The 72089-nt window shown below is 37.4% G+C and overlaps 3 protein-coding genes and 1 non-coding gene across 4 annotated transcripts; 2 read left to right on the top strand and 2 right to left on the bottom strand.

The window, feature by feature from the left end:
- Positions 1-32048: 32048 nt before the first annotated feature.
- LOC113351755 lies at positions 32049-32447 on the bottom strand. The gene has a single exon (XM_026595689.1). It carries the CDS (start codon positions 32445-32447, stop codon positions 32049-32051), a length of 399 nt encoding a protein of 132 aa, XP_026451474.1.
- A 14068-nt stretch (positions 32448-46515) lies between these two features.
- On the top strand, positions 46516-48530 carry LOC113348793 (uncharacterized protein At4g28440-like). The gene is made up of 2 exons (XM_026592663.1): positions 46516-46933; positions 47955-48530. The coding sequence occupies exons 1-2, from the start codon at positions 46687-46689 to the stop codon at positions 48143-48145; spliced, it is 438 nt and encodes a 145-aa protein (XP_026448448.1). The 5' UTR covers positions 46516-46686; the 3' UTR covers positions 48146-48530.
- Positions 47318-47455, top strand: LOC113354875. Its single transcript, XR_003362078.1, has one exon. It is a non-coding gene; the product is annotated as a small nucleolar RNA snoR83 (small nucleolar RNA).
- A 4878-nt stretch (positions 48531-53408) lies between the features above and the next one.
- On the bottom strand, positions 53409-58891 carry LOC113348792 (DDB1- and CUL4-associated factor 13-like). The gene is made up of 17 exons (XM_026592662.1): positions 58661-58891; positions 58478-58567; positions 58270-58381; positions 58131-58158; positions 57826-57924; positions 57656-57725; positions 57537-57571; positions 57346-57420; positions 57166-57261; positions 55534-55597; positions 55293-55346; positions 54847-54932; positions 54674-54734; positions 54531-54595; positions 54331-54436; positions 53827-53915; positions 53409-53714 (listed from the first exon to the last, which is right to left on the bottom strand). Exons 1-17 carry the CDS (start codon positions 58724-58726, stop codon positions 53552-53554), a joined length of 1359 nt encoding a protein of 452 aa, XP_026448447.1. The 5' UTR covers positions 58727-58891; the 3' UTR covers positions 53409-53551.
- Between the last annotated feature and the right edge of the window lie 13198 nt (positions 58892-72089).

Here is a 72089-nt window from a genome sequence, read left to right as displayed (position 1 = left end):
CCATGCCAGTCGCACCACCGTGCCAATGGCATGCCATGCCAGCCAAATCTCCGCGCCAAATGCATGCCAACCATGCCAGACGCACCACCATTCCAATGGCATGACATGCCAGCCAAAACTCCGAGCCAAAGGCATGCCAACCATGCCAGGCGCACTACCATGCCAATGGCATGCCATGCCAACCACATCTCCGCGTCAAAGGCATACCAACCATACCAACCGCACCATAGTGTCAATGCCATGCCATGCCAGCCACACCTCCGCACCAAAGCCATGTCGGCCATACCTCCATGTTGTTGGCTTCCTAGCGAAGGGTTGCAACAATCAACGTCTACCCTTCCTTCTGAGATGCAAATCTCATCCGTCCAAGTTCGCCACCAAACGCGTGGCAAGTTTTGGCTCAATGCCAAGCCCTAATTTTGGTCGCGCCTAAACTATGCCAAAACCCTAATTTTGGCCGCGCCTAAAACTATGCCAAAATCCTAGCTTGGCCGCGCCTAAACCATGCCAAAGCCATACCGGCCATGCCTCCATGCTGCTGGCTGCCAAACGAAGGGTTGCAATAATCAACGGCCACCCTTCCCTCTGAGATGCAAACCTCAGCCATCCAAGTTCGCTACCAAACGCGTGGAAATTTTTGGCCCAATGCCAAGCCCTAATTTTGGCCGCGCCTAAACTATGCCAAAACCCTAATTTTTGCCACGCCTAAAACTATGTTATATTCCTAGCTTGGCCGCGTCTAAACCATGCCAAATCCATGCCGAACATGCCTCCATGCCGCTGGCTGCCAAACGAAGGGTTGCAACAATCAACGACCACCCTTCCCTCTAAGATGCAAATCTCAGCCGTCCAAGTTTGCCACCAAATGCGTGCAACTTTTGTCCCAATGCCAAGCCTTAATTATTGTCGCGCCTAAAACTATGCCAAAATCCTAGCTTGGCCGCGCCTAAACCATGCCAAAGCCATGCCGGCCATGCCTCTATGCCGCTGGCCCAAACGAAGGGTTGCAACAATAAAAGGCCACCCTTCCTTCTGAGATACACATCTCAACCGTCCAAGTTCGCCACCAAACGACTTGTGGCAATCTCTTGGATACGGTGCCAACTCTTGGACACGGTGCCAAAACCCTAATTTGTCCACGGTACCAAAGCCCTAATTTGGCCACGCCAAAGCCATGTCGGCCATGCCTCCATGCCGATGGCTACCAAATGGAAGGTGGTAATAATCAACGGATGTCCTTCCTCCTGAGATGTAGATCTCAGCCGTAAAAATTTGCCACCAAACGACTTGTGGCAATCTCTTGATTACATTGCCAACTCTTGGCCACGCTGCCAAAACCCTAATTTGGCCACGGTACCAAAGCCCTAATTTGGCCACGCCAAAGGCATGCCGGCCATGCCTCTATGCCGTTGGCTGCCAAATGGAAGGTGGCAACAATCAACGACTTTCCTTCCTCCTGAGATGCAGATCTCAGTCGTACAAAATTTTCACCAAACGACTTGTGGCAATCTCTTGGCTAAGGTGCCAACCCTTGGCCACAGTGCCAAAACCCTAATTTGGCCACGGTACCGAAGCCCTAATTTAGCCACGCCAAAGCCATGCCTCCATGCCGTTGGCTGCCAAACGAAAGGTGGAAACAATCAACGGTTGTCCTTCCTCCTGAGATGCAGATCTCAGCCATATAAACTTGCCACCAAACAACTTGTGGCAATCTCTTGGCTACGGTGACAAAGCCCTAATTTGGCCACGCCAAAGCCATGCCGACCATGCCTCCACGCCACTGGCTGCCGAACGGAAGGTTGCAACAATCAACGACTATCCTTCCTCTTGAGATGCAGATCTTAGCCGTACAAACTTTCCACCAAACGGCTTGTGGCAACTTTTGGCTGCGCTACCAACTCTTTGGCCACGACACATACTTAGATATGCAAATTCTTTGGTCACGGCACCAAAACCTAATTAGCCACGCCATGAGCATGCGCAAGCCATGCCAGCACCATGGCCACGCCACTGGCTACCAACGAAAGGTAACCACAATCAACGGCTAACCTTCCTCTCAAGATGCGAAATCTCGGCCGTCGAAAGTCACCACCGAACCGACAAGCCTCTCAATCTTAACTTGCCGAACAATAGTAACATGCTACACGTTTTCCACGAAAACACTCGAGACATCAAAACATGTTACAAACTGGGGGACGCTCATCGGGTTATTGGTCTGGCGGTTTACAGCGTGCAGCGTACACTACGCTGATAGACACATTTTTGTGTCCGATTTGTCTCAATTCTATATATTGTTAGGGCTCATTTTTGTACTTATTATGGTGTTTTATTTATTTGTAGGTATTTTTGGCCAATATACATATTTGGAAAAAATTGGCTCGAAAAGTTGTCGGAAAGCACCGGGAGGACACTTGTTATTCGGACCCCCGGTTTGGATAAGGGGAACCCCCAGGACACCCCTTAAGGCAGCTGCTAAAGGCACCCCTACTCTGGGTAGGGGGCACCCCTTTTTCTTCATCGTTCAAAAACAATTTTAGCGGGAAAGTAGGTGCAGTTTCTGGCAGATTTAGGGGTTGTGATTTGGACCAGTTTCAAAGAGATTCAAACGTTGATTCTCATGGGCTAAGCCTGTCTTGGAAATCCAATGTCGGTATAGGTGATGGAATGGAAAAACTTTGGCTGGATATTGAGTTTTAGTTAATCAGGGAAAGGTATTTTTTCTAGGGTTTATACAGATGATTTTCTGGGCAGATTTTGTTGTGTTTTCTCGTCAAATTGACTTGGTTCGGGCCTGTTTAAGCCAAACAGGATTGGTAAGGCTTGTGGATTCGAAAACATAAGGAGATACTCGGGATTTGCTGGAATTGAAATAAGGGAATTTACGTGAGATAAAGGGATAATATCATCCCTGTTGGATTGAGTTTATATTTGGAAAGAGGTTGAGAAGGGGCTCTCTGTTAGGGACGCGTAGAAAAGATAAAGAGGGAAACAAATCCCGTGTTTGGAAAGAAAGGAAAAGCCGAGACTTTTGGTTGAAGAAAAAGATTGTGAAGATTTTACCGGGATTTTATTGATCTGTTGTGTATATATAGGCTGTTGGGAGGTCGAGCAAGGGTAACCGAGAGTTGGGGGAAGTTTAGAGAAGAACAGAGAACGAAATCAAGAGTTGCAGGAAAGTGTTTCTGCTGGTGCACAAGGAAGAACACGAAGAACAAAAAGCCATTGAAGACAGTCGTTTCTGGGGTCTTAAAATCAACGACAAAGCAACAGTATTTACAACAGTTTTCTGTAACAGTTCCATGGTAACAACTGTTTTGTAACTCCGATACGCTGTTGCAAACAGTCTGTGTTATTACTTTCCAATCTTTTAATCATCTTTTGAGCAACAAACACATATTTTGAGACCATGATTAATATGAGGAGCTAAACCCCATTGTTGAGGCGATAGAGGAAGCTATTTTTCCAACAAAAAGTGGTATATTCTATTTTATCTTTTTATTTGTAATAATTATATGATTATTTTTCTTGAACTATTATTGAATATGATTTTTATTTGAGTGATTGTGATCTATTTTTATGGAGTATGCTTAGTTTTAAGACTTTTGATGCTTCATACTTGGTATTTACAATTACTACTTTTGAAAAATCTACTTGTTGCAATATTTTAGAATCAAATTAAACGAGAAAATTGCATAAATATAAGTATTGGTTTAATCACTTTGAACTTGGAAAATAGTGGAATCTTAGCCTCAGTGTTTCTTTTAATATTGATATCATCTTTGTTTGAGTTTGCTATAATTTTTAGTGAGTTTTCTATTTTAATATTAGAATTTAAGTCTAATTAATATCCTTCACAAGTCTGAGAATCGAACCACTTTTACCACTATCTACAAATCACATCATACGCTCGTTACAAAAAAAGTGTCATAAGAGTGAGGCGGTTAGTAAATACAGGAAGTAATGTTGAAACGTTTCTTTCATTATGGAAACATCAATTCCAAGAGTTATCCGTTACCGCTTTCTTCCATTTACTCAACCGTTTCCACTTCTTACGAGACTAGGGTACGTTTTTGTTGCGACTTGTATAAATAGGTCTCACCTATTTCCACCAAAGGACAAGTTTTGGTCAGGAGAATGCAACACTTAGAAATCACTTGTTAGCTTTCCCATCTGTTAGCTTTCCACTTTCTGATACAAGTCATCAAACAAATACTCTTCCCTAATCAATTATTCAGGTTTCCACTTTGTGACCGAAGCAAGTCTGGAACGACCATTTCTTGGTTTAGGCCGTATTTGTAAAGATTGATATCTCGAATCAAAGTACTTCCTTGCAGTACATTGTTTAGGGTTTAGACTCATTTCTCACCCACACACTCGAAATTACCAAAATCAGCAGAAACTGTTTTCACCCTCAAACAATTGGCGACCACAGTGGGAGATTAATCTATCGGTCACAATATCAATTCCCGATTTCCGATTCCATCTTTTCAACCCAGATATCAAGATGATGGGAGCATACTAGTCATCGCCTCGGTTATCAGATGACTCTGGAACGACTGGGGACTTAGGAATGATTGGGGACTTTTCACATTCACGGCGCCGCCGCCCAAAAAAAACTCAAATTTACATCCGGGAGATCCATTTTGTTGGGAGACTCTAAAAATCAAGTAAGTCTCGTCAGACGAGTTGCATGTTCTACTACCTAGAATTTTCACATAGATAGTAGAAACCGACAGCCATGTTATCCCCATGTTTCATCCCATACTTTCTACTGACAACACAACATTCACAACTCCATAACTCTCCTGGGGTATTTATGCCACATACAGTCATAACCAAAAACAGCATTATTCTAAAAAAAAAAACAATTCATTTCAAAAGAATAATCCAAAACCCTCATAGGAGACGATTATCTATCAATTCAAATCGAACCATGAACCAGGCGTTCTGTTCTCCTTTCAAAAAAAAAAAGCATAAATAAAGAAGTTCAGAAGAAAGGAGTACATTCAAGGAAAACCATCTAGTAATGGCTTGCTCTTCTTGGAGAAAGCCTCCTTCGTGCTTCCGAGAGAAGCCCGTTTCAGCTTCAGCTCCGTGGAAAACCTTTTGATCTCCGCCCCTTGCTGTGCAACCTCATCCGCGGAAGGGTCTTCAGCCGCCCGTGGTCTGCAACTTTTCGATATCATAGAAACCTTCAACAAACCAGGGAACGTTGAACACGTGGTCTACGCACACATCACGATGGAACTTCCAGCTTGAGACCACGTCCTCAGAAACGGTATGGCCAATCACTTTGCACATGTCGTCAATCGAAGATAAAGCTTCCTCCACACGCTTGACCAGCGCAAACCGACTAGTAACCTTTTTGGTTGTGGCGATGTGTCCATACCTTTCCCATATCTTGGTATATAACGTCTCGTATTTGGCTGGCACGCTGAAGTCGTCGATCAACACATGATCTGGATAAGGAACTAAGTATGGAGGAGCGAAAACGGCGCCCGCAACCGAACCGGCAACTGGAAAGGGATTCCTAACTACAATGGCGCTAGCGGTCGCTGGAGCACTCTCCGCTACTTGATCCGCAACAACATATTCATCTTGATCAACCTCCATTTCCGGGTCGCCAGGCGCAGCTGCCACGGTTGGAGACAAAGATGTATCTCCACGGTTTTCCGCCTCGGGGCCATCTTCAGGAGAGGGTTCTCTCTGCGATATCGTGGTTTAGACATTTTTCAAAAAAAAAATAGAGAGAAAGGAAGAAGAATAATGCGTGGAAGACTCACTGATTCACTTTCAGGCTGACTAGAAGAAGACTCAGCGCTGCTGCTGGAAGAGCTATTTTCATCATCACTAGATTCCGAGCTTTCCTCCTTTTCGAGCTCTTCTTCACCACAAGAAGGATCGGCATTTTCACCCTCTGCCGCGAGAGCCTCCGTTCTCTGAGGCTCAGCATTGCCACCCTCTACTGCGAGAGCCGTCGTTTTCTGACTACGTGCAAGCTGGGCAAAGGCGTTCACACCCCGGTTAAAGAATAAGGAAAGAACTGTGCAATCCGACTAAGTGGGCAAGAAAAAAAATAAATACCCTAACGTTCGAAGAACTGAAAGTCACAAGGGCCGTTGAATCTGATCGAAAACCACCCGCGCGATCTTTCGACCTTCGCTCCTTCTTTTGTGGACTGTCCGTGTCCGTGTTAGGAGATTTCTGTTTGGGCGAGGAAGGATCCCTTAACAATGGATGTCTTGCTAAAGTTGCAGCAAAAGGATTACCACAGGTATTCTTCACTACTTCATTCATGAATCCATGAACGGCAAGGAACTCGTCCTTCCAGAATATGTTATACTTATAAGTTGTTATCGGATTTCGTGCCGAGAGCAAGAAGGGAAGACTTATACCCAGCGCAAGAGCGCTAGCATCAAGAGAAACTGGCAACAAGTTTTCAGGAACAGACGACTGACGAGAGAGCAGAACCCCTTGGTCAAATCCCATATGTCGAGCCACTCTGTCAATGTTGTAAGAGACTGCCTGACAAGATCCTCGAAAGAAAGATGGTGCATAACCAGACGTGCAACTTCGCATGAACACAACCTCCCCAATGCTCGTATTCTTTTCAAACAGCAAAGATGTATTCGGAACAGAGGAAAAAGTGTTTATTTGAACTATGAGCCATGCATCGGATCCCATAGACGAAATTTGATTGTGTAGGAGTTGTCAAGGAAGTCAACCAGGTTCGAGCCAGATCTTGGGCGTCTGTTCACCTAGCGAAGTATCCTAGAACCACCCCAAGACTCGGGAAGTAAAGCTAGCAGTTTGGGAGCGCACTTATCGAAATGTTCCCACAACCACGCTTGAAGAAAAGAAACATGGACGTACCAGTCCACTTTCATGTAGTCGTTTGAAGCACGCATATCCGCAACCATATGATCCAAATGTGTGTACAGAGAACCGAGAAACAAGCCGCCAATGGGAAGAACAACACCTTTCGCTAATCTGATGGAAAACTTAATGAGACCCTGTCTTATTTCCTTCTTACCGGAGCTGTCGTCAAAAATGTCCCTGGATAACCAAAGAACCAAGAATGCCGCGACATGAAGCGTATTATTCTTTTGATCTGGATCCGACTCATCTGGGAACCATTGAGACACCCACCAGTTGTAGAAACACCTTGTCTTGTATTTCTTCCGGATAACGCCTTTTAACTTTGCAACGAGAGTATCGTGCATTTGTTCTTCATCTTCAGACAAGGTGATATCAAGATTCCCTGTTATGGGAGGGTTCAACAAGACATCCACACTTTCCAAAGAGACGGTCATTTCACCCCACCTGCATATGGACGTGTGAGTATCTGGACACCATTGGGAGATGAAAACAACTAGGCTCGGTATATCTATCCTAATTTGAAGCGCCGCAGAAGCTCTGACAACGCCAACGATTTGCGCTTTGATCAAATTTTCTTTTACGCAATCCTGACTTATCATGAATTGCATCCACTTGTCGAAAGAACGCAACGGACTCCGACAGATTCTGAAGTCAATGGAAGAAGCAGGATACTCTTGCCTCTGAAGGCAAAATCGTATTACACAACCTGGTCGAACCGACTGGGTGTCTCCTTCACCCTCTAAACCGGTTAGAAGGACGGGCACAAACTTAGGATGATTTTTCCTAGTTGTGGCGGACGTTGTGAAAAATTTATCATCCATGTTTGGCTTAGAACTGCCAATATTTTTCAAAGCCACAGCAGGATTTTCTCAGGTGACATCCTAACGAAACCTTCTTAAGCTTCTTACGCTTTCAACTACAACAAAGAAAGGAGGACGAACAGAAGTTACTACAAAGTGCATGAAAACTATTTTATCAACAACGGAGAATTCATTTTGGACGCGAACTAATTTGTTTTAAGTTGCAAGTCATAATGCTCATAACCAAAGAAATGGGTACTGGAAAACCCTACGTTGCCGCGAAAAGCACGCCCCTTTCCAAAGTCGTACCTTGCAGCGGAAAGTACGCACCCGACCAAGAAAGCGCTCCCCCACCGTGGAAACTATGCACACAGTCACCCCAAGGAAAAGGAGGAAACCCTAAAAACTAGGTTTTCGTGGGAAAGAAATTGGTGGCAGTCACTTGCCCGTGCATGCCTATTTTGCATAATAATTGAGGTGGCTAACGTTACTGCGGTGTTCACAATGAAATATTTCTACAAGTTCATGGAAGATACACCTACGGCTAGGGTTTGCACCAATACAAAAAAAAAATTGAAAAAGAAACGTTGGAATACATACATGGAATGTGCTTGCCCACTTTATTGCTACCACTCTACCGCTAGCACAAGGACGTGAGAACAAAGATACGAGATAAAAAGGAGAGCAAACCCTTTTATAGGCGTGACACTTTTGGAATTTGAATAAGGAAAGGATTTCCTATTTGATCTATGTATGGAAAAAAGCAATTGGGCCCGCAAGAACAAGCTTCACGGTGCCAACAAGCCAGCGCCGTGACAAGCTAACGTCGCGCCATGCCAGCGCCCACACCATGTCGTGCCAGCACCCACGCCACACCAAGCCAGCGTCGAAGCCCTTGCCAACGTTCACGCCATGCCAAGCCCATGACAACACTCACTCCATGCCAAGCCAATCCAGCAACGCCAACCACTCCGAGGCCTAGCTAGTAGCACCACGAGCAGAGTCTCCGCAAATCCACCAACACGAGAATCACGAATTCTCCTTACCTCTCGAAAAGATTAGACGGATCTTCCTGACTATCTTTTCATGACTTGCTATTTCGATTTTTTCCTTGTCTGTCACCATCGTATGCTTACCTCGCAACAATTCCCCTGTTTCGAGCTAAGCAGGGGACTTAATATTGATGGTGGTTTTTAGCTTAGGGTTAAAATTGTAAAACCTTAGTCAAACAGTGACGTCACACTTGAGTAATAATGTCACCACTAGCATATTTATTGAACCATTCAACATGTCTGCGTAAAATTACCGGGGTACCTTTTCTTATATATATGCCAAGCTCACGGAAGAGCCCTCGGTACTGACTGGCATCATCTCTGCACATGCAAGACACGCATGCTAGCCAAACATGTCAATCACGCGTGCCACATATTTTAAACTAGGCTTTCGACACGCTAAACCCTAATAGCCATATCCCTGCGCCAAAGGCATACCAACCATGCCAGACGCACCACCGTGCTAATGGCATGCCATTCCAGCCACAACTCCGCGCCAAAGGCATGCCAACCATGCCAGCCGCACCACCGTGCCAATGGCATGGCATGCCAGCCATATCTCCGCTCCAAAGGCATGCCAACCATGCCCTCCGCACCACCGTGCCAATGCATGCCATGCCAGCCACATCTCTTCGCCAAGGGCATGCCGACCATGCCAGCCACACCACCGTGCCAATGGCATGCCATGCCAGCCACAATTCCGCGCCAAAGGCATGCCCACCATGCCAGCCGCACCATCGTGCCAATGGCATGCCATGTCAGCCACAACTCCGCGCGAAAGGCATGCCAACCATGCCAACCGCACCACCGTGCCAATGGCATGCCATGCCAGCCACATCTTTGCGTCAAAGGCATGCCAACCATGCCAGGCGCACCACCGTGCCAATGTCATGCCATGCCAGCCACAACTCTGCGCCAAAGGCATGCCAACCATGCCATCCGCACCACCGTGCCAATGACATGCCATGCCAGCCACAACTCCGCGCCAAAGGCATGCCAACCATGCCAGCCGCACCACCTTGCCAATGGAATGCCATGCTGATGAGTGCCAAATATTGTATATATTTATCCCTTTTTGTTGGCATTTAACTCATCTTTTGCGCATTAATTCTACATTTTATCCCATATTCTGTATTTTCATTGTTTTCAAGAATAAATAATTTTCTTAATTAATTTTGCATTTTTAGGTACTAAATAAATCCTGGTTATCTCACGGAGCGAAAAGAGCAAAGGAACGGCAAAGACTCTCGATAGGAGGAAGCGAAGATTGATGTTTGCAAGAGCCGGATCAATTAGAAGTGGGATTGAAGAGGAAGAATTTTTCTTAAAGAAGATATGGGCTTGGTATACCCAAGGCCCAAAACCCTTACCCAAATCCATTTCCATTATACATACCCATTTCCACGAGAGCCGTCAGATTGGATCCATCTCATCATCCGACGGTCGCCTCATCATTGTGCATCAAACTCCGAAGATCCTGTCAAACACTATAATACCTAACTCCATCTGAAGCCGTCAGTTTTGTTGTATCTCATAATCCAACAATCGTGAAAACCCTCTTTATCGTAGCCGTTCGATTCAATCTATATGGGATCGTCCAACGGATTTTCATCGCCGTACATCAACTCTTGAGGTCTCCGCCTCACACCATAGCAACACATACCCTATTCCCAACCAAACAACCCCTAATCCTAATCCCATCGATCTCTTCCTTCTCATCTTCCCAAAACCAGTTTCTCTCTTCCCCATCGCCTGCAACTCCACTGCCACCACCAGACCTCGAGTTCCACCACCACCACAAACACCCGACAACACCACCATCTCCATCACCCGACAACAAAACCCATCATCCTATTTCACCCATTTCATTAACCCTACCCACTGTTAGGGTTTTGACATGAGAGAACTAGGTTGATGGGAACTGAATTCGTAGCAGAGGAGCAGAAGAAAGCATGGGTCATCTACAAGAAGGACAAGGAACAACAAACAAGGAAATTTGGTGAGTGATTTTGAAAATCGAAAAAACCCTAATTTCAATTTAGGGTTTCGAAAATTTAGGGTTTGTTGTAAACTATAAATATGGATGTTGTTGCCACTGTTAAAACTTGTTCTTGGGTCATCCAAGTAACCATCAATTAGGGTTTATTTTAGATTTAATTTTAATTTCAAATTTCAATTTTAATCCAATTTCATAATTAGGGTTCTTGTTCACTGTGTAGTGTTTGATGTTTTAGTGTTTAATTGTTTGATGTTTTGTTAGTCTAATGCTCTTAGTTTTATAAATTCACTGTTAGCTTAATGTTTAATTTCTGTTTAGCTTTCATGTCTTGTTAGTGTTTAGGTTTAGTGTAATGTTTGTCATGTTCTAATCCATCATGCTAGGGACTTGATGAATCCCTAATTTCTTATTGTGTAGTACATTGATCATATTGCTTTAGAAGGTTAAACAAGTTTAGTGACAGATCACTTTCACAATGTATGCCAAGTATACTTTGTAGTTAGGTTCATGAGCTGTTGATAAGCTGCAACTTAAGCTGAATTCATATGTCTTTTGACTAATTGTACCTTAGAAAGACAGTTAGTACTTTGGAAAGAATACCATAGTTGTGTTTAACATGTCTATAGGAGAATACATAGTAGAAGTTAGAGTGAATTCAATCCCCTAGTTCTCACTCATTCCCCACTGTTCTTCATTCCCATCCACAGTTTCTCTCCCATGTTCTGTTTTAGTAAGTTTTAGCTCCTATCATATTTGCATTTTACTTATTGTTTTACTTCAACACAACAATCTCACTCCATCTTCAATGCTCACTGTTTTGTAAATGCTTCTGTTTAGTGTCAAGTAAATGCTTCTGTTTTGTAACTGCTCACTGTTTGTTTCCCCTCATGCTCACTGTGGTGTCTTAACATCACAATCTTTACTTGTTTCACACACTGCCACAATCTTCTTATTTCACCATTTCCACCTCACTGTTCACTGCCCCTAGGAACAAGTTAGCAAAGGAAGCAAGAAACCAAAAATAGCAAATAAGCCCACCTTGTCCCTGCGGATCGACCCGTATTTGCACCACACTACTTTCCGACACCGTGCACTTGCGGTTATTTCCGTGACTCTTTTAGAGAGCCACCAAGTTTTTGGCGCCGCTGCCGGGGACTCGGTTGCGGCGCAATTGCTCTTTCTTTCTTTTGGGTTGTTACTGAACTCTGCTTGCTGTAACTCCTATGCTTGCTTGCTGATTTTGCTTGCTGTAACTCCTGTTGAGTTGTTGCTAAGTCTGCCACTGAACTGCTGCTGCTGCCTGAAATCTGCTGTGGTGCTGTTGAAAATCTGTTGCTGCAAGCCCTGAACTGAACCACCTGGTGCTGCTGGTGCTCTTGTGCTGCTGTGGTGCTCCTGCTGGTGCCAGGCCAAGAATCCTGTGAGCTTCTGCACCTGTTGCTGCTGATCTGCTCCTGCTGCAAAGCCCTGAGCTGGTGAGCCTGCTGAAGACCAAGCCCAACAGGACTGTGCTGCTGAGGAAAAAAATCACAAGCCAATCAGTAGCAAATCACAAGCCCAACTGGGCCTGCTGAAGTTGCTGTCAAGCTTAACAATTTGAACCAAGCCCAACTGGGCCTTGAGTGTTGAAGCCAAAGCTTAGGATGATCCAAAGCCCAACTGGGCTTTTGCAACCTAACTGAGCAGCTGGGCTGTGCTTCAAAGGTAAGCCTAAACCCATTAAGAGAACCCAACCTGTGGGCTTCCATTTAATTTGTGGGCTTGTAATAATTTTTGTTTTTCTTTATTTTTATTTGGGCTTGTAATAATTTTTCTTTTCTTCTTTTTTTCTTTCTTTTATGGGCTTGTAATTATTTATGTTGTTTTTATTTTCTTTTGTGGGGTGTGATAATTTATGCTAGGCTAAGTTTCTAAAAAAAAAAAAAAAAAAAAATTTGCTCCTAATTTCAAAAAAAAACCAAAACTTTTCTCCCATTCAAAAACCAAATTTTACTTGCTCCCATTTTGACAACCAAATTTTTTCTAAAATGTCCCATTAAAACCAAACTTGCCAAAAAAAAAATGTCTCCCACCAAAACCAAATTTTTCCCAAAAATCCAAACCCTTTAAAAACCAAATTCTGAGCTTTGTAACATAGTTACTTAGCTTTTGAGCCAATCATGTCTGGATATTGGTCTGCTTCTGGGGATGGAAATAAAACTCTTAGAGAACTTGCTTATGGGCATATGCCACGTTATGAACCTTCCACGGACCATGATGTCAATAGTCATAGGAATTATTATGGACATTTTCAAAGTCCCGAGCCGCAATACATGAACCCTAATGACTATTCACACATGCATCATTCGCCACAACGTGAAAATGAACATTTTGCTAATGCCTCACTCACACAATCATCTCTTATGGATCAAATAGAAGCTCGAATCGCAGCTTTAGAAATGCAATCACATGAAGAATCTGTCACATCTAATTTTCTTAGGCAACCTGAAATCTATGCATGTCCCGCATGTGGTAGTTTAGACCACCCTGTTAAGAATTGTCATATTTTGCATAATTTTAGGCAATCTAGAGAAAATCCAAGGTATGAAATGCCCATAAATTGTGAGAATGGTAGTCATTGGGAACATAATCAATCCTTTGAGGGTTGCGATCAATCTTTTATAAACCCTAATGACCATGCACACATGTACCAACCACCACAATTTGAACATGAAGAATTTTGTACTCCCATGAATTTAGACTCCACCACAGAAGCTTTCAGACTCAGTGAGCAAAACTTCGATAGATCTACATCACGAATTCAGGCATATTTAGATCAGATTTTGCTTCACCTACAAAAGGAGGAAATTCATGAGGAAATGTATGTTGTCCCTAATGAAGTGTCTAGTCCCATTCATGTAAATGATGTTGAATATGAACCTAATTTAGAGGAACATGAATCGACTAATGACACCACCACTTTTAATGAGGACCAATATGCATGCTACCATGATGATGATTATGATTATTATGATATATTAGAAGAACATGAAAATATTGTGGAACCTGTTGGTTCAATAACATATGGCTTCTCGCCCTCGACCTTCATGAATGTTGTTTTTTCTAATACTCATTGTAATTCATATGATTTTGATATTGACATGGGATTCGTACAATTATTCTGTGAAGATGAGCATGACATAGGAATAGTTGAATCTTCTGTAGACACTAATATGCATGAAAATAATTTGATGTGTCTGATTCTCTACCTAGGTCACATTGTGATATTTCTCCTGATTTGCCGATGCATGAGAATAAATTTGTTGATGATGTTGATGATTCTGAGTGTGAACTTGCCAATGATTGATGATTGTGAGCATGATGTGACATGTGTAGATGATTAGAGATTTTGATTTGATTGATATGATATGCCTATTCTCTACCTAGTCACAATCTGTGGCCTTCCACCCAACCTAGATTTGGTTTGTACCAATATTGTAAAACCAATTTTTCTGAAAATTCCTAATCTAGGATTGGAACTGTGTGCTCCCAAGTCCTCTTGGACTATTTTTCATCCAATATAATACATTTGAAACCAAGTTGGAAATTGCATGTTTGCCCGTCCCTAGCACAGTTCATTTCGAGCTAGACCTTTTGCATGATGAACCCCCGAAACTGCGCGATTTTTTTTCAAAATATATCTTCTGTAAAATCCAGGTTTGGGGGTAGCTCATTTTGTTTCACAGTTTCACTTGCGTTTCTTCCTATTATTATTGTGTGAAGCTGTTGAAATCTACACTTGTCTTTTGGGTTGATCCTCAACTCTTTAGATTGTTAGTGTATGGTGAATTTTTGTATATAATCCAGTAGATAAAATTTCTTAAAAACCCTTTTGTTCCTTTTGTATATATTTTGCTAATCCAATATGATCTCGGCTGAAATATGTTGGATTTTTGCCTTGAATAACGGAGTTTTAATTCTGCTTTCGCCGAAATCGGGTATTCTCTCTCCTTTTACTCTACTCAGCATGTCCCTTTCCATATGTTGCATTTTGTATTCTCTTTCCATACAACTAAACATTGAGGACAATGTTTAGTTTAGGTTTGGGGGTATAGAGTAGATGCCACGATAATTTGCCATAATTGAAAACGAACTCCTTCTTCTTTTTGAAAAAATTTCCTTCTTCTTTTGGGTTGATCCTCAACTCTTTAGATTGTTAGTGTATGGTGAATTTTTGTATATAATCCAGTAGATAAAATTTCTTAAAAACCCTTTTGTTCCTTTTGTATATATTTTGCTAATCCAATATGATCTCGGCTGAAATATGTTGGATTTTTGCCTTGAATAACGGAGTTTTAATTCTGTTTTCGCCGAAATCGGGTATTCTCTCTCCTTTTACTCTACTCAGCATGTCCCTTTCCATATGTTGCATTTTAATTCTTTCCATACTTTGAAACATTGAGGACAATGTTTAGTTTAGGTTTGGGGGTATAGAGTAGATGCCACGATAATTTGCCATAATTGAAAACGAACTCCTTCTTCTTTTTGAAAAAAATTGAAAAATTCCAAAAAAATTAAAAAAAAATCAAAATTCAAAAAAATTAAAAAATGAAAAATCATAAAAAAAAAATGGAGCTCATTTACCTTGAAATGTTGACTCTTGTGCAAATATGTATTTTTATTAGGAGTCTTAGTCTAGATATTTAGGCACCCTGATTCTAGCACAATTCACATAGTGATAAGAAATTTGCACGCGCACGATCTACCAATACATGTATGGCCTCGATCTTCAAGGTGTTGGATAGGAAGTTACGATTGCCAATCACTTTAGAATACTGAACGAAACTTGACTAGCTTGTTCTTTGGTTGGTTGGGATAGAAGGTGGAGGTTACATTAAGAAAGACAACCATCGAATTTAACTGGGTGCATCAAAAAGGGCTACCTCTTGCAAAGTGTCATGTAATCTTTTGTTTCTTTTTGTTATGTATCAAAAGTGTTTCCTTATTCAAAAAAAAAAAAAAAAAATTCAGAAAAAAAAAAAAAAAAAAAAAAATCAAGTATTTATCAATTCCATCATCTCTTGTTCCAAAATAAAAAGAGAATAGTCAATGTAAATAAGAGTCATGTAAATAGTCATCTTTTGTTGTTTCTTTGTAATAAGCAAGGAGGGTGTATGCCATTGATGTACAACGCGAGTAATTGTGAAATACCTCCAACTCATTCACAATTCTCGTAAAGTCCGGACAGCTAGCTAGATTTCGACCTCAGTTCTTAGCCTGAGAAACTATCTCTTGGTGATTAGTAGTCATAACTTCAGATCTTTCTTTACACATGTGTAGATACACTTTACACTCTTATCACATGTCTTTTTTTTGTTATCAGTGCTAGGATTGTGCCTTCGATAGCTAGATTGACATCTCCATTTTGCTGTGAGCTTAAACTGTTTTGCACATGTCACATTTGATGGAATATGAGCTTATATTTTGTCCTTAGGTTTTGTAGGCACACCTCTGGTAAACCTTCACGAGACTTCAACTCGTCCACTAGGGACACTTAGTGGTTTAAAAGGCTTAGTGCATACGCTAAATGCATTCGAGAGACCAGCGACAGTGGTATAGGTAGGATTTCCTTAGTTTGTTTTTACTTGAGGACAAGTAAAATTCAGGTTTGGGGGTATTTGATGAGTGCCAAATATTGTATATTTATCCCTTTTGTTGGCATTTAACTCATCTTTTGCGCATTAATTCTACATTTTATCCCATATTCTGTATTTTCATTGTTTTCAAGAATAAATAATTTTCTTAATTAATTTTGCATTTTTAGGTACTAAATAAATCCTGGTTATCTCACGGAGCGAAAAGAGCAAAGGAACGGCAAAGACTCTCGATAGGAGGAAGCGAAGATTGATGTTTGCAAGAGCGGATCAATTAGAAGTGGGATTGAAGAGGAAGAATTGTTCTTAAAGAAGATATGGGCTTGGTATACCCAAGGCCCAAAACCCTTACCCAAATCCATTTCCATTATACATACCCATTTCCACGAGAGCCGTCAGATTGGATCCATCTCATCATCCGACGGTCGCCTCATCATTGTGCATCAAACTCCGAAGATCCTGTCAAACACTATATACCTAACTCCATCTGAAGCCGTCAGTTTTGTTGTATCTCATAATCCAACAATCGTGAAAACCCTCTTATCGTAGCCGTTCGATTCAATCTATATGGGATCGTCCAACGGATTTTCATCGCCGTACATCAACTCTTGAGGTCTCCGCCTCACACCATAGCAACACATACCCTATTCCCAACCAAACAACCCTAATCCTAATCCCATCGATCTCTTCCTTCTCATCTTCCCAAAACCAGTTTCTCTCTTCCCCATCGCCTGCAACTCCACTGCCACCACCAGACCTCGAGTTCCACCACCACAAAACACCCGACAACACCACCATCTCCATCACCCGACAACAAAACCCATCATCCTATTTCACCCATTTCATTAACCCTACCCACTGTTAGGGTTTTGACATGAGAGAACTAGGTTGATGGGAACTGAATTCGTAGCAGAGGAGGAGAAGAAAGCATGGGTCATCTACAAGAAGGACAAGGAACAACAAACAAGGAAATTTGGTGAGTGATTTTGAAAATCGAAAAAACCCTAATTTCAATTTAGGGTTTCGAAAATTTAGGGTTTGTTGTAAACTATAAATATGGATGTTGTTGCCACTGTTAAAACTTGTTCTTGGGTCATCCAAGTAACCATCAATTAGGGTTTATTTTAGATTTAATTTTAATTTCAAATTTCAATTTTAATCCAATTTCATAATTAGGGTTCTTGTTCACTGTGTAGTGTTTGATGTTTTAGTGTTTAATTGTTTGATGTTTTGTTAGTCTAATGCTCTTAGTTTTATAAATTCACTGTTAGCTTAATGTTTAATTTCTGTTTAGCTTTCATGTCCTGTTAGTGTTTAGGTTTAGTGTAATGTTTGTCATGTTCTAATCCATCATGCTAGGGACTTGATGAATCCCTAATTTCTTATTGTGTAGTACATTGATCATATTGCTTTAGAAGGTTAAACAAGTTTAGTGACAGATCACTTTCACAATGTATGCCAAGTATACTTTGTAGTTAGGTTCATGAGCTGTTGATAAGCTGCAACTTAAGCTGAATTCATATGTCTTTTGACTAATTGTACCTTAGAAAGACAGTTAGTACTTTGGAAAGAATACCATAGTTGTGTTTAACATGTCTATAGGAGAATACATAGTAGAAGTTAGAGTGAATTCAATCCCCTAGTTCTCACTCATTCCCCATTGTTCTTCATTCCCATCCACAGTTTCTCTCCCATGTTCTGTTTTAGTAAGTTTTAGCTCCTATCATATTTGCATTTTACTTATTGTTTTACTTCAACACAACAATCTCACTCCATCTTCAATGCTCACTGTTTTGTAAATGCTTCTGTTTAGTGTCAAGTAAATGCTTCTGTTTTGTAACTGCTCACTGTTTGTTTCCCCTCATGCTCACTGTGGTGTCTTAACATCACAATCTTTACTTGTTTCACACACTGCCACAATCTTCTTATTTCACCATTTCAACCTCACTGTTCACTGCCCCTAGGAACAAGTTAGCAAAGGAAGCAAGAAACCAGAAAAAAATAGCACTTGCACCCCCTTGTCCCTGTGGAACTGACCTGTGCTTGCCCTGTGTTGCTTGCCGACACTGTGCACTTGCAGTTAGAATTTTTAGGATCATTTCTAGTCCCATCACATGCCAGCCACATCTTCCGCGCCAAATGCATACCAACCATACCAGCCGCACCATAGTGCCAATGGCATGCCAGCCACACCTCTGCACCAAAGCCATGCCGGCCATACCTCCATGTCGTTGGCTGCCAAATGAAGGGTTGCAACAATCAACAACCACCTTTCCTTATGAGATGCAAATCTCAGCCGTCCAAGTTCGCCACCAAACGCGTGGTAACTTTTGGCCCAATGCCACGACATATTTTGGTTGTGCCTAAAATATGCCAAAACCCTAATTTTGGTCGTGCCTAAAACTATGCCAAAATCCTAGCTTGGTCACGCCTAAACCATGCCAAAGCCATACCGGCCATGCCTCCATGCGCTAGCTTCCAAACGAAGGGTTCCAACAATCAACGGCCACCTTTCCCTCTGAGATGCAAATCTCAGCCGTCCAAGTTCGCCACCAAACGCGTGGTTAACTTTTGGCCCAATGCCAAGCCCTAATTTTGGCCGCGCCTAAACTATGCCAAAACCCTAATTTTGGCCACACCTAAAACTATGCCAAAATCCTAGCTTGACCGCGCCTAAACCATGCCAAAGCCATGCCGTCCATGCCTCCATGCCGCTGGCTGCCAAACAAAGGGTTGCAACAATCAACGGCCACCCTTCCCTCTGAGATGCAAATGTCAGCCGTCCAAGTTCGCCACCAAACGCGTAGAAACTTTTGGCTCAATGCCAAGACCTAATTTTGGCCGCGCCTAAACCATGCCAAAGCCCGGCCATGCCTCCATGCTGCTGGCTGCAAAACGAAGGGTTGCAACAATCAACGACCACCCTTCCTTCTGAGATGCAAATCTCATTCGTCCAAGTTCTCCAACAAATGACTTGTGGCAATCTCTTGGCTACGGTGCCAACTCTTGGACACGGTGCCAAAACCCTAATTTGGCCACGGTACCAAAGACCTAATTTGTCCATGCCTCCATGCCGCTGGCTGCCAAACGGAAGGTGGCAACAATCAACAGCTGTCCTTCCTCCTGAGATGCAGATCTCAGCCGTACAAACTTGCCACCAAACGACTTGTGGAAATCTCTTGGCTACAGTGACAACTCTTTGCCACGGTGTCAAAACCCTAATTTGCCCACGGTACCAAATCCCTAATTTGGCCATGCCAAAGCCATGTCGGCATGCCTCCATGTCGCTGGCTGCCAAACGGAAGGTGGCAACAATCAACGGCTGTCCTTCCTCCTGAGATGCAGATATCTGCCGTACAAACTTGCCACCAAACGACTTGTGGCAATCTCTTGGCTACGGTGCCAACTCTTGGCCACGGTGCCAAAGCCCTAATTTGGGCACGCAAAAGCCATGTCGACCATGCCTTCACGCCACTGGATGCCAAACGGAAGGTTGCAACAATCAACGGCTATCCTTCCTCCTGAGATGCAGATCTTAGCCGTACAAAATTTCCACCAAACGACTTGTGGAAACCTTTGGATACGCTACCAACTCTTTGGCCACGACACAAACTTAGCTATGCCAATTCTTTGGTCGTGGCACCAAACCCTAATTAACCACGCCAAGAGCATGCGCAAGCCATGCCAGCACCGTTGCCACGCCACTGGCTACCAACGGAAGGTAACCACAATCAACGGCTAACCCTCCTCTCAAGATGCGAAATCTCGGCCGTCGAAAGTCACCACCGAACCGGCAAGCCTCTCAACCTTAACTTGACGAACAATAGCAACATGCTACACGTTTTCCACAAAAACACTCGGGACATCAAAACATGTTACAAACTGGGGGACGCTCATCAGGGTATTGGTCTGTCGGTTTACAGCGTGCGACGTACACTATTCCCGTTACAAGAAAGTGTCATAAGAGTGAGGCGGTTAGTAAATACATGAATTAATGGTTAAATGTTTCCTTAATTATGGAAACATCAATTCCAGGTGTTACCCGTTACCGCTTTCTTCCATTTACTCAATCGTTTCCACTTCTTAGGAGACCAGGGTACGTCTTTGTTGCGACTTGTATAAATAGGTCTCACCTGTTTCCACCAAAGGACAAGTTTTGGTCAGGAGAATACAACACTCAAAAAGCACTTGTTAGCTTTCCACTTTCTGATACAATTCGTCAAACAACTACTCTTCCTGAACCAACTATTCTGGTCTCAACACTCTCTTCGCTTCCCTCCCTAGACCATCCCTTCTCCTTCACTTTGTGACCGAAGCAAGTATGGAACGGCCATTTCTTGGTTTAGGCCGGATTTGTACAGATTGATATCTCGAATCAAAGTAATCCCTTGCAGTACATTTTTTAGGGTTTAGACTCGTTTATCACCCACACACTCGAAATTACCAAAATCAGCAGAAACTGTTTTCACCCTCAAACAGTTGCATAACTAGAGTCGATTCTCTTTTAACCTTACGTTTCTATCGAGACCCTGTAGGTTAACGACTTGAAAGAATTCATTAGGATTGTGAAGCCAGACCCAACTATTTAATTTGTAGTTGCGTGTTCTAATCTTGCCTGATTTTATCGTATTGAGTATAATTGAAATAATTGACTCGAGATTAATTTCTCCGATAGGCAAGATAAAAGTCATCACAAACATCTTCGTCTCATCGTTTGTGATTCCACAATATCTTGTTTCGCTAGTCGATTAAGATTGTTGTGAGGTGATTGATAATACTAGGTTGTTCTTCGGGAATATAAGTCTGGTTTATCAATTGGTTCCTGGTCACCTTGATTTATCAAAAGATGGAACAAAAACTCTTGGTTATTTATGTGGGAGACAGATTTATTCAATATATAGACTTTTCTGTGTGAGACAGATTTTTTTATTAAGTCTTCAACTTTGTGTCGTAGCAATTCTTGGTTGTGGGTAAGATCAACTAAGGGAATTAAGTGCGTAGTATCCTGTTGGGATCAGAGATGTAAGGAACGTAACTGTACTTTGAATCATTGTGGGATTGATTAGGGTTCAACTGCAGTCCAGTCCGAAGTTAATTGGTAGTAGGCTAGAGTCTGTAACGGCTTAATACAGTGTGGTGTTCAAACTGGACTAGGTTCCGAGGTTTTTCTGCATTTGCGGGACCTAGTCCATATTGAACACCGCACTGTATTAAGCCGCTAAAGACACTAGCCAACTACCAATGAACTTCAGACTGGACTATAGTTGAACCCTAATCAATCTCACACTGATTCAAGGTACAGTTGCGTTCCTTACGTCTCTGATCCCAGCAGTATACTACGCACTTGATTCCCTTAGCTCATCTCACCCACAACCAAGAGTTGCTACGACGCGAAGTCGAAGACTTGATAAACAAATCTGTCTCACACAGAAAAGTCTATAAATTAAATAAATCGGTCTCCCGCAGAATTACCCAAGAGTTTTATTCTGTCTTTTGATAAATCAAGGTGAATAGGAACCAATTGATAAGTCGGACTTATATTCCCGAAGAACAAATTAATATTATCAATCACCTCACAATAATCTAAATCGTATGACCAGATATTGTGGAATTACAAACGATGAGACGAAGGTGTTTGTGATTACTTTTTATCTTGCCTATCGGAGATTAAATCTCGAGGAAATCTTAGAGAAGATAATACTCAAATGATAGAATCGGGAAAGATTAGAACACACAACTACAAATAAAATAGTCGGGTCTGCCTTCACAATCCCAATGAAGTCTTTGAAGTCGTTAACCTATTCGATAGATACCCAAGGTTAAAGGAGAATCGACTTTAGGTGATGAAACCAGTAACACACATGAGGTGTGGGGATCAGGTTTCCGAGTTTCTAGAGTTCTCCTTCATATATTTTTTAAATCAGGGTTTGCAATCCAAGTTACCTTGGTAACAAAGCATTCAATATTCACCTTTAGATGAAAAACCTGATTCAACCAAGCTAATATCTTTCAACCGTTAGATCGAACTTAGCTTGTTACACACAAATGAAATGTACCCTCATTTAGGTTTATGTAACCGTACCAAAACGTGTACACCATGTTGGCTCAACAATAGTCAACCGAAGTTAGCCATATGATTACTCTCATATTAACCTTATCCATCTTAACCATAACTAGTTTAAATGACTCAAATGAAACTATTTGAAGAGCCGTTCAGTTGCTATATTCTTATAGAAGTATACAAGAACACAATTAAAGCAAAATCGGTTTGATTCACTCGAATCAATACATGAACATTATAGACACGGTTTGCAAAGATTGCATTCCTTATTTTATAAATGTTTAAGTTCATGTACACAACCGATTTTAGAAAGTAACCAACTTAAGTATGCAAACGTGTACGCATACTTAAGTAGCCGAACCGAGTTTCGTTGCATTCCAAACTCCAGCAGAAATTGTCGGACGTGAGACTTCCGCCATTATGCGTAAGGGTAGCATACTTTCCCAGACATCCAACAACCTCTAGTACGCGTACGGGTACGCATACTTCAGGTTCCCGGTTTTGGACTTACACACAAATGCGATAACACACTATGTTTATATCCAAACATGGTTACATGATTCTAAACTCTTTATTTCAATTATTTAAACTTTCTTAGAGGATGACAATAGCCGTTTTCACACATTATTAGCATCAAAGCAATTTTCAAGATATTAAAATAATAATAACGAAACATTCTAAGACTACACCAAATGATTGTATCACACAAACCATGTAAGATGTTACTCGGCAATTTTCTCATGATATAAGATGAACTTGGTCGAAGAGAAAGCTTGCCAACACATATTTCGAAAAATATGTAAGCGAGATAAACTCGACTCGAAATCTCAAATGTGTATATAGAAAACTATATTGTAATACGACTTACGTTTCAATATAGGAGATAGAGTAGAAATAGACTTTCCAAGTGATAGATGAGTTTCAATCTACACATACCTTTTGTCGATGAAGTTCCACAATCTCCCCTTAGTAGGTATTCGTCTTCAAATGATGAATGCCGTGAAGTCTAAGATCAAATACACAATCTATGTCCTAGTCCGAGACATCTATAAATAGGCTAGAAATCAAGACTTATAGTTTTGATCACTAACATTGACAAACATGCTTGAGATAGCAACGCATGCGAGTTCGACCGAGCAGTGTTCTAACAAAAACCTTGCCATGATGGTGTAAAATATGGAAGATTTGTTATTGGATTTGTTCAAAGTTATCATTTTATCGGCCTCAAACTTAGACCCGATTTCCCATTACCTCCCTTGATGGGTTTAGCCTTTTGGCCTAGATTTGAAAATAATTACTCGATGGATTGGTATGTAAATTATGCGACAGAAAAATGATCTTTGGAAAGCTTTGAATGTGTCGCACACAAGTGGACAAGTAAATTTATGTACAAGAGATGAGCATGAAGATAATGAGAAAGAGGTTAGTGAAGACTGTTGATGGCGGTTTTTAGTTCAAGGCTAAAACTGTAAAACTCCATATTTGTATGCCTTCATTCTGTAAGGAAGTAGAGCCACTAAAAGCTGATGAGTGTCTATATATCTCTTCTTACATATGTATTGTGTAATTCAGTATCTATATGTACGAAATTTATCAGAATAATATTGGTGCGTGTTGCAATAATCCAAAGTATTCTATAAATTTTATTAAAATTAAGCTCCTAGTTGCATTATTCATTAATGCGGTGCTTGTTGTGCAATTAATCTCCTAGTTGCATTAGTGACTAATACGAAGCCTGCTGTGCAATTAAGATCCTAGTTGCATTATTCACTAATGCGGAGCCTGACGCGCAATTAAGCCCCTAGTTGCATTATTCACTAATGTGGAGCCTGTTGTGTATCTATTTTATGTTGTGTTCCTAGATGAACTCTTAATGATGACATGACATGACGCTTAATTTTCACTCTTAACTGGGTAACATTAATCTCCCGAAGTGTTTGAATTAAGATATGCATGAAGATACTTGATCAGAAGCGCGCAGGTTGTGCCAATAAGACCAGAGCTGCGCTACTCGTAAGAGCAAAAAAATTGTAATTTTGTGTTAACGTACAAAATTCACCTAAATCTATTAATTTTGTCTCAATTCAGAAAATTCAATTTTAACCTAATTTTGTGTCAATTCACAAAATATTAGGTTTTTTTCCCTAAAATGGAGCTTGTACAATGTCTTGATACATATTGGTCGAGACTAAACCTAGGAAAGCTAGGAGATTGTCCTATCATGTAGCTAGTAGGAATAAAATTCTAATAGAAGTAGGAAAAATAAGCAAAAAAGGGAATCATGACTTATTAGGTCAGTCACAGGTGTTGCACGACCGCGCAACTTGGCCGGCCGGTTTACCCTAGATCGCGCCTCCTATAGTCGACCGAACCTCCTCCATGTTGGCCCTCACGCACTCCTTTTTACTATCGGCCAATAACATTGCTTCTAAGTTTCAAGCTCCACTTAAAATTGTTAGTGTAAGTAGGCTGGTCTAAGTGCTTATTTCCTTAAGAAAATAGATCTTGGCTGCCCAAGTCAGTCGCAAATTGATCACGACCACACGAATTGGACAACTCAATTAGCTAACCTAAACTCTTGCAAGCTCGACAAATAAGGTGTTGTTGTTGAAAAAGCGAGGGTCTAACAACTACACCCAATATTTCGCTTAGGCAATTTGTATGGACTAACTTAAATATATTTCCAAGAGAATCAACTAGACATTCAGACTCAATCAGGGAAAATACATTCAACAGTTATATCTCAATTTCTCAAATCAATCTGCAATCGAACAGATAAGAATCTGTGAGTCGGATCAATATGAGAAATAACTTGAACGGTACCAAAGACCATTTTTCAAGTGTCAATCAATTTATATCAACAACCAAAGATTGGATTATCTAATTGATTGAACTACGCACAACCTGTAATATTTCAATTATATAAAAAATATAATGCGGAAAAGAAATAACACAGACGCCATAAATTTTGTTAATGAGGAAACCGAAAATAAAGAAAAAACCCTGGACCTAATCCAGATTTGAACACCACACTGTATTAAGCCGCTACAGACTCTAGCCTACTATAAATTAACTTCGGACTGGAATATATTTGAGCCCTAACCAATCTCACACTGATTAAGGAAGTCGCGTTCCTTACGCCTCTGAATCCCAGCAGGACTCTACGCACTTGATTCTCTTAGCTGATCTCACCCACAACTAAGAGTTGTTATGACCTAAAGTCGAAGACTTGATAAACAAATCTGTCTCGCACAGAAAAGTCTATTGAATAGATAAATTTGTCTCCCGCATAAATACCTACGAGTTTTTGTTCCGTATTTTGATGAATCAAGGTGAACATGAACTAATTGATACACCGGACTTATATTCCCGAAGAACATCCTAGTAATATCAATCACCTCACAGTGATCTTAATCGTATGGTAGCGAAACAAGATATTGTGGAATCACAAACGATGAGACGAATATGTTTGTGACTACTTTTTATCTTACCTATCGGAGATTGAATCTAAATCAAATTTAAGAGAAGATAGTATTCAACACGATAGAACAAAGTAAGATCTGAACAGGAAACTACATAGAAAATAGTTGGGTCTGGCTTCATAATCCCAATAAAGTCTTTAATTCGTTAACCTATAATGGTTTTAGAAAAACCTAGGTTAAAGGAGAATCGACTCTAGTCGCAACTAGTATCACATATGAGGTGCGGGGATTAGTTTTTCCAGTTGATAGAACTCTCCTTTATATAGTCTTCAAATCAGGGTTTGCAATCAATTTTACCTTGGTAACAAAGCATTCAATATTCACCGTTAGATGAATACCTGATTAGATTCAAGCTAATATCTTTCAACTTTTAGATTGAACTTAGCTTGTTATACACAAATGAAATGTACCTATATTTAGATATGGGTAACCTTACCTAAACGTGTACACTTAGTTGACCACTTTCATATAGTTAACCGAAGTTATCCATATGAACACTTTCATATCAACCTTGTTCATCTTCATCACAACTTGTTCAAATGACTCAAATGAACCTAGTTATAGAGTTGTTCAATTGTTTATATTCTCATAGAAGTATACAAGACATAATTGAAGCAAAAATCGATTTTTGATTCAATCGAATCAATTCATGAACATTATATCCAAGGTTTGCAAAACATTGCATTCCTTATTATATAAAAGTATTTGTTCATGAATAAACTGATTTTAGAACTTAACCCACTCAAGTATGCAAACGGGTACGCATACTTAGAGTTCCGGACTTGGTCTGTCCGCTAGTATGCAAACAGGTACGCATATTGTCGTTCACGACCGAACTCAGTTGAATTAGTATGCAAATAGGTACCCATACTAAATTCCCGTACTTTAACTGTTACATACGGGTATGCATACTAAGTTCTCGGACTTCAATTGTTAAACCAGTACGCATACGGGTATGCATACTATGGTTCCCGGACTTGGAGTAACATGCAACAGTTAGCATACAAGTACGCATATTGTGCTATGTACAATCAACGGTTAAACTTTCTAAACTCCATTTTAATCATTGAAACATTCTTAGAAGACGGGAATAGCTGTCTCACACAAACTATTAGCTTCAAAGCAATTTTCAAGTGATCAATAGATCAATACGAAACATTCCGAGTCTACTTCAAATGACTGTCTCACACAAATCATGTAAGATGTTACCAGGCGATTTTCATATGATCATATTTTGACTTTCGTCAAGAATAAAAGATGAACTTGATTAAAGCGAAATCTTACCAACACATATTTCGAGAAATATGTAAGCGAGTTAAACTCAGGTCGAAATATCAAATGTGTATAAAGCAAAGTCTATGTAGCTATACGACTTTTGTCTCAATAGGAAATAGAATAGAAATAAACTTCTGAGTGATAGATGAGTTCAAGTCTCCACATACTTTTTGTTGATAAAGTTCCACAAGCTCCCTTAGTGGTTCTTCTTCTTGAATCAATGAACGTCGTGAACTCTAAAGCTCAACTACACATTTTATCCTAATCCATGACATAGCTATAAGTAGACTAGAAATCAAGACTTATAGTTTTCGAAAATAAACTTGACAAACAAGATTGAGATAGCAACGTTTGTGAGTTCGACCGAGCAATGCTCTAACAGTTGTGATGACCATCCACCCAACTACTGCCTCGACCAATCACATCGCTCTTAGCCTACCTGCTCCGCTCCAAATCATTGGCCAAAGTAGGCTAGTAGAGCTGCTTCTTTTATATAAATAATTGAATCTAGGCCGTCCAATATTTTTACTTGTTAACCTAGAGGCGGTCGCATGTTGTTCGAGAAGGTAAGATAGCGCAGCGGTTCCCACTCGTACTTGTTAAAATATCAAGATCCTTTACCAATAGGAGATAATTGGCATTTACCTTGTTTCCATTAAGGTCGGGAAACATATCTCTGCCAATAGTACAAACCAAGTAAGCGGTTCTGGTTTGATTCACTTTTATCTCGTCCATTAACAACTCACCATTTTTTACTTTCTCCTTTGTGTTCTTAAATTCCTTGTTCAAGTTAGTAAGCTTGACATTGTTAAGCTTTTTGTTTCTCGCACCATTCTGCTAAGTACAATTAATTACATCTTTAACGGAGCGACAAAACTCAAGTTCAGTCTTGTATGGATCTCAACCAAGACATTCATTGAACAACGTATATACATCCTCCCAAATCATATCATAATAGTCATCATTCATGCTTCTACCCCTCACTTTAATCCCTGTAATCTTGTTCGCCTCATCAAGAGTGATTTTCATCTCCCCACAAGGTAACTGAAACGTAAAAAAATCTTTCGGAAAATGCAGAGATAGTTACTCACTCACATTCCTGATGTTCATGTTAAATCGCAGGACATAAAGTAGAGGATTGTACGTAAAAAACCACCTCTAGAACCTCTCCAGACAATTTCCATTCTGCTGCCCTCTGGTATCTCAATACTCGGACCGCATCATTGTGATCAGGAGTCTCATATATTCTCTTTGCCCAAGATTCGTCGTAACCGATCAACACCCTTCTTCCATATTCCGGAAGACCATGGAGCAAACCATCATCTCGACCTGGGTTTACATTGTCCTTATAAGGAATGTGCAAACTTACAACCCGTGGTTCAACAAGCTTCTTCTCTTTCCGGGGTTTTGGTTGATGTTGAGGTTCCTCATTATCATCATCTTTCTCTTCATAACAATCATCACCATCTCTTTCTTCTTCTTCTTATTCTTCTTCTTCTCTTTGTATCTCTGGTAGTAGTTCACGAATTTCTAACACCACATCTTTGTCAGTTCCTCTGCCTCCTACTCCTAATTTTTTGTGACCTTCTCCTCGAGGATCGGGAGTTTTATAATTAGAAGGCGTAACCTTCATCTTTTTCCTCTTTTTAACTCCGTTATTCCTAGAACAAGTATAAAACTTGATTAATACATTAAACAAAAAATAAAAATGGTGAATTAACTCAAGTCTATGGCCTTAAGAGATATCAATTGAAATGTAATAGTGATTGTTAAATTTCGTGCATCTTCTTCATGTTTGTCGTGCGATTTTGGACTTATCGACCGACAGAGATTAATAAAATGTACAACACTAAACAAAGTTATCATATGTCAATCTCTAAAAACATTAGCCCAATTCTATAACTACCATCGAATTATTTTTAAATTAAATCAAAAGGTTCGGCTAAGATGAGAAACCAAATATAATCCAAACTCAATAACTGTCAGTTGATTCATAAACACAAGAAGTTGTTCGGCCTAAAATTCAAAAATTATTACTAGCCGAAATTCTACACCTATACGATTTATGAATTCTTTTTTTTTGTTTTGGTAAAATTTAATTTTATTAGAATCTGGTAAAGTTTTGGTCTTTTACTAGAAGACCACAAATAGCTTGATCAAAGTTTCCAGAGGATTCAAGTGGCATTGTTGTTTGCCAGTCATTTTTGGCAATAGCATCTGCGACCTGATTGTCATCTCGACTAACATATTTAAACTCACAAAAAAGAAAAACTATCCCATTGAATGAGTAAAATGTTCCCATTAATGAATTCAATAACTAACTTTGCATCTGCTTCAATTTGAATGCGTGAGAACTTCCTTTCCTTTGCCCATGATAATGCTTCCTTTACTGCCATGCACTCCACTGCTTCTAGATTAAATGCTCCATCTTCATTGCTCCGTTTGATTCCAAGACATGTATCTGTATGGTTACGTAACACAATGCCAGTACTAAACCGGTTAGTATCCTGATCAAAAGAACCATCAACATTAAATTTAACAACATCTATAACAGGAGGATTCCATCCAGATTTATTATTGCTAGGACTGTGTGCAACAGACTGTGATGGTGTGTGCAACATACTGTGATGGGTCAATGTAATGCATATGAGAAGCTAAATGATGTTGAATCTTATGCATTGTTGTATGAGGGTTTAGAGAAACTCACTGAAAGACAACATCACACCTATCCTTCCACGGAATCCAAATGCCAATCATAAGGGAGAATAACCATCTAGGTTCTTGTTGGGACTTTACTGAAGAAAACCAGCTGATTACCCATTCTGACGCTGAATTGTAGTTATCTCTCACATCATTTATATTGATGTTTATACATCTCCAAACTGCTCTGGCATGCCGACATTCAAAGATAATATGTTCAATATCTTCAACATCATGATCACATATATCAGAATGAGTTTCCACTTCTAAATTATATAAGTCTCTACTTCTTTTTGTAGTATAAATGTTCCTTATGCACTTCCAGGTGAATAACTTTATTACGTGAGTAGCTTGACAACTCCATAAAGCTTTCTATACCTTTGGATTGACAACAACACTACTAACTTGCACTTCTCTGTTACTGTAAGTAAATAACTTATAACTGCTTTTAACGTAGAATTTACCATCTTTTTAAGGCATCCATAACACTACATCTTCTTTGCTGCAGCCTATAAAGAGGGACTGAATTTTTAAAGATGTATCAGGGTCAAATAAAATGTTCAGCAGCTCAGTATTCCATTGATTAGAATCAGGTAAATACATTTCTACAACTTATTCACGGAACCTGTGAAGACCATTAATAGGTAAGGGTAGTTGAGACATACCAGGAATCCATCTATCTCTCCAAATTTTAGTTTTCCTCCCATTATTTTAGTGTCAAACTGTTCTTACACATGGAATGGTAAGCAAATACTCTAGCAGTTTACCATGAAGAGAATTTGTGTTCAAAATTTTATTTAATGGATTTAAAAGAATCTTGTTTTGAGTGTCCAAGAATTAATGGATATCCCATATACTTTTCTTTAGAATTCATGATTTGAACACCAAGAATTTGTCTAAGAGTCTCAGCAACTTCAGGCTTGGTCTTCTTACTGAAATGAAATGCAGATTTCTCAAAATTAATTACTTTCCCTGATTGAGAACTGCAGATTTCTCAAAATTGATTACTTTCCCTGATTGAGAACTGAAAGTATGAAGTAATTCCAACAACTTATTAACTGAAGTGAGGTTTGCTTGAGTAAAGATCAAGCAGTCATCTGCAAAAAGCAAATGATTAATGGATGGAGAAAGAGCAGCCATTTTAATTCCTTTAATGGACTTATCTTCTAGATCATTTGTTAGACGTATTGAGAGATATTCCATTGATAAGATAAAAATATAAGGTGAAAGAGGATCACCTTGTCTTATTCTCCCGGTAGGATTGAATTCTTCACATGGAGAACCATTAAGCATGACTTATGGGGTAGTAGTACTAATACACTGATAAATTAGTTCACAGAAGCATTAGAAAAGCCAAAATATTGAAACACCTTAATCAAGAAAGACCACTCCAATCTGTCAAATGCTTTAGACATATTAAGTTTTAAATCCATCCAACCAGTTTCTCCTCTTTTCTTCTTCATGGAATGTATGATCTCTTAGGCAATAACAATGTTGTCACTTATTAACCTTCCTGAAACATAAGTTTCTTGAAAAGGAGATATGATTTTATCCATAATAGTCTTCATCCTGTTGACAATCACTTTATAAATGATCTTATAAGAAGTATTGCATAAACCTATAGGCCTGAAGTCACTTGCACTGACTGCCTTCTTCTTCTTAGGAATGAGGGAGATAAAAGTCTTGTTGATTTTCTTAAGAATATGTTTATATTCAAAGAATCTTTTTACCATCAAGAAAACATCTTCTCCAAAAATGTGCCACTGATTTTTGTAGAATCCAGCTTGGAAACCTTCAAGGCCAGGTGCACTCTAATTCTCCATGCATTTAAGAGTGCTATGGATCTCATCAATAGAAGAAATTCTGGTTCGCATAACATTATCTTCATTAGTGACAATTGTAGGAAGTATTATATAAAGACCTTCATCCAGTAGTGGATTTGTGGAACTACTGATGCTTTTGAAATGGAGAGTTAAATGAGTTGAAATATCTTCCTTTGTAAGCAGGCATTTGTTGTCATAGTCTTGGATGGAATCAATATTATTTCTTGTTTTTCTCTTATTGACTCTAGTGTGAAATTAATTGTTGTTGTTGTTGTCCATGTCCTTAATGAAATGATCTCTTGACTTTTGTTGATAAAATTCACTTTTTATCTTGTACCACTTGCTCAATTATCTGTTAGTGCAGATAATTTCATCATTTGTGCTTGTATCAGGAGGTTTCTGTTGAAGTATAGTAACTCTTTTTGTAGATTGTCAACTTTCTGGATTATGTTCCCAAAATGTTCCTTATTCCATAGAGATAACATCTTCCTTGTGATGTGGAGCTTGCTGACTAACTGGAAAGCAGGTGAGCCATTGAAACTAGAATTCCATGCATTAGCAATAACAGTTGCACAAGATTCATCATTAAGCCAAGTTAAGAAGAACTTGAAAGGTTTCCAAAAATAAGGTACTTTAGCATCAGAAACTAGCATGATTGGGATGTGGTCACTACCTACTTGATTAAGATTATGAAGCTTACTATTAGGAAAGTTTAAAGTACTGCTGGTATTGTCGATATCCATATCAATTCTAGATTTTTTTAGTGCCTGTGCCCATATTGTTGTTGGCCCAAGTGTAGTTTTTTCCTACAAATCCTATATCTTCTAGTCCACAGGTGGAAAGCATATTATTCACCCAAACATCTGAAGAAGAAGTATCATTTTCATTATCAGTTAAATGAAAATTAAGATCTCCTATGACTAGCCAAGGATTGTTGTTTTCACTACTAATTTTGTGGATGAAATTCCATTGTTCTTTTTTTATAGCATAGTTTGAAAAGCCATATATGCAAGTTAACATAATTTCTGGTTTACTGGGTCAGTCTAAACAACCACATTAAACATATTATGTGACTTATCAACAATGTCACATGTGAAACCATCTTTCAAGAGAAGAACTAATCCTCCAGAGAGGCCGTTAGGTTCTACGAAAACACTGTTAGGAACTGGAATTGATTTAATATAGGGACACATTTGTGACTACTAATTTTTGTCTCACACAGGAAGATAATATCTGGATTTTGGGTTCTAATCAGGTCACTCAAATGGTTTCTAGTATCAGAATTTTTTAACCCTTGAACATTCCAAGAGATAACTTTCATGTCTACAACTAAGAGAGAAAAAATAAGTATGAAAGTAATTTTATGGCTAAGGAGGTTGAGACTGTGGCCACACAAATGAGTTTTATGTATAAAAGAAAAAAATTACGTAGATTTTTAGAACTGCATGGAGAAAAGCAATAAATAGCTAATGATTAACAGAGAAACACCAAGGGAATTGTAAAACCAATTTCTAGAGATTAAAAATTAAATGATGAAGTTGAAAAGTTTTAAGATTAGGATTAACCTGTTTTTCGTTTTCTGCTTTATTAGCTATAGTGTCTCTGATTGTGACCCTTTGAGCTGTTTGAATGTTTGTGATGAGTTCGGTACTGGTAGAAGAATGAGAAGTAGCACCATTGACTTCAGAATTTTCACTGATGATCATAGCTCTACGTCTTTTACCAAGCCTGGTAAAATCTTCACCATCCTCATTAGAAGTCTCTTTCATAAGAAAATCCATGTTCACAGCAACACGATCCTTTGGTGGGAGAAAGATAGTTGATTTCATGTAGCTTTTGTATTCTTCCTTGCAGTTGGCTTTTCATGAGCTTTAGCCAGAAATTTTGTAGCATCCTTATAAGCGACTTTGCAGTGTTTAATAATGTAGCATTCTGTGCATATTCCACTAGGCCGACATTCATAGAAAAATTTGATCCAACGAGTAACACCAGCATTGGTGATTGCTTTCACTACTCTTCTTAATGGGTTTGTAAGATCAATATTGACACAAACCTTAACTGTATCACTTCCAATATAAATCGCATATTTTGGTTCAATGCTCGCCACTTCTCCCATAATTTCTCTTATCTTAGTAACAACAGAAATATTCATATGTTCTGGAAGTAAGAACTTTAGATGCATCCAGAAGTGTTGAAAACCCCAGTGTCTGTGTAAACCATCTCAGGGATTTAATCATGAACCACAAGAAGTTGCTTATTAATGCTCCAGGGTCGTTCATTAATGACTATGTCAATAAATCCCATTTTCTAAACTTGAAGATCATGATATTTGGATCAACTTCTACAATTCTGATCTCTTCAGAAGATATAAAAGGCCATGTAAAGCATATCCACTTTTCAACAGTTTCAATGCGCATGTGTCCTTCAATGATAACTTTGCCTATGACACTAGCCTCCCAGCTATTTTCTTCATCTTCATCTTCTACTGCAGCTTGCTTGCAAATAACAATCTCATTAGTATCACCTAGATCGAACAAAGCTTGCTTAAACTTGTTTGCTAGATCAGAAACTGGCTCGCTCCCTTCACCATCCATAGTTGAGTTATAGTTGGTTGTACGGTTTGAGGAAAGGTTTTATCATAGAATTTCGGGTATAAAGGATAGTTATATAGATTGATATTGAAGGCGTTATTAAACAGAATATTATCATATATTTTAAGATAATTCTCATTAAAACTGATTGTGCGGCTATCTGCCCTAATATAGAGATGAGAATAGCTGGCTATTGACCAGCATAACAGAAAAAGATAAACAGTTCTTAGCTTGGTAACTGTTTTGTTTGAATTTTAAAAAATTCAAAATGTATCGTAAGCGGGATTTATGGTAATATTGACTCGGCGATTTGAATCGTGATACTTCCTTCTTCAAACTCTTGTTACTGATGTCATCACAAACAAACTTCTCAATCAAACGTATGATAACAAGCTCTACAAACGCCTTAATCACAATATACAAAGAGGGAAACGCCATTAGAGACACTAAAAACTGTAAACACATATTGGCAAAGACAGGAAAATATCAGTGTTTCATATTAATCATAAACCAAGGAAAATGAACTAAAAAAGATGAATTAGTGAGAGAAGGGAAGATTATGAAGAAAAAAGTGCAAATTTATAAGTTAGCAAATGAGAATAAACATGATAATAATTTTCAAATGCAAGACTGAGATTAAAATCTATGGAGAAAAGAGTTTTATGAAAACTGAGATAACTCATCTGTGTCGCGTCGCAGAGAAGAGAAGAGATTTTTTGAATCGACAAAACTATCCTTAATATACGATTTATGAATTCTAAACAACATATATTTGGCGTAAAATTTATATAACTTTTAAGCCGAACTGTTCATACACACTTTCAGGTTCAAGAACAGCTCGGCTCAAATCAACTCAATTTTGAGCCGAACCCATTATTGTAACCGTCAAAAACCCTAGTTTTTCAGGAATTAAACCTATTCAATCAATGAAAAACAACAAATAGAGAGATGGGTTTGTAGAACTTACTTTATTATCCTCATTTCAGGAGTTGGTTCTTCACTTGGTTCAATTTATAGTTCAATTTCAGTTTCTACACCTTCATCTTAAATTGGTTCTTCTTCTTTAATTGATGGATTAGAAGACGATTTAGAAAGGTTATTCCCTATTTTTTTCTTTGTACGAACCATTATGTAATTGAGTTTAATCAACTATCAATTTTTCACGAATCAACGATTAATCACGGCGATGAATTTTTTCTTTTCTTGTGAGGGGTAGAGTTCGCCTAGAGGAGGGGGAAGAAGAAATGTTTAGATAACTGACTTTTATTTTTTTTTTAAAATTTGATTTTAGGTTTTTATATGAAGGATAAGGATAAATTAGTAATTTAAACGGTTTAAGGGTATAATGTTATAAATACCCTCCATTTTGGTTGACCTTGCACAAATACCCTCGAGGGATAAAAAACATTTTTCTTGAGTCAATTTGAGAAAGTTGCTTCCACTTTTTTGAAGCAACTGGTAAAAGGTAGAGGTACTTTTAAAACTGAATAAGAGTATATTTTAAGAGGTGAAGTTTGATGGGTATTTAAATAATGTTCCCTTTATATAACTTACCCACTAGATAACCTTTATAAGGTCACACTAGGTAGGACTATTGTTTTGTATGCCCTGAAAGTTGCAGGTATTCTCTAAAACAGGGTGTAGAAATTGACGTTTAGTCCCAAAGTTTGTGGGCTTTGGACACTTTAGTCCACTAATCTGAAGCCCAGTACACTCTAGTCCAAATAAACCGCGGTTGCTACAATTTAGTTCAAACATTGGACGAGTTAGTCCAAAATCAAGTCGATTCCCGATTTTACGAGTTTTCGATATACCATAATTACCCTTGAAGCGATTCCGTATATATAAAGCTTGGTTTGAAATCGAAATTTTTGGATCTCAAACATGAATTCAAAACAGGGAGCAGGTCACAAATTAATTTTGGAAGGCGATTTAACAGTTTCAGAAAGGATTTGATCGTTTCTTCATCATATTTCAACTCAGGTTACATTCGAAAGTGTCCTGAAATCGAGTTTCTTGATCTCATAGTTGAATTCATGACATATTGAGAGATAGATCGATCCAGATTTGAATTCGGAGGTGATTTAACAGATTCATAGAGGTTAGATTGGATTTGATTGTTAATGGAGCAGAACAACTTCAGGTAAGTTTTCTTTTGGTTGAACGATCTGTTACATCTAATTTTCAGGTTTTGTTTCTGATGTTTAGTTTTTATGAGTTTATGAGTTGATGATATCAATTTGATCTGTTACATCTTATTGTTTTTATGATCTTGATTTGATATTATTTTTATACTAGATTTTGATTCTCGTGAAACGATTTTTGTTTACTGTTGTTTGATGATGATTATTAGTTTTCTAATGCATGATATGAAATCAAACTGATACTAGATCGTAGGCTTCTGATTTATTCAATTATGTGTTCCAGTAAGATTCTGAAGCTTAATTGATGGAGTATTTTATCTAGGTTTACTGTTACTTGATGTTTTTGGCTTCGATTAAATGTGTACTTTTCTGTATACTGTTTAAGTTTTGGGTTATTCATATCTGAAATTGTTGTTTGAAGCTTCAAATGTTTATTATCATTTCTTTTGTAATATGTAGGGGTATCGAACATGTCTGAGAAGTTTATTAATGTTGTTTTGAATCATAGTGAGCATTCTGTTGTTTTTCGTGTTAATACTTTGATAACCGTAGATGAATTGAAGCATTTTGTATGCCACCATTGGAGGTATTTGGATCCTTGGAGTATATGTTTCAGCTATATGGATAATGATCAATTAGTTTTTGTACAAGGTGATATACAACTGCAAGGTTTAACTGCACTTATTATTCTTATTGGGAATGAAGATTTCTATTTAAATGTTGACGTCATTCATCATCATACTTCTCGTTCTAATTCTGATTGTAGCACTAGTTCTGGTTCTAGTACTGCAAATTCTTGTGTAACTGAAAGTCCTAAGATGGTAAGGGTGGTAGATCATGACGCGGACAAGGCCAAGCCTCTGATTATTGATGAATGGGTTTATGTTTTTGACAAAGTTGGTAGAGAATTTATGGGTGGTGTTAAAGCTGTTAGAATTGATGTTGATAAGTACAAGATGGCGACCGGTCATAAGATTATTATTCTTAAAAATGACAAGACTCGTTTTACTGCAAAGTGCGCAGAAAATGATTGTGGTTGGAGGATTCACTTTGGGCCTGTCAATGGTGACATTTCTCGGTCCGTGCTGAAAGATTATAATGTTATTCACAGGTTAGTGGTGTTCATATTAGTCCACATTATGAATTCTTGTTTTTATTCTTTTATATGTAGACTTGTTTAGGTGTACATTGTGGTACACGTTTCTTGTTGTAAGCTTTTTAAGTGGCACGCTACTTGTTGTAGGCTTTTTATGGAAATTACATATTATTGCCTGGTTTGTGTTTTATTTTTTGCATATATGTGGTGTTGGTTTTGATATCTTATTAGGTGTGCATTATGGTGCACATTACTTATTCCATTTTTATTTTTTTTAGTTGTGGTGTTGGTTTGAGGTTGAAGAGTCCTGCGGTGACAACCAAGTTGCTGACAATATACAGGGGGATCCTAGTTTAAACCCAACCAGATCATGTCACTTTTTAAGACGACTTATGGGTCCAATATCAAGTATCACCATGCCCGTAGAGGGAAAGAAGCCTTATTTGAAGAACAGTTTGGCGATGACGAGAAGTCGTATAATGATTTAACTTGGTATGTCCTAGCCATTGAGAAAACTAATCCTGATAGTTATGTGAAGTCTGAAGTTGATCATGCAACCAGAATATTTTAGAGGATCTTCATTTGTTTCGGTGCTTGCAAGCATAGTTATAGGTATCTCAGGGCGATGATTTACTTGGACGCTACTTTCCTTACTGGTAGATACAAGGGTGCTTTGATGGCTGCAACATGTATCAATGGGAACAATGAATTTTACCCATTTGCATTTGCTCTCGTATCTGCTGAAAACAAAGATAATTCGTTTTGGTTTCTAGAGAATCTTAAACAAGTTCTCGATGGTCGTCAGATTGTTTTCCTTAGTGATCGTGGAGAAGGACTTTTGCAGGGCATTCCAAAATGTTTCCTAATTCATATCACAGCTATTGCTTTTACCACATCAAGTGCAATCTCCCCATTGTATCAGGTGATGCGAATTCAAAGCCCGTTATTGATTTGTTTTACAAAGCCGCTTACTCTTACACAGCAACGAACTTTGAAGAAGCTTTGCGGGGAATGCATGTAATTGGATGTGGACATGTTTCTAACTATATTAGGACTATTCCAAAGGATAAATGGGCAAATGCATTTTTCCATGTATGCAGATATAATGCTCACTCTTCAACTCTTCCCGAGTCCTTCAACAACTGGATTCTTGATTTCAAAAAGCTGTCTGCTTTTGCTCTTCTCGATGCGATACGGTGAGTTTTATGTTTAGTGTTTCATTCATTTATTTTCTTTGATGTGTACATCTTCCCTTGCACACATGTTTGTCTGTCTACATTGTTGCACACATGGATTTGCTTGATCTGTAGATACTTGTACAAGTTTTATCTGTGTTTCTGCAAATGTGTGTACTTTGTTGTACACATGGATTTCCTTAATGTGTACATTGTTGTACACATGTTTTATTTGTTTTCCTTCTAGATCATGTTTTGATTATATGATTTGTCTTTTTATTATGTTAGTTTGAAGGTTATGAAGAAGAATTCTGAGAGAAGGGTAGAAGGTCTAGAAAATTTCAACACTAGGCTCACTCTCATATATGAGGCTTTACTAAAGGGAAACATCGACATTGGTCGTACTTGGACTGTTACTCAGTCCATGAAAAGAATGTATGAAGTCATGTCTCCCCGGTCTCATACTGTAGATCTAGTGCAGAAAACTTGTACATGTCACAGGTGGAAAGTTAATGGTTTTCCTTGTGCATATACTTGTGCTGCCATTGAAGCTACGAGAGAGGAAGTCTATTCATTTGTTAAGCCATACTTCACCATTGAATGGTACAACAGGACATACCAGGAGATCATGTTTCCAATCCCCAATCATGACAACTCGCGGGCTTATGATCCTAATGATAGGGTTATTGTTCCTATTCTTGTTCCTCCACCTGGTAGACGAAGAACACAGCGTATCAAGAATGCTTGGGAGAAGCAAAAGAGGCCTATGATGTGCACAAAGTGTTTAACCCTTGGTCACCACAACAGAGCTACTTGCCCCATGATTTGATGCTTTTTTCAATGTTTCATTAGATCAAAAGATTCTATATGTTTGGTATTTACTTTTGGTTATGTCTTTTTAATTTTCTTTGGCTTGGATAATTAGTGCCATGACATGTGTACCATTATGTACACCTTCCTGTGAACTTCAGTTTTTCTTACCTGTCTTTTTACATGTGTACCACTATGTACACCTTGGTGTACAATGGATGTTGCTAGTCTATTTTGTTTAGTACTCCCTTCGTTTCAAAAAGACAGTCTGTTTTGACTTTGTCAAAATATTAAGGAGACCGTAGTAGTTTACATGCAATACCCTTAGTTACTTGCCTAACTTATTTCAATAAAAACTTAAATAATAAAAACTACCAAAAATTATTATCGAATTATAAACAGGAAATAAAAAAAGAAAGCTAAAAGGAATGAAAAATATATTTGTTTCCATAGTTATAAAAATTTCATTAATATTTTAGATTGGGACCATTAGAAAAGAATTTATGAATATAAAATTTTAAGGGTATGTTAAAGAGTTTATTGAAAAAATATGACTATAAACAGAAGTTGGACACAATTTTGAAACAGACCAAAATGGAATAGATGACGGTCTTTTCGAAACAGAGGGAGTAATATTCTACGTTTTCAGATATGTATAACTAGTAATTACTTTGCTATGTTCAATTTTTATGTTTTCAGTTCTGCATGCTATAAAAATGTTAGTAATATTTTTATGTCTTCAATTTTTATAATTTTGATAAAGTATAAAAATCGGTCAGTACATGTGTACCTTTATGTACACCTTCTAAACATTTTCTCCCCTAGTCAGTAACTGTGAACAATCAAGTACACCTTAATTCAAGGTGTAATATACACTTCAATGGTAGTGATAAGTCATAAACTAGTAACATCAATAACATCAATATTGAAACTAATAAAAATATTAATTCAAGGTCTTTATAGTAGTGATAAGTCATAAAGAAAGTGATAAAAACTGAAATTTGAAAAGTTGTCTGAAAGATAGAAAATGTTTAGAAGCAATTCAGAAAGTGATCTTGTATAATGAAGCTTAAAATAAACTCTTCTTCCTCTTCAATGGTTCATCTCTTTACTCAGGCGCCACTCGTTGTGTTGTGCATCAGTTGCTATATCCCACACCTTTTCATACACTCCGACTTTTTTCAGCATCTTGGCCACCAATTTTGCTCTCATTCCCTGACAAATGTCTTCGGCCCTCTGCTGATCTCTTTCGATACTCTTTCTCTTCTTCACACTTCGTTTCATAAAGTAGCAAGTGTATAGGAGGCAGTCTGGATTGATTCCTTAAGCAGGGCATTGCATGATGTTTATTTCCTGTTATTTTATCGGTGCATCACCCTTCAACGCTCTCTTCTTGTTGAGTTCAAATTGCACCACATTTGCCATGTGATGTGCATCATGCTTATAGTCTTTATTTGAGTGCAACGAGTTGTACCACTTCCACTCTTCAGCTTCAAAATCAAATTTCAAAAGCGACCAGTGAACTCCTACTGCAATTTGTATTGTTGAGTGATTGACGGGGATTACAAGAACTTCCAGATTATCAGGCATGTCCCGTATGAATTAAACCACAAGCTTTTGTTCCTCGCTGATGATATTGTTCTTCACATGGTACTGCAATCAATAATTTGTAGGAAAATAAAATGGATTAGGTACACCTAGATCAGACCAGAAAACTAACAAGCATGTACACTACTACATATCAAACAGATGTATGATATAGATGTATCCATGACATATGATACAGGTGTACAACTATGTACACACCTAAGTAAATCTAACAATCAAGCATCCATGCAAACATTTAACAGAGCATGTGTCAATCATATAGCATATTGGTGTATATCTATGTCCACTCCTAAGGAAATCTACAAACACATAGAACACGCCATGTCACTCAGGTGTACTAGTATGTACACATCATTAAAGTATCTATATATGAAATTGTTGATTTGTTTTTTTAGAAACTTACACATGCAGTATGAGTAATTATTTCACATCTCATGTACTTCTGATCATCTGGATGACGAATGTTATCTTTGACCATTTCTCTGAAACGTCGATGGATGTAGAACTGGAGTACCTCTTGGTCCAAATATTTGTTGAACATGAGTTCACGAAGTACTTTTCCAACAATCAGAATTTGTTCCCTGACTGTAGGATCTTCGAGTATTGTTAGTTCCCAAGCTACAGAGCTGCAGAATCATAAAGGAAATGTTAACATGGTGTACATAATGGTGCACATACCTTTTTTTCTATAATATTCAATCATTCGTATAGTGTGAGTTATTGTTTTGTGAACTTACCCCAGGCTTGCATAGTCGAAGAATTTTTGTATCCTTTTTTTGTCCTGTCGTGGTTCCATGGCTTAATATAGTGGTGAATGACGAATATCTGGCAATGGGAGAGCAGGATGATACTCATTTCCATTTCTCCTTTTTGGTGCAGGATAGCCTTGGTCTTCTCCCTCTTTGACCCCCTTGCCTTTTTGATCCACTTTCATCCTAACTTTTCTGGTTTTACCCTCGACAGTGAAGTCATGAGGTATTTTTTTATTTGCAGCTCTCTTTGGTGGTGTCTTGGACAACTTGCCAGCCGCTTTTGTCCTCAACATCTCTGCTTCCTTCATCTTCCCTGCTCTTGTCTTCACTGACATCGTATTCTCTTCTTCTACCTCTTAGATGCTAAAAAAATCAGCATGATTTTGTTGGATGAACTGCACTGCTTCAGCAATGATCATTTCTCGTACATCTTCATTGGATAATGATTTCTGTGAAGACTCTTCTTTTGGATCTTCTTGGCTCAACAATGAAAAACTTGGACAATCGTGTCGGATCAGGGTTGCCATCTTTTCCTTCACTTCATATGGTGTCGTTTTGTAACAACCTTTTTCAAGCTTTCCGAACACAGATTCAGACAAGTAATCTAGAAGGTCCTCAATTGATTTATAAGTCTCCTTCTTTGTCTCTTCTCCTTGTGTGAGTAAGAGGACATCTTCTTCAACCGGCAACATGCCTTTAGGGTCCAGCTGAGATATGGCTTGAGCTGCGATTATCGTAGCTTCATCAATTTTAGCAGTTTGAGTGGCATCCATTACATCCTGGACTTCTTGATCTGCAAATGTCTCTGGCAGAGAAGTGCTAAAAAAATGCATTTTTTGTTATGTTCTACAAAAGTGTACATCTTTGTACACACACAGAGAAGAAATCACTAAGGTGTACATCTTCGTATACATATACGGAAAATGAAAAGAAATGCGAGCTGAGATCATTTAATACATAGGCTTCTTATCAGTTCCAGACTCAACACCTTGCCTTGTTCCATCCTTCTCTTCATTTTTCTTTGACAGAGGAGTGGTAAAAGATTCAAGTTTAAAGAAAAGGTATGAGTTTTAGCATACTGGTGTACAACTATATACACACATAAAAACAAATGACTGCCACATTTAATAAAAGTTATTTTATACCTTCACTTTTCATAAGTTTCAGACGGAACTTCATTCTTTTCAGATTCAGTTTCATGATCGTCATCACCACCTTTGCTACCCTCTTTGTCATTGTCATCACCACCTTTTCTACCCTCTTTGTCATTGTCATCACTATGCATATCACCACCTTTGCCACCTTCTTTTTCATTGTCATCACCATGCATATAACCACCTTTTCCACCCTCTTTGTCATTGTCATCACCATGCATGTCACCACCTTTGCCACCATCATCATCATCATCATGCATATCACCATCTTCATTGTGTTCCTCCACATCCTCCTCCTCCTCTTCCTCCTACTCATCCTCCTCCTCCTCTTCTTTCTCTTCCTCCTCCTCCTCCTCCTCCTCAATCTTCTCATCTTCCTTTTCCACCTGCTCCTCAATCTCCTCATCCTTATCAGTTTCAAGTAGTATTTCCTTTACAAATTTAATGATTTCATCCAAAGTGTAATTACGAAAATCATTCACTTTTCTTTCTGTCAAGTTCATTAGACCAACTTCATTAACTTTTAGGCTTTTCTCTTAGATGTAATTCAGAAGCCTTTCTTGCCTCTCCTGAACTTCAGTAAGCTCCTCATCCAAAACCTTTCTTTGCATATATGATATGCGCAGCTTTTCCTTCATTGTATCTATGTTATTTTCTTGTTTCTGCCTCCGATACTCTTCCAAAAACAATCGTTCTTCATCAGTGAAAGCCTTTACCCATCCTGGTTGCATCTGAAAACATGCCAAAGTATCAACATTGATCACAGGTGTACAATTTTTTACACATGTTGTAAGAGTGTATACTGTTGTAAACAAGACAAATTTCTTAAAATCTATCGACAATGTACAATCTTGTACACCTTAGTGTACATATACTATCGTAAGAAAGTTTTTTGAGATACCTTTTTCATGACGTCATTCAGGTCTTTCTCGATTGTATTACTGACGTCGCTGATGATCCACCTGAGAATCCTTGGCACACCCTCATTAATCGGTTGCATGCCTTTGTTATCTTCAGCAAACCAATGCTACATTAGAAAATAGGTGAATAGTTAGAATTGTAACAGAAAGTAACAGACACAATGAACATAATTATTTAAAATGGTGAATGGATATATCAGGTGTACAACTGTGTGCACATGTAAACTCACCAATAGATAACACACACAACCATTAACTTTAAGTGGTGCGTCGATATGTTTCTTAATGCACGCCATGAGATACTCATGTATATGAACTGGCCAGCAAGTTTTGTTCATCCTATCGAAAGACTCAAAAAAGTGTGCATACTGGTTCTTGCTAATCATACTTCCATTTGCATGGGTAAAAAACACAGTGATACGCAAGTACATAGTAAACATCACCACTATGTCTTCACCGTTTCTTTGAATCTCCAATGGCGACTTTGGGTTTAGCTTCATGATACGTACGATTTCCTCCTCCACATCTTTTTTTACCAGCTCATTTTGTTTCTTAAGAGGCAATCTGTTTATCAGAGGACCGTATCTTTTTTCTGTTGTAGTTTTTACATCTTATCCTTTTTCAAGTTCCGTCGCCACCATCTTAATCCCATAAATTAGAAAGAAATCCTCAGGTTCACTCTTTACTGCCACTATCTTTTTCTTATTGGGAGTATCAAACATGAAATAGTGTTCCCCTTCGTCACAAATTTCATGGCGATACTGTCTCACAATTTTTAAGATTGAGTTTGGGTTCCTAGTCCATATATCATCTCTCTTTTTAGTTGGATCTTTCTCATCTGCTTTTTTGTGGACAAAGATATCTACAACAGGACAGAATGGTCCTTCTTTTTGCTTCTGTAATTAATAATCGGTGGATCATACTTTTTATCCTCGTTCTTTTTCATATTCCCCGAGGTTTATATTCACAAAGTCACTGATTGCATGGAAACTTGATCTATAAGGCTTGTTGGTATCTACGAAAATGAACCAAGAATAATAATACATTCATTATACTCATAACAACAAAATAGTCACATAGGTGTACAACACTGTATACACAAGTATTTAACAGAGCACTAATCAAATAAGAACAATACAGGTGTAAAAGTCTTTACACTCTTACAAAAATCTAACAAAATCAGTTTCAAAACACACTCAACAGGCAATATGAAGATGAACTAGCATGCTGGTGTACAGATCGGTACACTGGTACACACCAACAACACATATATGGACACACCAACAACAAATCTCATAAAAATTGCAAAATAAATAAATAGATAGAAATGTGAAAGAAAGCCTGCAACAGCATGGTGATGTACATATCTGTACACACCAACAACAAATGTTTTAAAAATTGCAAAAAAAATAGATAGAACTGTGAAAGAAAGCCTGCAACATCGTGGTGGTGTACATATCTGTACACATCAACAACAAATCTCATAAAAATTGCAAAAAATAGATAGAACTGTAAAAGAAAGCCTGCAACAGCATGGTGGTGTACATATATGGACACACCAACAACAAGAGATGGACAACAGTATGAAAATACACACATCAGAACATATAAACATGATATAGCATGCCGGTGTACAAATTTGTACACTGGTAAAACACAATAGTTGGACAAGAGTTTGAAGTAGCATTACCCTTTTTTGATTTCTTCTTAGGTGGTGGTGATTTTGAAGTATCTTCTTCAATTGTTGTTGTTGAAACTGTTGTAGACTCTGGTTTCTTCTTAGGTGGTGGTGATTTTGAAGTATCTTCTTCAACTGTTGCTGTTGAAACTGCTGTAGATTTTGATTTCTTCATAGGTGGTGATGATTTTGAAGTATCTTCTTGTACAGTTGATGTTGAAATTGCTGCATATTTTGATCTCGTCTTCGGTCCTTGTGATTTTGAAGTATCTTCTTCAACTGTTGCTGGTATATCAGAAGATTCTTCTGTTGATTTTCGCTTTGCAACTGGTCTTTTAGCACTCACCATTATGTTATTGCTACTGTATTCATCAATTCTGCGAAGATTTAAGGTTTGATTTTGAAGCTTTAGGATTTGGATTTTTGATTTTTGATTTTAGGTTAAACTTCTTTCTTGTTTTTTTTTTCTCTGAGTTTTTTTATCTTCTCTTCTGCTAAATGAATTACTAACATTTTCGTTTTTTTTTTCTAGTTTTTAATTTCAGTTTTCTTTTTCGAACCAACATGTCTCTTCCACATTAACTGTGTCAGTTACAAAACAGTTTCAATTCGTTGCATGTGTGCTTTGTGAGACGCGTGCGAAGAATAGCAGCGTCTTTATACATTTTATAATTAACTTTGGACTAATATATTCCTAGTCGGATCGTGGTGGACTAATCCGCATTTTCGAGGGAGGTTTTGGACTGAACCGTTTTTTTCCCAAACACACGGTTCGGTTACTTCGGTATTTGTTCTCACTTCTGGGCAGAGAAAGGGGTATTCTCTTGACAGCCAAATCTAACCATCCATCTCTTCCTATCTTCCTAGATGAGAAACAAAGAGGAATTTAAAGCGTCCGAAATTTTTAGAGACACCAAACTGCGAAACCCTACTGCTTCTTCATTCATTACTCATTTTTAGGGTTTCCTTGTTTCTAACTATATATTCACCAATCAAACAAGCCCATCTTTTTGGGTTTCTAGGGTTTTTTAGAAAAAACACCAGCAAAACAACAATGGCAACCAAAACAACTGCTCAACAATCCATTGCAAAACCAGAAAAGAGGAAGCCAGTATTCATAAAGGTTGATCAGTTGAAACCTGGTACCAGTGGTCATAACGTAACTGTTAAAGTCGTGAGGTCCGAATCTGTTATGCCTAAAGGTCGATCAGCAACTCAGAATTTCCGTAATACTCGTATCGCTGAATGTCTTGTTGGTGATGAAACTGGTACCATCCTTTTCACTGCTCGTAATGAACAAGGTATATAAAACCCTAATTTCTCATTTCACTGTTTGCTTAGTCTGATTTTGTTTCTGTATACTCATGGTGGCATATATTTTGTTTGGAATCTAAGTGCATTATTTGATCTCATATGGTAAGAAGATATATGTTTACTTCTGTTTTAGTAGTTCTTGTGGAGGGGTTTGAAATTCATCAACAGTAGGGGTAGTTTGATGTCTTTGTTGTCTATTTAATGAATCTTCCTGCAAAGGGTTGTGTAGCTTACTTGTAGTGTGATTTTAGGTTGCTTTTATTTTTTGATTTTAGGGTTTTCTGCTGTAAGATCTGTTAGATTTTGGGTTGCTTTGTCTTGAGATTATTATTCAAGTGTAGATTCTGGATATGAAAAGATAAGGTTCCATAATCCCAGGCAAAACTTGATTTTTTCGTTTTTGTTTGATTCATGGGAAGCCAATATCGAAGATTCATGGGATGTTTCGCTGATAAATACCTTTTTAATGTTATTCTGGAGGTGTTTTAATAGTAGCTTCCCATACATATAATCTATTCCATGTTCTAGTATGACCTCTATTAAATTTGAGCTGTCCAGTTTAACATTTAAGCTCTCCAGATTAACATTTGCCCTGCTGTAGGGCTAAGTAGTTTGATACTATGTTTTTATCCAGTATTTTTTGGTTTTATATTCACCAGTAATATTTTGGAGGTTGACTAGTGGTAGAATTTGTTTCATGAATAGCTCATCTCTTCCAATGTTTGCGTGTATGTAGCATTAAATTTGAGCTGTCCAGTTTAACATTTAAGCTCTCCAGATTAACATTTGCCCTGCTGTAGGGCTAAGTAGTTTGATACTATGTTTTTATCCAGTATTTTTGGTTTTATATTCACCAGTAGTATTTTGGAGGTTGACTAGTGGTGGTAGAATTTGGTTCATGAATAGCTCATCTCTTCCAATGTTTGCGTGTACGTAGCATTTCTGTTTTCTAAATTCAAACTTCTGGTTATGTTGCTCCTTCTTAGTATCTATTTGTCTTTCTTGTAGTTGATTTAATGAAGCCAGGAAGTACTGTGATTCTGCGAAACGCAAAGATTGACATGTTCAAGGGATCAATGAGGCTTGCAGTTGACAAATGGGGTCGTGTGGAGGTTACAGAACCTGCAAAGTTTGTGGTGAAGGAGGATAACAATCTTTCTTTGGTTGAGTACGAGTTGGTGAATGTCGTTGAAGAGTGATTGGTTTTCGGTTGCATATATATGATCAGGAGAAAGAAGGCTTGAAGTTGTTCATGGTTGGTTTTAATCCTTCTTGTTTGTTGGTTGTCTAGATGCTATTGGTGTATAGTTTTTTAGTTTTCGGATGGAACAAAGTTTAGTGGTGGTATACAAAACTCACTGGTGCTGGTAATACTTTTTCTTATATTAAATATTTATAGGTGTTTTGCTTTAGGTTTACCTTAAGAGTATCCATTTTGGTAAGCTGGACGGATGTATTGCTGCATTCATCTCTCTAGTTGGTATAGTACCTTTTGAATCCGGGGAAGTAAGACATCTATCTAATCTAATGTTAATAATAAGTTCTAATTCGTTGTTGTTTTATGATGGAAGATTTAATTTCCTGTTAACTTGCTTGTTTTGTTCAGCAGTGAGTTCTCCGTGATTGTTCATCATATTTTCTGCCTGATAAGGTTGCTGTATCTATTATGTTTCTATTGTGTGGTTTGATTACTTGGTCAAATGAATGTGATTTCGGGGTTTCAAGGACATCTTATGGAATGGGTATATTTTTTTCCTTGCAAGTTGGTAGGGGTTTTCCGAACTGCTTGTGCTGCTCTTCCTAGGGGATTAAGCAGTTGCTGATACAGTTTGCAAGGCTTAGCCTGGCTGAGCGGCAAAATGTAGGCTTGTGAAGAAAACCTCGGGAGTATATGTTACACGGGTTCTCCAAACGGAAGCCTCACTTCCTAGGAAGTTTAAAGTTTCAAGTTACCGCTGTTTATGGAATGAAAAATAAATTTTGAGCACAAGGAATTTGTAACCAGCAATCCCCTACCAAAAGACTTCAACCGGGTTTATTGATACACCTTCATAAACAAAAAGTTGGCAAGTCATGAATTGAAGATGAACAACGTTGATTTTAGTGATAAGACCATGCACTCAAGGCTAAATTTTTTTTGGCCGCAGTGAGATGCCAATGCCTATCACACCAATATCCAGGCTTCTGGTTGAGCACTTCCCAAAACAAATTGACCCCATACCACTCTAGACAATAGATAGGTAATGCTGCATTTATTCTGATAAAAAGATGAATTCCATGAGACAGCCTCTTACAGACCCAAACTCTAATTGCATTCTTTACAAGGGACCTGAAAACCGGGAGAAGGGAAATAAATTTCTGACCAAATTTTAAAGTTAACAGAGAAGTCTGTGTATAATAAAATCAAAAAATCTATCTTCATTTGGGCCAATTATTTCTAACCAAAACTTGCAGCGAAACAGTATCAGATTGGACTAATATTTAGTGTATACAACTTCGGTCTATCCATTAACCAACATTCATCATAAATCATCATTGCGAGCTGGTAACAGAATAAATCAGTACAGGTCTTCAATTGATCTCATTTCAACAGTCATCTTTGCAAGCTGGTTGAAAAGAGAAAAATCAGTACTGTGAAGCTACTTATAATGATTAAATAATGAATTAAATACAGAGCCTAGGTCTTAATTATCTGAACTCTGATTGCATTCTTTATAAGGCAGCTCAAAATCGGGAAAATGGAAAAGAAATCTCTGAGCAAAATTAACAGTGAATAGAGAAGTTCGTGTACAGATTCAAACCTAATATAACAACTAACCTATAACTTCATTGGGGCCAATTATTTCTAAGGAAAACTTGCTGCAAAACGGTATCAGAATGGGTTGGTATTTAGTGCATACAACTTCGGTCATCATACATCATCATTGCAAGCTGTGAACACAATAAATCAGTACAGGCCTTCGGTTGATCTCATTTCATAAGTCATCTTTGCAAGCTGGTTGAAAAGAGAAAAGTCAGTACGGTGAAGCTACTTATTGTGATTATAAGCACAAACGATGTGCAAAATGGTACGATATGGTTCACATGAAACATCTAGAATACAGCTATTATGTATGGTGGTGTGGAACGTATGACACGATCCATCATCAATGTCTCTTAAGTAAATTGAAGACACCAACTTAAGTCAGACACTAAAGAGTAAAAATTATGCATTCACTGAAACAATGGCGGTAGAAAACATGATGCATTACTATAACTAGAAGAGGCTGTATGCATGAGCCTGCATTCGGAATACACATGTACACACTGGAACCTATGAAATGTACTGCATCTTTTGAAAAATTGTCCTTCCAGACATGTCTGACACTGGTGGTGGCAGTTTCCACTGACCACTACAATCAATCTAAGGGTCACTCCTCAACCATAGCATGGTTTTTTTCCTCTCCTCCATCGTCTATCTTTTTTGGTCTTAAGCTGTGTCCAACACCCGTATCTTGGCGTCATTTTGAGGTCGTACTGTTGAACACCTCATACAAGTGTTACATTGACGCATGTACCCATTGTTACTTAGGTTGGATCACGTGCTCCTCAACTCAAGCTTTTATTAGTTTTGATAATTTGGATCTCATGCTACTCAACTAAATATTAGCATATTTCAAAGTCGAATAATCAGATAATTCCAATAGCAACACTGCAGATGTTGCAAATCCACCAAGTACAGAAAAGAAATACTCTGGTTTTACTTCTACATGACTACTTCACAGTGTCTTCCAGATGTTCCTAAGCCTCATAGTCATAACTTAATAACTTTTTATCTAGTTTCATCTTGGCCTACACTATGACAAGTATTTTCGTTCTTTTACTAATTAAAAATGTAAAACAAAAGGAGAGACATGGCAATATCAGAAAAAAACTGTGGTAGGGAACTATCTGGAAATCAAAATCTTGATAGACCTAAGTTTACAGGAGCTAAAATGTGGATAATAGACCCATCCTTTTTCCTAATACACAAGAACTGACATTCTTCAAAGAAAATACCTATCCTGGAAAAGTCTGAAGACCTTAAACAACTTAAGGTGCCTCAGCATAAACAAAGAAGATCCAGAATGCATGTATGATGAAATAAAGTTGTTAGGGGAAGGCTGAAAACGAAAACTCCAGACAATGGAATCTTCATAAGGAAGATGTTTTAGGTTAACCTTGGGAATGAAGATTATCATTTGGGAATTCATACAACCAACTTAACAACGTAACAAAGAGAAACCATTTGGGAATTCATACAAACAACTTAAGAACATAACAAAGAGAAAACTGGGATGAAAAAGAGAAGACTACATGAAGTAAAAATCATTACAAATTTCTTTCAATTTAGTAATTACCTTGAAGAAGCCAAAAGTAGGGTTGATTAGAGACACCGAGCTTCGAAATTAATAAAGAAGACGAATTCGCAGAATGAAACGGCATCAGTGAATCCACGCAACAATTTCAACAGGAGACCTTTTTTATTACATACAAAAATACTCAATAACATTTTGTCTCACAAATACAAATAAAACTAGAATGGAGTGACTGAAAGATGTCTTACCTGAAAATGCGTTGCGAGAGAGGTTTTTGCTGTGAAAAGAAAGAGGAAGCAGAAGGAGAAGACTTAGGTTTTGCTTGAGGAAAGGCCCTCGCTGCTGAACTTCGGAAGGAAGAGGAAGCAGAACGAAGGACAGACCTGGCGGTAGCGGCGTAGATCGCCATCGTTGCTAACTTTTTCTTCTAGTTTTCTGAGAGTAAAAATAAAGAGCGAACAAGCCTCGCACCAGTTAAGTATGCAGCGTACCGAAGTTAGTGTTTGGCTGTATTGTAGAAACGCCGATGGCTGCAGGACATGTAGGCTACGTAGACTAGCAATGTTCCATTTTCAAGAGCCTAAACATAACATGGATTTTAGTTTGCAGCAGATAATAATGCAATTTAATGGTGGCATGAACCACCAACTTATCTCCTAGCCTCTTTGGCTTATGACATACATTTTGCTACCTAGTGTTTACTTTCTAAAAATAGTTGAGTGTTGAATATAATGCCTGCAAAACTCGTACATCAAGCTATTCTTTAACTTAAATAAACTTTTGGCAATCAGGTATAAAAGTTACAGTAAATTACAAGAACATCATAAGTGCTGCAAGCGGGTTTATGATTACAAAAGAAAATGCGAGCAATACATTAATATAATGGGCAAATTAAGAAAGTAACCAGTTTCCAAACCCCTATTTAATAAACCGGCCAGTTTTTTTAGGCGTTATATAAAATGACCTTTCTGTTACTTTTAACACCGGGGTCCACCAAATTGGTCAAAGGTGTTGATTAAGTCGGTTGTTCATGCTAAAATGTCCATCATATCCTTACAAAACCGTAAAGGTAAAAGAACCAACCAAACGTTGCTTCTTCTTCGTTAACACGATCTGCTCTTGCCTTTACCACCAAAAAACAATTAGCTTACCAGTGAGAAAAAAATCTTCAAGGATAACAGTACTTAAGGTTGTTGTTCGATTAGTTTAAAAGGTTAGTCTCTTCTTTTCTCTTTTATATAGTTCTTAACTGTTCATATCTGAAATTGTTGCGTTGAAATTTTTTCAAAACTTTTTGTGAAAATTAGGGTTTGTTCTTCAACAAAAATGGATTTTTTTCTTGCAAAATCTAAACCGATGTCAATTTGGTTGATAGACTTACTATCAACACATCCCGTTTTACAAACCCATTTAAAAGAAATTGAAAACATTAAGTACCAAATACTTTTCCTTGATTTGGGCAATTTTTCTTTGTGAACAGAACTTATTGGAACTGATTTATGATGTTTGACGAAGGGAATCGAGATGGTTTCTGATTCGAATGTGCTAAGGAAATATTGGTACGAAACAGTAGAAGAATGGGTTGTTTTTGGATTGGAAATGTTAGGTTTTGAGTTTTGTTACAGAATAATGGGATTTGAAGTTTGAGAAATCGGTGAAGGAATTGGGTTATTGCGGCTGAATTATAGTGAAGATTGATGAATTTTTTCAGTGATTTATTTGAGAACGACGTTTCAGTTTTTTTTTTGGGGTTTGATTTTGTTAACTTGGCATCATAACAGAGATTGTATTTGTTCTTCATGTCGATTTTGTATTGAATTTTGGGGGAACTAATTAGAGATTATCAGTTGATAAATCAATTTATTTTCGTATGGGTTAATTTTTGTTATTTGGTTGACTAGGGTTCTTGAAGTTGATTATTGGGGTTCAATTTGGGGAAGAACATGTTACAGTGGAAGATGAACAGGTTTTGGTATTGTGTAACTAGGTCCGACCTAGTGAGTTGAGAGGGGTATAAATGTCATTTTCTAAGTAAGATAACAAAATGTAGGCAGTGAACTACCGTTACCTGTTTTTTTGGAAAAAACGGGATGGAAATGTCAAACTCGGCCAGTTTGTATAATGATTTGAATAAACGGTCGCTTTCTTAAATATACTTGAAAAAGTTGGTCACTTTATTAAAAAGCCCTAATATAATCTACCAAAATTGGTGCAAGGGAGGAAGTGTTAACACTTATAATCTTCTTTGATTGTGATAGATTATGAGAATTACTCAACTTCTTTGATGATTCTCTTTTTGCGCTGTGACTGTATTGGCATACTTCCTGGGGCACTGTGAGCTCTTCTCCTATCATCTTTCTTCTTAGCTGCATTAGTTATTGTGAGCCTTAGACTGCGTGCCTTGTGTATTGCTTTAGGCAAGTGTCTATGCCTGCAAAAAAAAAACAACAAAGCATTCGTTCAAAGAGGCCAAGTGAGTATAGTCGCAATTCTAAGAAAAACAAATTGAAACTCGTCTTTTACAGCACAATGGGATAACATACCTATTAATGCGCTTAATCTCAGGAAGGTTTCCGTATCTTTTCTTCAGAGCCTCATTATATTCGTGCTTTTTACGCTCCCTAGATACGATCTGCATTAGAAAGATTGTGCATGTTAAATGATTAGATGTTAAGCGAGTTATTAACCGTTAGAATTCAGAGGGAGCACAAGATTGCATGTAAAAAACGGTAAGGTGTAGTAAGGTGTAGCATAGAAATGCTTCATTTATACTTGTAGGTTTAAAGGAGATAGGATACAATATTAAAGAGTTCTCAGCAAAGCTAGAGCTAAAGTTCCTATCTGATGCAACATTTTTATGCATGGAGATACAAGGAAAATTACCGTTCTAGAGCTAAAGTTCCCATCTGATGCAACATTTTTATGCATGGTATACAAGGAAAATTATGATTCTTTTAGAGAGGAATCCTTTATGAGGTTTTAATATTTAGGTTACTCATGGCATGTATGTAATATAAATGCGAATAATCATGGGAAGAGATCCTAACCACTCCCAATTGTTCTGATGCTTTAGCTTTCCATAACCGCAGATTAGTATCATCACTCCCAGAAACGACATAAGTGGCGTCGCAGGTGAATTTCACACAAAATACCCTACATAGGAGACACAAAGGTGGGTTCATAAGATATATGAGTGATATATTAGTACTAGGTATAGGAGTGAGATAAAGCTTTAAACCAGACAAACCTTTGCATCCTCTTAGTGTGGTAGATTTCCCGGCCATGGCCACCATTATATGGGAAGATTCTTATCTGAAATAAGATCATCTGTCAGCATATGAACACCTTCACATAGTGAAATTAGTATTATGATTTCAGTAGAAAACTCACAGTTCTATCATAAGAGCCAGTAACAAACTCCCGACCAGTAGGTGAGTAATCAATGTCCATCCTAAAATTAACCAAGCGTAAGTGCAAAAACATCCTTCAGTAAATGGCCAGGGAAAAAACTACTTTCTAGTACGAGAAAGTCTTATTATAAACATGGAGAGTCTACAACTTACACTGCGGAAACATGATCCTTGTGCACATTCTTGGCCTCCTCCAGTTTTCTAGCATCATAACTGTAGCAATTGCAATCCTCATTTGCCTTCGCCAATTTAAATAAAAAAAAGTAGTGAGAATGATTATAATTTTGAGAAACAGTGCAATGGAACAAAAGTGGACCATCCGAGACAACTAAACAATAAACACTGATCACATGGCTGGTAGCCTGACTGGTGTAAAACTGGTTCAAGATGAGCAGGGTAGGCTATACCAATGGGTCCAGCAGTAAGAGAATTACTTACAGGATTGAACTTGCAGTTTGTTTCTTGACCTTAAGAAGCCCTTTCATTGGCTTATTCAGTGACTTCACAAAGTATTACCAAAGCAGGATGCAAAGATACATTCAATGAACAAAAACTAACAATTTGTTTAATGTTGTATAGGCCTAGATTTGTGTGCTTACAGCTGTGAAGTTCATCGGCTCCATTGGGTTCCAGCAGAGAGCATTAGTCTTTGTCTGTCAGAAAAACAAATTCATGTCAGCATCTCTCAGTATAAACATCAGAAAGTAACACATAATATAAGTTGAGATGATCCCATGGGTAGTAAAAGGATGGACGTGGAAGATAATTCAATTAGTTAGATGGAAAAGCTACATGAGAATAATATAAAACAATTCTAACATCACACTTAGCAAGAAATACCTTCATGATCAGCTTCCTCACTGGAGTTGACAACCGCAAGTCATATAAGGTAATGCTGCGATCACTGAAAACCCCCCAAAAAAAGGAAAACAACCAACATGAGCATCTCTTCTTCTTTTTTTCCCACAATGTGACACTAAACGAAGTAATGACTTTAAAAACGTTTTCGCATATTGAAGCTCGCTTTTTTGAGCTTCAGTAAAAAAAAAAAAACGTTTCAATGCGTGCGCTTCAGTATTAGGTCCTATATTTGAAGAAAAAAGGGTAGTTGGACTTTAAAATTAAGCCCTCCACTTCTCGATCCCAGCCCGGTGACCAACCAGGGACTTTAGTGACTCGAGCGTATGCAAGAGGCTCAAAGAGACTCGACTGCCATTTCCTACTTTGTTTTGAAGTCAAAAGTAGTATAAAAAATACTACTCCCTCCGTCCCACTATTAATTGACCTATTTATTTTTAGATTTTGTCCCAATAATAGTTGATTTTATATCATTTGATACTCATGTTTATATTCGTTGTGTAGGTGTTTTAAAATGCTTTTCAATGATATAAAATTTACGAATATCCGTGGTATAGTTTGAGAGATACATCATTTCTAAATTGTACTACTAGGTCAATTAATAGTGGGACGGAGGGAATATGAACTATGATAACTCTTAACTAGCCAATTGTCAAGAACCTACATACATTTTTTCTTCTGTACTACCACTTCTCTTCCTCTTCCTCTTCTTCTTCTGTTCTACTCTTCTGTAATGGCTATCCAGCCTAATATTTATGTAATTTGGTTTTGTGTCAGGAAATTTCATATAAATTTATAAGTAAATTATTTATTAATATATTTTGTGAGGCATGCTTCGATAACGCTTCAAAGCAGCGCTCTGGCCTTCGCTAGGAGAGCGTACCGCTTTACGCGTTCGCTTTTTTAAACATTGCAAATGGGCACAAAAATCAGCCTATGTTAAAATTTAGCAAGCTCAAAGCTAAAACAGCGGTATATATGTTAACATTCCCAGAATCATCTAAATCATATACCAAAACCAAAATAGCATTTACATAATGTCAGTTATAGCTATCAAATATAGATACACTGTGACACAATTCAAATTACACAATGATTAAATCTAATCATAATTTCAGTGTCCATTATAAATAAGATAGCCAAGGTTTTAAAAAGCGAAAGCGTAAAGCGATATACTATTCTAATAAAGCGAAGCTTTTAAACGCAATTGAAGCGTAGCTTCACAAAATATATATATAGATAAATACTTACTATAACCTGGGTCTTTCTCTCTGGATTTCTCAGCTAGGGTAAGCTGACTAGCCATTACAGGACCAGAAGAATAGAAGTGTAGAAGAAAAAGAAGTTGTAGAACAGAAGAAGAAACGTTTGGAGTCTCTGGACAGTGGGCTTGTTGAGAGTTAATAATAGTTTTTAGGTTTTCTTTTATATTGACAAGTTTTAAAACAAACATAGGAAATGTTAAGACTTATTTTTGGGCTTTAAAGCCCATTATTTCTCCCAAATATAAGACCTAATACTGAGACGCACATTTTGAAGCGTTTTCAAACTGAAGCCCTTCAAAACGTTTTTTGAAACCATAAAGATAGCCTTAAATCATCCGTTGTTACATACCTGCTAGATGTGGCTAAAATATTTGGTTCACCAGGATTAAATCGAAGAGATATAACAGTATCCTTCCCCCACTCGAAACTCCTTATTGGCTCTGACCTGTTTCACAAGATGTACTATGTCATATAAGTTATAACGCAGGTTGGCATATGTAAATTACTTGTATCAGAAAGCGTGCAAAACCTATTGTGATCCCATATATCAACTTGAGCACCAGCTGTTGCAAATTGATCACCATCCCACTGGTGATCAACCGCCCTGAAACAAACACCAAAGTAATAGGCGATTAAATGAAGTTTGGAATCTATCAATAGTTATAGTACTAAGTTTGATTTCTCTCTTATAAAAGCTGCAAGTTAAAATAAAATTCATACCAGAAAGCATTCTTCCATACATAAACGGCCAGCGGCTGAAAAGTAACAAAATATCTATATCAGTAAAACAAAATTCACATATACTTCCACACATATTGCAAGTTTACAGCAGTGCTTACCTCAGTAGTACCATCGGATAATTCATCCATATTCATAACACTTGAGTCTGGAACATTCCAAAGCCTCACCCTGGAAATGGTAAAAGGGTAAAAAGAGATTTCCTATATATATACACGACTTCCAGACTAGAACCAGACAATATTCTAAAATGATTGATTTCGGAACTTACGTGCAATCAGTTCCACAAGATACAAGAACACGTCCATCAGTAGAAGCTGACAAACCCTGGACAGCACCCTGATGTCCAGGGAACTGGCAAATTGTCCGTCTGCATTTGAGATATTTAGACAACTTAGAGATCAACTAAAATGTGATTGGGTTTGGGTGCTTTTTATCCCTATCTAGCTCAAAAGAACAATCTTATGCCATACCAACTTAATAACCACAATGCTTCTCATTTCTTGAGACCTGAATCAAAATTTACATTCGCACAACCAAATAAAGAGTAAGATGATATTAAGATATCAAACATACCTGGAGGCAAGATCCCAAAGGCGAATATCTGTCAAATAAGAGATACATATAAGAATGATTTTACTTGATCAAAAGCTACAGAGTGCACAAATTACTTAAAACTATAAACTGAGTTAAAGACTACGAGACTATTCAATACCTCCATCCATGGAGCCCGAAAAAATTCCTTTTAGGTGATTAGGGTTCTTTGCCATACATGAGACAGCGTCGATATGCCCATCCATAGCTCCAATGAAAGGTCTGGCAAATATCTAATTGCCAAACAACATTAAGTAATTTAACATAAACAACAATCAATTTACCATGAGATCAGTAGGGAAACAATCTATTCATTTCAGGAGCTTTACCTTGTCCAATTTGACAGCATTTACAGCCCGTTGATATTCAACAGCTCTTTCTAGTGGTCTCAAAACCGGATTGAAGTTATGGAAAACTCGCTAGTTTGATGCAAAAACAAATAATTAATACCTTTATCAAAAACAAAGGTGGAAATTTTTGCAAGAGATAAATATTCTAGGGTATGATTGAACCTGAAGATCCTGACTGCGTTCGCGAGTAAAATCCTCTTCAGCACGAGATATGCACTTGACTTTCATTTTTCTCCGTTGGATTGCTGCTGCAGTTTGTTTCTGAAGATAATCAAAATCAAACAGAAGAGACGGTGCAGAACCCTAAAACCTCTAGTATAAACCTCCAGGAGGTGTTAGAAGAGAGAGAGAGAGAGAGTTCTAAACTTTTTTGGTTCCGACTCTAAGCAGTTTTCTGACCTAACTGTCCGACGTTACTAAATAGAAGCAGAACCAAATTTTAAAACCGGTTCAATTATTGGATGCCTGAAATAATGGGCCAAGGGCAATGCTTATGGGAGTTCCCTAATTATTTGGTATTTGCACAGCAGTTTTCCCCTCTAAGTAAATTGTGCCATCGAAGGCTCGATGTACGTTAGTTGGGATTGCATTTTTGTCCATCTCAAATACATGGCACAGTTTGGATAATTTGGCCTATGTAAGGAGTGGTGAAGATCTGTCCTTAGCAGAGATAAATCCAGGGTTGTGGTTTGCTTTCAAAACTCTTGTGTTTGTGTTACTACACCTTCCGCCAAATTGTCCTCCATTATTACCTAATTTCAGGAATCAGAGAAAAAAAAGAAAACTGAAACCTTTCACTTCTTCTCGCAGAATTCCCAATTCCAATCTCGATTTCATTAGAAGTTAGATTGCTCATGTGAATCATCTCTTCGTCTCTGTAAGTTTTTATCTCTGATTTGCGTACCCCAATTTCGTTTGTTCAATGTGTTTCTGAAAATTTATTGAAATTTAATCGTTTTTGATGAAAAACGATCGGTGTTGACTGTTTGATTGCACTTAATCAATGTCGAATTTGGTGTCGACTTTTTTCCTTGAATTAGTTTATGACTTTCGGTTTATGATTTATGTCTGTAAGCCATTGGAACTTCACCTTTGTCTTCGATAAAACTATGATAATCTCAATACCATTTGAAACCGTACTAGAACAGTCACAATATGTAAAGATGGACAAAGTCACCAAGAAAATAAGTGTTACTCCTAGGATGGAATACTTACTTGGTCATCAACTGGAGAGAAAATATTTGAAAGCAACAACTTTAAAAACAAACTGAAAGAAATACTAATGATGATTCATCCCTGCTTCAAACAGGTGATCATCAAGTCTGGAAATTTTAATCTATTTTTTTGGTTGCCATTATTGACATAAATTTGTTGAAGCATTATGACTATGAAGCTTAAGGTTTTGTCGTATATTTCTAATTTTATGGTTTTGTTTACTTTGGTTTCTGACATTGTTAGGTTTTGAACTCTATTATAACTATATCGGGCTCTGTAGGATGATGACATCCACAAATTAGGGTGAGTTAATCCACTTAATTTGTAATTGACTTCTATGGTAGTTAATCCATTGTGTGAGGCAGTGAGCAGTGGTAACAAATTAGCAATTTTAAAACTTAGATGGAGTTATGAATTTGTGTATTTTTAATGAAACCAAGGAAAAAATTTGGTGCCCAATGAATACACATATGTTTGTTTCTCATTAGAAAAACTATCACGGCAAGATATATATACTGCGTTTTTCCATATGTTTGTGTATTCGACAGCACCGAAGTAGTAATTTTTTCCATTTCGGTACCTCTTAATAATAGAAGATGATGTGTTGTAGACTTGCAGGTGGGTCGAAGGTGACACCCTTAATTTACACTTCCAAGATTACAAATCAAAGTCGATTTTGTCATAAGGAATGTTATAAGATTTAAATGCTTCCGGTTCAAATCCAGGTTTGTTTGTAGGTTGTGCGTTTTTCTCATTGAATCATTGGTATAGTGTGTGGTGTTATCAGAGCATTTATCACTAACTTGAAAGATGAATCTTGGGTTGTTATTATCTTGAAAACACACAATAAAAGCAAAAAAAAAAATGATTGACAACTTTTTTTTGCCTGAAATTGTTCTCATGCTCCAACACTGGAAAAAAGGGCTTAAACCCTAGCAACTAAAACTTCGGAAGAACTTATCAACATTTCATTTTTCGTTAGTATTGAAATCATTATTGAAATTTGAATTTGCAATGAATCAAGGAGGTAGTAATTATTCCTCTTTTGTGTTTCCTTTCTTTGAATTTCAAGTAGATTGAATTGATTTGGAAGATTGGATTATCAATGTCGTAATATTTTCCATATGCATCTATCGTTTGCAGGTGCATGCATGGCAGACACTTCTATGGAGGGACCTGCTAAGGATGGAAGAAATGCAAAGTAAAAGAAATGGAGGAAGCTGCTAAGGACGGAATAAATTTGCTGAATAAATCAAATTGCTGAAGGTAATTTGTCAGCTCCATATTAGTTTTGTTGTACGCTAAATTAGTGTTCATTATTCATGTATAAAGTGGTCATTTCTATATTAAAAAGTGCAATTCATTCTTAATGAAAGAAAAAAATCTTCGAAACAAGATTGAGAAACTCGAACAAGAGCCATGTTAGTAGTTATATGGATTGGGTTATATATCTACTTAGCTTAGACATTTAAAAATCATTACTTATGAAATGACAGTATAAGTTCCACAGGAAAAGCTTGAAAATGTTGTTTTCATCTGCACATTCGCTTATTTGATTATCCACCAGTTTGACACTAAGCTAATCAAATAGCTTTCCGTCTTGATATGTTTGTTCTCGGAAATTGTAGGAAGCCGACATCGTGAATCTTCTATGGAATGAGTTTTATATTCATCGGGAACTGGTGGAAATTATTTGATTAAATCCTCTAAAGATGGAGAGCTCTCATTTTCTTCATTATAATATTGCTCATTCGCCCGTTCATATGATTGGTGGACGTGCGAATAGTAATTGTGATCACCATATTGGTATGAACCATAACCCTCATAAGGGATTCGACCTGGTGGTTCAGGGGTGGTTCAGGAGTAACTACAGGAAGTATCCTTGCAAGGATACATTTACCATTGGGGAGGTGAAGTAAACTATCAGGTTTCTCCTCTTGAAAAAGAAGTCTGTAAAATGCTCAAAACCTTTGCATTTTTGGTGTTTTTAGAGCTGGAATTTTGGCAACCGAGAATATGACTACCGAGAAAAACTGGTAGTTATGACGTATGATTCAATTTTCTCTAGAGGAACCCTATTAAAAATAAAAGATAACCGAGGATGGGTGCTTGATCCTGTTTGTATTGCTCGGATTATTGGACTTCCAAGTTGGGTACTTATTATTTGTTTGCATTTTATGATTTTATTCTTTTGCGATATCTCTTCATTTTATAATATACACATTTCATTGTTTTGTTTTGATTTATGAAATCCATGTGCTTGATTTGAGTGAACATTTTTTAAAGCTTTTCCTTTTCTTTGATTTACGTAAGCTATTTTTCAAAAGAAATTTCCCCTTGATTCATGTAAGTCAGTCTTTAAATTTGCTTTATATGCGCTTATTATAGGATACACGCCATCATGTTATTCAATAAACTAATAATGTTCTTCAAATTTTTGGCTATTTGAGTTTTCAACACAGTGTGAATCAAGGGACACTTATACAAATCTATATTGATCGAGGGTCTTTGGTTGTAGCTTCTGATCATTATGCTTATTCGCCTATTGATGATTGATTCCTTCCAGCAAGTAAAACCAGGTCGACTCAAATCGTCTTACTCAACATCTAGCATCGATAGGTAAAATAGGCCCATTCAACAGGTTCTGCTAAAATCCAATCTAATTTATGTTTACCTATATCGCAGTCACGCAATTGATGGGCAACCATTCATGCAATTCAACAAATGCATCAAAGCTTCGCTGCAGTACATGCTTGTAAGGTTTTAGTAGCTGTAGAATATGTGTATTGACAGTACAGAAATATACAATTAGTTTTTGGTGTAGGTTCTCACTGAAAGCGAGCTCCATATAAACCAGAAGAGGTGCATATGTTAAGCGGAAGTAGAAATTTGTGGCATTAATGTTTCTATATCAATCATAATTCATCAGTATTTGGAGCAGGTTAATAAAAGAAGGCAGCTGCTGGGAGTGTGACTTTGAAAAACAAGCTCAGTATATTTGATGGTGGACCCTTGCGAAAAGACAGTTATTAGTGATAAGGGTGAAATGTATTTTGTCATAAAACAGAAATCCGGCAAATTGTTCTGTCATGAAAGATGCCTACGATTAGACCATTAGATTGAAGAGGGTATTCAGCTAATTGTAAAAAAATAAACACTAAACACTAGGGCGATATTTATATTATACGTACTTTGGGGGGTCGAATAATATTGTACTGTTATATCCTAAATCTTAAAGACAACACAAGACAACACAACTCTGAAAATCTCAGCCAGAACAGGTGATCTGGATGATGTAAATTTTCACCAAATACTGATATTATGCTTACTGGAAGAGGAACTCACATACGGTATCCAGAATGAATACATGGAATGTGAGAGTTGTTTAAATGTTTTTACAGATTTTCCAGAGATAATTTCCCCGATTTAAATCTTTAGTGCTCTATAAGTCGGTGTATGTAATATCCTATGCAACAAAACCTATCTTGCTATAATAAAAAAAAAGGTCGACTTTCGACCGTCGCCCATTTTGGTGAAGCTTTTTGTGGTATTACCCGTATACCCTCAAATATCAATTACATACTTTATACAACAGTTCTATAGAAAGGATATTTCGGTAAGATGCATACACCGAGGTTCTGATATCGAACTCCCGTAAACGCAATTCCGCTACCCCTTTTTCTATTCAGTCACTCTTCTTCGTTTTTTCTCCATTCACTCACTCTTCTTCGATTTTTCTCGGAACAGAAACCAAACCAACGGATGGGGAATTTTCGCTTCCTTACTGTTCTTTGTTTCCTCTCCAATATCTGAATATGTGTTTTGATTTTCAATCTATTATGAACAAAAACGGCGCAAAACAAAGACTTAGAGCCTGTTTGGTATAGTTTTTAAAAACAGTTTTCTTTTTTAAAAAACAGAGAAAACAAAAAACAGGTGAAAACGCGTTTGGTAGGGACATTTTCAGAAAATGTTTTCTATTTGTTTTCTGTTTCTGAAAACAAAAAAGTGAAAACAACAAATTATTGTTTTTTGTGTTTTCTCTTTTTTTTTTCTTGGTTCTTTTTTTTGTATTCAAAACAAAGTAAGAGATCGGGGGAATGACTGTAAGTGAGTCATGGATAATATCACTATCTCTTAGACGAATCTTTACATTTGATACGATTTAGTTGATTTTCCTTGTTTTAAAAAATAGTTTACCAAACAATTTTTAGAAAATTAAAAAAAGGAAAAAAAGAGTATGTTTTTAAAACAGTGGAAAATTATTTTTGGAAACTGTTTTTGAAAACTGTACCAAACAGGCTCTTAGGGTTTCTGATTTTTAATTTTCAATTTTTCGTCTCTCACAGTTAGGGATTTTTGATTCATCCATATATAAAAATGGTGGATTCCGATGAAGAAGATGACTCCAACAAACTTGGGCGAACCCTCTCAAGTAAGTATCATAATTCATTATGGTTTCTCTTTCATTTTCGGTCGTGTTTTTTTTTTTTTTTTTTTTTTTTTTTTGCCAATTTCCAAAATTAAGGATAATATGCGTTTTCTTCCATGGATAATCTCCTCATAAGTTATAACACCCATTTAAGAAAGGTTAGAGACCGAAATTACAGAACCTGGAATTTCAGTGGCACACCATCTTTGGCAGTAGTCACTTTCACATCAAGTTTGTGAATAACGAATCAATTGTAAAGTGTTTTAGTTTATATCTAAAGCTGAAATACCCTTGATTAGTTTGTTAGGAGTAACCCCAAGTTTGTGAATCTCACCACTTCATAATTGTCAGGTCCTTTCAAGTTTGTGAATCTGAGTTACAATTGCTAGAATAATTTTTTTAAGGAATTTGAGTTATGATGTTTGAAGCAGTACTCCACGGTGTTTTCTAGGGTACCGGACGTTAGAAATGCAGACATAAAGTAATGAAGTTGAACTAAAAAAATGCTAGACTGTAAGATGGGTAACGTAGGAATGATGATTCATGAATTCGATTAAAAATTCATTACTTGTGTAATATTGACTTGAACTGTTTCATTCCTAACGTATCTTTCAATTCGTGCTACATTGAAAACATAACTTCTAAGCCGTGAATGATTATACTCTAGTAGTGAGACATGATCATATGATCATAGTGTTAAGGAATTAGGATACGAAGTATAACGCTTATATTTTGAACTTTGTATATATGACATCGACATAATCGTATGAATGCTATTGTGATTATGTATATGGGTAAAAGTGAAGATTTCATCCTAGGAAACAATGTTTACATTTGTTTAAAGGAGGTACATTCATGAACTTGTTTTATGAATCGAAAGGGAAATCGCTAGGCTTATTGGTATTGTTATTCATTGCATATCTTTGGATTACCAATGTGTGAGTTAGTAGAACCGATCATAATTTATTATGTATCTTGGTATCACTAATCACGGTGTCTGACTTATGATTTGGCATGACTTTTATTAGTGTAACCAATCTTAAGTAACAACCTGAGATGGTATGATCGATATTTGTAATTGGTGTGGCCGATCCTAGTAATTGGTGTGACCTATCACAAAAGAGTTTGTAATCAATCCTTGTAATTGGTGTAACCGGTCCTAGTAATTGGTGTAACCGATCCTAGTTACTTGTGTAACCGATCACAAGTAATACCGTGAGTATATGGTAATCGGTCCTGGTAATTAATTAATGTAACCGATCCTGGTAACTGATATAACCGGCCTCAGTAACCATATTGAGGTAGAACCGATCCTTGTGTTTGGTAAAACCATAAACCCATGATAGTGAATTTATATTTGATCAATCGCATAGTTTTCTTGGAATACATATGAACCAATTATAACTTGTTTGGAAATGTGGTGTAATCAGTTCCAAGATTGTAAATATGAAGGAGGATTTGCAAAGAAAAGATGTCAACATACTTTGTACACGAACAATAACTCTTATCTTTTATTGTTCAAATTTATTCCTTAATTACTCAAGGAGATCCCGGACCGAAATGAATTAAGAATATTTTAATTAAGGTTATTAGTTTTATATGCTTTAATTACCAGCAATCAAATGCATATATCTAGAAAATAAAAATTGGTGATGTGCATTTACCAATTGGAGATTTTCTTGAGAGATTTCAGAAATATTGGACAAAGCATTTCCAGGAATTATGAAAACCGATTTCGAGCATTTATTGCATATCTTGTGAGAATATTCGGTTTTGGAAATTCCTTGGTGTCCAAACATCCTTGGTCTATAAATACCCAAGTTTGCACTTATAGAAAATTATCCTAAGAGACAGGCAAACTTCATCTTTTTGTTGTTTCTGGTGGAGCCGTCTATCCGAAGAGGAAAGTACCCTAATTAGGCGAAATCTCTTACGACCGCTCGTTTAAAGACTTTTGTGGGATCAAGAAGCTCTAAGAGTACCGTTGGTGGGAAACTAGATAGTTGCAGTTTATTTTAGTTTTCGATTGATTTGATTTACTAACGGTTGTTGAACTTTGATTGCACCTAGTTTGTTTATTCTTAAGAATCTTCTCTTATGATATAAGATTCACTCAAACTAGATCGAAGTGTTGACGGGATCTTTAGAACTGTTTGTAGATCTAAAGACGTCTTGTGATAATCCATTTTTAACATACTCTTATTCTGTGTGTGATTGATCACAAGAGATTCAAGTGGCGTTGTGCAGGTGTTTATTGCAGATTAAATAAGATTTGAAGACAAAGAAGATTTCTTATTTGGTTTCTATATTTTGGGTGTGCACAAACCTTGATCGGCTTGGATCCAACTATAATTAGATTTATTCGATTGCTTAGTTGTGTAAGATCGGCATCATCTTATAGTTTTTTGTTGGAATCTATATTGATTGATTGCAAATCTAAACTATGCCTACTTCGGTAGTTGTTGGATAGATTGATCAAACCAGGAAAATGAGTTTATTAGTTCGGAAGAGAGCCTTTGCATATGACTTGAGATATCTTCATCTGAAAGAATCAAGAGATTTCTTACCAAACAGATTTGTTGTTCATTTACTGTTTGGAATACGATCTAAAGGAATTTCTATAGTGCGTGCACTTATTGAATGTCGGAAGCGCAAGGATACTGAAGAAACTAAGTGAACTAGGTTTAGTTGTTTGGTCTCAACTATACGAAGTTGGTTTAGATTTTGTATAGCGGATTAATTCTGAGAGTATTCAATTCTGGACTAGGTCCCGGGGTTTTTCTGCATTTGCGGTTTCCTCGTTAACAAAATCTTGTTGTGTCTTTTACTTTTCTATTTCCGCAATTATAATTGTTTTATATATAAAGAAGTAAAACACAAACGTTAACTCCGTATTACTTGATAGTGATCCTATAGAGTTTGGTTAAGTCCGAACCTATTATCAAGTAATCACACTTTGATTGTTGTATTGTCTCGATCTCGTATCCATAAACGATCACACAAAGTGTGAATACCGATTTGTAGTATTGTCTCCACTTTGTCCATAGACAATCACTTTCGGTAAGAGGACTTATAGGTGGATATTTTAAAGATTGTGGTGCATTTGGGTACCCTCGTATTTTTAGTATCTACTTAGATTGAATACGTACAAACCTGTGTCAATCAAATTATAAAGATAAACAATATAATGCGGAAAAGGAAAAACACAAGACACCAAAAATTGTTGTTAACGAGGAAACCGCAATAGAAAAAAAAATCGGTACATCGTCCAGGTTTGAAAACGGCATTGCATTAATCCGCTACAGATACTAACCTACTATCAGGCTTCGGACTGGAATGTAGTTGAGACCGAACCCACCTTCCAAGCGATTCAGTTATAGCCGGGCTCCTTACGTCTCTTGAACCTCGCAAGGTTTTACACATGTGACTTCCTTAGTTGATGTCCTTTACAACCTAAGATTTACTTCAGCCGAAGTGAAGAATTTTGATACCAATCTGCCTCTAACAGATAAGCCTATTTGATTTCCGTTTAGATCAAATATCAAGATGAGGAAATATGTTCGCAATAGACAAATCTACCTAACCTCACAAATCCAGAACTTAGGACTCCCAAAGAGCATCCTAGATCTTAATCACTTCTCAATAAAAAACTTTAAAAGATCCATTAAGATCAGTTTTTATATATCTATCTTGAGGATCACAAAGTCTAAGACGAAGAGAATTTTGCGATTACTATCTATCTTCCCTGAAAGAAATTACGAAAACCTCGATAACAGAATAGAAAGATCAGGATTCACGAACTATCAAGGTAAAGATAGTCGTACCTGGCTTCACGAATCCCCAAATCGAAGTCTTTTAGTTGTAGACCAAATTATGTTTCTCAGAGGAAACCTAGGTCAATAGAGGACGACTTTATAATCAACTAGAATATCAAGTGTCAGGGATTAAATTTCCTAGTTGAAAGAGCATCTCTATTTATAGTTTTTCCAAGACCAGGGGTTGCTTAGAATTCAAGCTAAGATAACTTGAGAATCAAGCAAACTCTATTCTTGAAAAATACAATAGAAAAATTAGACTTTGGCCCTGTTACAGAATCGTGTATAGTGACTGTTCGGTTTGGCAACTTAGCCAAAGAACAAAAAACAGTTTAATGTTCATTTAAACTCCTAAGAGTTTAATCATGATGCACACATATAAGTGTTTAAGTGATTAATGAAGTCTTAGAAGTGTTCAAGAGATTTCTAGCAATTCTAAACATATTAAAAATAAGTCTATGAACATTTGCTAAAATATAAACTGGGACAGTTGGTAGGAAGGTTCATGACCCGCATGGCTTGTTCCGAGTTAGGGTGCAACGATTCGTGAACTGTGTCCGCCAACTGCGAGCCTATTATACCAACTTTGAAAATTTAGTTCACCTCACCACGTTTCATGAACTATTCCCAATTTAACTTGCGGTTCACTGGTTTGCCAACCTTCCGTTATTTCTGAAACTCAGATATATATGGTTTACGAACTGGTTCGCCAACTTACCCTGAGTAGAAATATCAGTAAGTTCAATGTTTCTCTCTTATGATATTCGAAATATTCCCAGGTGATAAAATCATTTTCATGGGCAATTTCCAATTGGTCCAAAAATTAATGCATAGAACTAATATTGTTAAGGATCGTTGAATATCTTTGCTAAGTCATATTTCAAGATTTTTTACAAGACAAGCTTAGCTAGAAATTTCTTCTTTGTAAATATACTAGAAGTCATACGACATAGTCTCAATAGATAGAATGGTGAGATATTGAGTAAAATAGAACGGTCCAGTCTTCACATACCTGATAAATAAGTTCTCCAAATGTCTTCGTCGAGCTTCAGTCTTCCAAGGTAACGTCTGATACTCAACTACAAATTCTAACCTAGTCTGAGACTTGACTTAGTAAACTAGAAATCAAGATATAGTTTTGATCAACTAATATTGACAACAAGCTTGAGATAACAAAACTTGTGGGTTCAACCGAGCAACGCTAACATTTATATCTCGGTAAAAATTAGGGTTTGAGGTTTTGAATAGGGGATCAATTGATGAAATTAACCAACATGGAAGATTCAAAATACAGCAACATGGTTACAGTGTCACTAAATCAACTACATCACTTGGTCAAATATCATAGCCAGAGAAACATGAATACAATAAAGATGCGGATCGGCACAAATGAGTAAAGTAAGAAAATTCAAATCAAAACAACTGCTTTTAAGTTAAAATACTTCAAGTTGCAAATTTAAATCATTTTCTACGAACTCGACACATTTCTTGGCAGCAGACTACACTAACGTCACCAATCTAGAAATCTTGAATTTAACATAACAACTGGACATGTATTCATTGCAAGATTAAGTAAGCAAACAGTTCCTCCTACTTCGATTTTGATAGAGAATTATCGCATATTTTTCAAGATTGCAAGATTCATTTTTTCCGCCTTGGTGTTTTAGTTTGTTACTCCCTATATTTTGTAACGTAAAAACAATTCGGCAGGTGCACCGCACGTTCGTATTTACTAGTGATATAATTATAAATTAAATGAATCTAATTGGTTAATCAATTTTATGATACATGTTTTATGCCGGTGGCAACACTACTGGTGTAAACCGTAGAGATCAACTCAAATTTTCACTTACCATTATCCTATTTTTCGGTTTCAGTTTTTATATATTTGGAGAAACATTTTCCAGGACCCATCATGGGTCTCAAAGGTTTAATGATTCCAGGGCTTGGTGGAAAACGGCCGAGCAAAAGTTGGGGATATGTAGCAGGAACATTCGTAGTGATCCAAACCAAAAGAATGTATGGGTTAACGGTCAGAGAACTCGAGCAATAAACCTATCATTGGTAAACATAAATTTCGTGTTCGTGCCGTTATAGCACGGGTTAAGACCTAGTAATCCATAAGAGACAGAATTATTAGGTCCAACAGTATTTGTCTGCTTTGATACCAATTGAAAACACAGGGGATATTAAATGCACCCAACTTTTTCGTCGGCAACCTGTATACACAAAACTTAATACAATAGCAAGTAAACCAACTGAATGATATTTGAAAATCTGTATACAGAGTTTATATCTCAACCTCTACTCGATCAGTATGTGTATAGACACAAGGTCCGTGAACCTGATTGTTAAGCAGAGTACTTGGACGATCTCAAAAGTCAATATCCAAGATCAATCTAGTCATATCCAAATAATCCAATCGAAATTATGCCAAGTGGTTAAGCTTGTTATTTATCTTTCAAGATACGAATCCTACAAGAAACAAGTCTTGTAATCGATTACAATTAAACGAACGTATCTGTTAGAGCATAGCTCGGTTGAACCCACCAAGCGTTGGTATGTCTTTGATTGACATATTTTAGTGAATCAAAACTCATCTAAGAGTCGCTTGATTATGTACTAGAGACAAACTCGTGTAGGTTAGACTAGAGAGTCTAGGATTATGAGACATACAAGTATTACTCGAATACCTGAAGAACGTGAAGAAGTAACAAGCTACAACGACGACATCATCCTTCCTATTGAGGTTAGTAATATTGACTTGAACTGTTTCATTCCTAACATATCTTTCAAATCGTGCTATATTGAAAACATAACTGCGAAGATGTGAATGATTATACTCTAATAGTGAGACATGATCATATGATCATAGTTTTAAGGAATTAGGATACGAAGTATAACGCTTATCTTTTGAACTTCGTATATATGACATCGACATAATCGTATGAATTCCATTGTGATTATGTGTATGGTTAAAGGTGAAGATTTCATCCTAGGAAATAATGTTTACATTTTTTTAAAGGAAGTACATTCATGAACTTGTTTTATGAATCGAAAGGGAAATCGCTAGGCTTATTGGTATTGTTATCCATTGCATATCTTTGGATTACCAATATGTGTGAGTTAGTAGAACCGATCATAATTTATTACGTATCTCCGTATAACTAATCACAATGCATGATTTATGATTTGGTATGACTTTTAGTGTAACCAATCCTAAGTAATCACTTGAGATGGTATCATCGATATTTGTAATTGGTGTGACCGATCCTAGTAATTGGTGTGATCGATCACAAAAGAGTTTCTAATCGATCCTTGTAATTGGTGTAACCGATCCTAGTAATTGGTGTAACCGATCCTAGTGACTTGTGTAACCGATCACAAGTAATACCATGAGTATATGGTAACCGGTCCTGGTAATTGACATAATCGATCTTGTTAACTGATGTAACCGGTCCCAGTAACCATATTGAGGTAGAATCGATCCTTGTGTTTGGTAAAATCGTGAACCCATGATTAGTGAATTGTTATTCGATCAATCACATAGTTATCTTGGAACACAGATGAACCAATTCTAACTTGTTTGGAAGTGATCTTAAGGAATACAACTTTTAGTCACTTGACAGGAAACTTATACTTCTTCAAAATATTGTGGTAAAAGTATTAAAAGAAGTTTATTGTCTTAAAAAACTGAAATATCATTCCTCAATAGAAAGAAAAAATGTATTAGAACCCGACAAAGTCAACTCAAAAGAATCAGGAGCAAGAGTTGATAATCGCTTCTGGAAAAAGGTTCCTCCTCATTCATGGCGAAACAGTCCCGGTTTACATGAAGAACGATTCCAGAAGAAAGGGAAAGAAAGACTCTCTGCCAAAGGAAACAATCAGCAATTTCCGATAATTGTTTCAGATAATCATATTGATGTACACTATAAGGAAATCCTTAGAATCAGAAAATCTTATGAAAATCTCATTGACAAAATTAAGAGAGATTTATCTATCTCTGAAAATTCTCACATCAGTACTGTTTCTCCACATGATCATATCGTTAGATCAAGGAATGATCATATTCTTGGGAAAAAATACTTTGGGCAGAAATTTCCAAAAAGAAACATGAACTATGTTT

Source organism: Papaver somniferum, chromosome 2 (genome assembly GCF_003573695.1).
Source record: "Papaver somniferum cultivar HN1 chromosome 2, ASM357369v1, whole genome shotgun sequence".
Taxonomy (NCBI): domain Eukaryota; kingdom Viridiplantae; phylum Streptophyta; class Magnoliopsida; order Ranunculales; family Papaveraceae; genus Papaver; species Papaver somniferum.
Note: the sequence above shows the minus strand (reverse complement) of the source record. Positions and strands in the feature narration are given on the sequence as shown.

What these genes read in the sequence shown, in the direction of transcription:
- LOC113351755 (XM_026595689.1), bottom strand. Translation starts at nt 32,447, where the DNA reads ATGGATATCGACAATACCAGCAGTACTTTAAACTTTCCTAATAGTAAG.
- LOC113348793 (XM_026592663.1), top strand. Translation starts at nt 46,687, where the DNA reads ATGGCAACCAAAACAACTGCTCAACAATCCATTGCAAAACCAGAAAAG. An exon ending in CACTGCTCGTAATGAACAAG is followed by an intron (nt 46,934 to 47,954) that starts GTATATAAAACC and finishes TCTTTCTTGTAG; the next exon opens with TTGATTTAATGAAGCCAGGA.
- LOC113348792 (XM_026592662.1), bottom strand. Translation starts at nt 58,726, where the DNA reads ATGAAAGTCAAGTGCATATCTCGTGCTGAAGAGGATTTTACTCGCGAA. An exon ending in ATGCTGTCAAATTGGACAAG is followed by an intron (nt 58,382 to 58,477) that starts GTAAAGCTCCTG and finishes TTTGGCAATTAG; the next exon opens with ATATTTGCCAGACCTTTCAT. An exon ending in TGAGGAAGCTGATCATGAAG is followed by an intron (nt 55,347 to 55,533) that starts GTATTTCTTGCT and finishes TTTTTCTGACAG; the next exon opens with ACAAAGACTAATGCTCTCTG.